Raw genomic sequence first — 72089 nt, forward strand, 5'->3', positions numbered from 1 at the left:
TAATTTCCCAACTCCAAGGCGGTCCTCTTCTGCACAATCCCACTGAAATCTGGAGAATCTTGGGAGTTCCCTCAGCCTGCCTTGTCCATGGAGGACACATGTCTGTGGAGACCTAATGGTCCAGTGCTTGTAGGCAGTGTTCTGACCCTGTGTCCTGGCCCAAGTGCCTGTTGGTCCCGATTGGACCCAATGTTGGGCATACGCTCTGTTTAACTGGACAGGGCAGCAGCTGCTCCACCTCAGCTTCCCACAAAACCTGTTCAGGGGAAACAGATCTCTACATTTGTCCGGCTTCCATCTCAGGCTGTCATGCTTGCAGTGCTGTATTTTGTTCATGAGTGTCCCCCCAGTCCCATTCTTCTTCTGACTCACTGACCAAGGACCACTCATCACAGTCTGCCTCCATGGGCTCAAACTCTCCCTGCAGTCTGGGTGACCCCCAATCGATCTTACCACCGCTGCCACTCCTTACTGGCTCACCTGAAGATGAGTAATCAGCTTCTTCCCAGTGGGGCTGACAGGGTGGACTTCAGCAGCTGGCCTCAGGGATCCAATTACACAAGTAGATTATGAGATTTTGGCAGGGAGTTCTGCATAATAATTTAGGTGTTCCTAAATTGCATTAAAGTGACATTTGATTTTTTGCAAATGTTTGAAAATGAAAACATTGGTAGACCAAAACGGAATAAACAAATTTAAAATAATATATGTTAATATTCTGGACTAAATGCAAGCATTGCACTCACCTTCTCCCTAATCCAGCCATCCTGTCCCCATTATCATTTCTTTTTATAAAGCGCATCTATGGTCAAAATTCAAAATCATATATTCAAATTTCCACATTATATTTCAATTATTTCTAGCCTACTCCTATTAATCTGCATGATCTTGAAGTTTGTAGACTTACATTGTGAAGATCCCCTCACATTCACTTCTTTGAATTCCGTGACATGTATTCACTATTCCTTGTGAGTAGGCACTGCCATGTCGCACATTTCACAGAGCCTGCCTTCTGAACTAGAGAGGTGCTGAGAGGAAGAGTTTCAGGAGGTGGAGTCAGTGCAGGAATCACTGCAGGCAACAAGGTACCATGGGATATGTAGTCCTTAGAAATGTTATGTAAACAGAAGAGGAGAAGCTTCAAAATATGCAGGGAATCCAGGAAGTTGTGGAAAGAGACAACCAGCGGACAGGCAGCACTCACAACATCAAATTAGATTAGGGAGGAAGTGGGGAAAGACAGGGTAAGATTGTCTCCCGGGCGGAAAATTCCCCCGAAAACTCAGGGAACGCCAGGAGACCATCTACCTATAAAAGGAAGAGAAAACAGAGACCATGAAAAAAGAGTCAAGACAAAAGGCGGAGGGGGTATGTGTGTAACCTGTGCCGAGCGAACCAGGACTAAGTCAATCAAAGACCAGGGTGTGCCTGTTTTTTTTTATATATTTTTTGGGGATATTTATTATAGCAAAAAGTAAAAAATATTACGTTTTTTCAAAATTTTCACTCTTTTTTTGTTTATAGTGCAAAAAATACAAATTGCAGAGGTGATCAAATACCACCAAAAGTAAGCTCTATTTGTGGGGAAAAAAAGGACGTCAAAAAGTGCTCTGGTCTTTGGCTAGCCAAATGGTCTGGGGCTCAAGTGCTTAAAGCCCATCTCTGGGCAAAAAAAAAGGTTTTCACATTCAGGGGGGCTGTGCTCGCACTGCACAGGTTAACTGCTTGTTTTTGTCTAGGGCGATCCTCCGATCTTCCCAGCCAGCACGAGACCTGTTCTTCACCCCTGCACTCCAGTGGTCTTGAATTGTGGACTGTTCCTGATGTGATCAAACCCAGAGTAGGGTCTATGGACCAGGAACAGTCCACCACTGGACCATGGGAGAGCCCTGTTTTCCAGTGGAATGAAGGATTGGGTGAGTATAAGCTTTCTGCTCACCCCTAGTCAAAACAACCAGTTGACTTGTGCAGTTCAGGCATAGCCCAACTGCATGGGAATTCAAATTTTTCCCCCGGAGTTGGGTATTAAAGCATTTTATCATACTAACTGTACATAAAGACAGAAGAGTGTGATACATTATTATTAACACAACATCAGGAACCGTTACCCAATTGTCAAAGTGTCCTTTGATACTGGCAGCTATGACAAGGGAAAAATAAAATGAAGTAATGATGGTAATAATATCCTGGGAGATTTTTACTCTTTAAAAAAAACTGCATCATATAATCAGATCCAGTCTTATATTCCCTTAAGTCTAATTACCTGACGTGTATAAAATACCTGTCAGCTACGCTTTGCTGTGGTGCTGCCATGCAAGTGATTGTGTATGTGATATCTGCTTGTAATGAAGTCTTGCCTGATAGCTGTTGGTATCTGAAAAAGCAAGAGACAAAAGTGCCTCAATTTGACTGTCACTGGTGTTCTCCACCCTTCCGAAGTCAATTTCTCCATTCGATCAAAGTAACTATCAGAGTCTTCACACAAGTGACTACCATAGACCACCACTTAAAACGTTAAATCTTTTCTAAGGCCAAACAACTCACATCACATATATGGAAATCTGTTATCCATAAAAAGTCTGGTTGTCTGTTTCTTTGTTTGTCTTCTCTCCAAGTTTCTTATTTTTACTCACAATGAATAACGTACGATAATCTTCAGCTTTAAGACCAACAAAGATCAAAGCATAGCAACTTGTCAATTCCTTCTTTTGTTATATAGTCAATTTGGTGTTTTTTATACAGAAGGTCGCTTGTATATAATGCCAATATAATGATTAAGGTTTTCTCTTGCATGTATTATTGGTGGAATTGGGAAGTCTTCTCTTGTATGTTACACTAAAAAACATAAAACAACTCTTCTTTTCAAAGACACAGACGGAATAAAGAAGGTGTTGCCTTGTGTGTAACACTAATAGAATGAAGAAGTCGTGTGTTGTGTGCAACATTGATATCTTATGACCTCCTTACATGTGCAATTTTACCTAAAGGCCTTCTCCAAAATGTAGAGTTTTTTAAAGGCACTGAAGGTCTACACAAATAAATAATGGTTCTGTAGAAGTATATAATATCTTGAGCTTCATAGTAGAAAATACATATAATGGTCCACATTACTATCAGGTAACAGAAGGTATAGCATACTTAATTTCGGAAAGGCACATTCTACATGGCCTACAGAGCAGAGATGTTTTTCAACTACAATGGCAGTACTATGTGCCTGCTATTCTATAAGTCTTGGGTGTTTTATGTAGTTTTTATGGATGTGTTGGATTGTCTGGAGCCTATGCATGGTTGCCACTTGCCATCAATTGTTCCTATCAATGGGTACCTGAGGCAGCCAGGAGATCTGGTGATTGGAGGAACTTTCCCTGTTCATTTGGACAGAAGCTACACTGAAAACACATTTACCAGCAAGCCAGAGGACCTCAAATGCAAGCTGTAAGTCTATGTAACTTATATAACTGAATAAATTATTGCTTAATGAAACATTAAAGAAATAAATATAATAGATATGAAGTCACAAGTACAGCCGCTTATGATTGGTCAAGTCCATTTACAGCATTCTGGTGGGATAGCTCAGATGGGCTTGGACTATGATCTGAACATGCCTGAGCTCATCCCTAGAAGCAACATAAGAAAATGCACCTCATTTACCTTCAGTGGTAAAGGGTTAGCTCACCATTAAAATAACATTTAAAGTAGCACCCACAGGGATCCATGTCATCCTACATATTAAGCAGAATGCAGACCTTCTTCCCAATACTGCACATGTGCAGATTTGTCGATGAGGGGACGGACTCATTTCATCCTCCATCCTGTGATGATGGAGCTCAACATAACGTTCTGTGATGTCATATAAGCTAGTCTGTCCTAGTTTATATGAAGGATGACTAAAATCGGTCTGGATGCTACTTTTTTTGGTCAGGATTTGAGGAGGGTACACTTGGCCTAAAGGTAGGTAATTTAAACAAAGTTCAACTTTACTGCTCTGCACCATGATTTGTAACCTACTGGGGACACTTGACTGTGTTGACATTTTTATTTTAAAGGTAGACTACCCTTTAAAAACAATTAGTTATTATAAAACATTTATTATGTAAGTGCATTAAGGACTGGAAAGATTTATTTTTCTAGACACATAAAATTCTATGCATCCTACGAAATAAATAATCTATTGGTACTAAATTTCACTGTCCTTCATGTTTTATATGATAGCCGCATGTTTAGAAATGGTACACTGAATTCACGGATGTGCATAGGTTGGAGGAAACTGGACACTTTATCCCTGTTTTTTTTAATGCTTTATTAAATATATAACGAGCATAATTATTTTTATTCATTTCACTAGCTTTGAACTTGACAATTACCAGAGAATGCAAGCCATGATGTACGCCATAGAGGAGATTAACAAGAATCCAGACCTTCTTCCCAATATCACCCTGGGCTACCAGATCTTGGACACTTGTACTATTCTTAGACGGGCAATAGTAGGAACTCTGTGGATGTTATCCGGAGGAAAAGAAAGCATTCCAAATTATCATTGTGAACAAAGAGCAACTCTTGCTGGTATCATTGGTGATGCTGCATCTACAAAGTCCATTCTAATGGCACACATTTTAGGTCTTTATAGATATCCACAGGTACAAACTAGTACTTTTCTTAAAGCTGAACCCTGGGCAGATATAAAAGATACACCTTGGTGACCTTAATGATACTATGTATTAATTATTACATCATTAAATGTATTCTCTTAATACAAGCAATGTACTATCTGAATTTGACCAGAGAGCACCGTCTTGTAGACCCTGAATAACAAAGCTGAAGTGAGAGGAAGAAGCAGAACAAACAGCCAATCATTTCTTGTGCTGACAAGAATCATGTTGATAGGATAAGAGGGCAGAGTGACTGAGAGATAAGCACACCATGGGCGAATTCTCTTTTCACTATCTAGTCACAGGCTGGGAGAAAGAAGGTCTAGGATAACCAGTGGCATGGTGCTGGCCATCAGGCTGCAGATATCTAGCAGCATAAAAAAGTACTGTTAGTTAAATGTCCAAATTAGAGCTAAACATTGCAGCTGGTTTTGTTATTAATGAGCTATTTCTTATTATCTTGTTTATTGCTGGCGGAAGTTCTGCTTTAGGCTGGGTTCACACTATTGTATAGCAGGAGATTGTGACCGTCTCTCTATGGAGCCAGTTCACACATCTCCACAGCGGCTCCGCTGCAAATTTCGCAGGATCCATGTGCGTCTTTTGGTCCATTTCAGGTCCCAATTCAGCCCAAAATTCATTCTGAAATCAGACCTGCAAGGGTAAATGGAGACACATCGGACTCCTGCTGTGAGTCGCTGGGTTCTCCAGTGTGAACCCAGCCTGAAATATCTAGGATTGTCCAGGCAAAGGTGGACCCATAATGAGACAGAATAGATAACTGGTAGCTAATTTTGAGACATAGGAAAACATTATGATTTAGAAACATTGTAAGAAACTTTCTGGAGATGCAATAGAATATGAGAGCATATCCCTCAAAAATTGACAGAAATATCCTCTTAGACCGTGTCTTCATTGAAAGATTTCCCCTTTGTTGCTCTTCATTTTATAGTCATACCTGAAGGCCATTTGGACCCCCCAGAAGCCAGGCCAAAAAAATTCCCAATTAGCAACACACACATCCCATTTTGTTGCTAGTATGGGAAAATCATTGGCTGCTCACTTCCAGAAATGAAAAACAATTGTTTTCAGGTGCTAGCAACAAGGCAGGATGTAGGGTTTGCTAACTATGGCCATTTTTCTGGGGTGGAGTTGTGGGGGCAAATGGCCTACAGGTACTCCAAGAAAATGAATGAACATAAAGATCCTACTAAGCTTTACCTCTTTTTTACTGCAGTGAGGCACAGTGATGTCACCCTTGCCTAGGTGAGTACACTGAGGGCCAAGTATAATATAGATTTTTCCTTACAGTGTTGATGTCTTATAACTTTTTCTTCATAATCAGGTGTTGATGTTCTTCCCAAGAAATGTGATCCTCTTAAATGTACATTGCATCCTATACATACATAGGTGGAACCAAACTACCATGAGCCAAAGTTTCTTTGTTTATTCAGTATGTCTAATATAGTTACATAGTTAGTCAGGTTGATAAAAAAACCTGTGTCCGTCTAGTTCACCCAAAAAAATACAATCCTATATACATAATCCTTCACCCACAGTTGATCCAGAGGAAGGCAAAAAAAAACAGCAAAGCATGCTACAGCAGGGGAAAAAATGAATTCCTGATCCCCCGAGAGGCAATCAGATTTTCCCCGGATCAACTTTAGATATAAATGTTAGTGCCCAGTTAGTTATATTATGTAAATTTAGGAAATAATCCAGGCCTTTTTTAAAGCAATCTACTGAGCTTACCAGAACCAGCTCTGGAGGGAGTCTATTACACATTTTCACAGCTCTTACTGTGAAGAAACCTTTCTGTATTTGAAGATTCAATTATTTTTCCTCTAGACTTAAAGAGCGCCCCCTTGTCCTCTAGGACCTTAAAGTGAATAACTCAACACCAATTTCACTATATGGACCACTTATGTATTTGTACATGTTAACCATACCCCCCCCCCCCCCCAATCTCCTCTTCTCAAGAGGGAATAGATTCAGTTCCTCTAATCTTTCCTCATAGCTGAGCTCCTCCATGCCTCTTATCAGTTTGGTTGCCCTTCTCTGCACTTTCTCCAGTTCCCCAATATCCTTTTTGAGAACTGGTGCCTGAAACTGAACTGCATATTCCAGATGAGGTCTTACTAATGACTTGTACAGGGGCAAAATGATATCTCTCTTTCTGGAGTCCATACCTCTCTTAATACAAGAAAGGATTTTGCTTGCTTTGGAAACCACAGCTCAGCATTGCATGCTATTATTGAGCTTATGATCTACCAAAACCCCCAGATCCTTCTTCAACATGGATTCCCCCAGTTGTACGTCCCCTAGTATGTATGATGCATGCATATTCTTAGCCCCTAAGTGCATAACTTTACATTTATCAACTTTTTTTATGGTTGAACTAGATGGAATTGTGCCTTTTTTCAACTTGGCTAACTATGTAACATTAAACCTCATTTGCCACTTAGTTGCCTAATTAGACAGTGCATTGAGGTTGGCTTGTAAATTGGAGGCATCCTGTAAGGACGTTATTCCACTGCATAGCTTGGTGTCATCTGCAAAGACTGAAATGGTATTTTTAATCTCAGACCCTATATCATTTATAAAGATATTAAAAAGTAAGGGTCCCAGCACTGAACCTTGTGGTAAACCACTGATAACCTTAGACCATTCAGAGTAACAGTCATTAACCACTACTCTCTGAATTATGTCTTTTAGCCAGTTTTCTATCCATTTACAAATTGATCTTTGCAAGCCTGTAGACTTTACCTTACACATGATAATATGATTCCTGTACATTTTTTACATCCACAGATAAGCTACTCCTCAACCAGCCCAACTCTCAGCAACAGAAAAATATTTCCTTCTTTCTTTCGTACTATACCAAATGATGTTTTTCAGTCCCGAGGTCTTGCTAACTTAATCCTGTATTTTGGTTGGTCATGGGTTGGCTTTCTAGCAAGTGATAATGACTATGGTCAACTAAGTCTCCTGGCGGTAAAGCAGGAATTAATCAATGCTGGTGCATGTGTAGCTTTTATAGAAACAATTATGACCAGCCAGGCCAACAGGAATGTTCCACACATTATTAAAGTTATCAAGGGTTCAACAGCCAAAGTTGTGGTAGTGTTGGCCTCCAAACCAGAATTTTTACCAGTTGTAGAAGAGTTAGCAAGACAGAATGTGACTGATAGAATTTGGATAGCCAGTGAAGCATGGTCAACCTCTAATCTTCTTTCTAAAGAAAAGTATCAGCATGTCTTGATGGGCACTCTTGGGTTTGCTGTCCATGCAGGTCAGTTGCCGGGATTTATGGAGTATCTGAACAGCTTACACCCATCAAAAGCTCCAAATGATTCATTCATAATAGAGTTTTGGGAGCAACTTTTTTCTTGCAGATGGATTAACCACCTGAATTTGGATGACAAGACAAATAACAAAACAGCACATGACTGCACTGGAGAAGAAAATCTGGGGAAGTCAATGCTGAAAGTTGATTTTGGAGCAACCTTCATGGTCTACACTTCAGTTTATGCATTTGCATGGGCCTTAGACAGTCTACTTCACTGCCAGCAAAGAAAAGGCCCATTTCATAATGGATGTGCAAACATTTTGTCATTTGACCCTTGGCAAGTATGTTACTTGAATTTTTCACAAAGGTGATTAATTATATATTTTGTTTGTTTTTCTTTAAATCCCTTTCATCTCAATGTTCTTTTCCAGCTTCTCCATTATATTAAAAGAACAAGGTTTCAGACTAAAGACAAGACAAACATATTTTTTGATGGCAATGGGGATCCTCCAGCCCTTTATGATATTGTGAACTGGCAGATAAGTTCTACTGGGTCCTTGGCGCAAGTTATAGTAGGAAGATATGACTCCAGCTCCACAGATGAGAACATCATGAGTCTAAACCATGCTGGCATTGTATGGGTTAATAACAAAACAATGGTACGATTGCACCAGATGAAAAAAAATAAGACACTCTTTCTATGTAGATGTATCTTCTCTAGGAAGCGTATCATTTATTGTTTTTCTGTCTATATAGTTTACAAAATACGAAGAACCATATACAGTATATCTGTCCCTGCCCTTAAGGAACTTCACATTTTCTGTCACCACAACAGTAATTCAAACACTCACAAACATTTTGGTCAAATACCAGCTAGAGCAGGAGTGTCCAACCAGTGGCCTGGGGACACATCTGGCCTGCGGAGCCCTTTGATGTGGTCTGTGACCTCCTGCTCTGAGATGGCTGGTTGGCAAGCACATATCGTGGATTACCAACCCACTATCCCAAGTATCAGTGTTGTGAATGAAGTGGTAGAGGAAGCAAGTGGTTGCAGAGCCGAGCCACATAAGCCTGGATAGAGCCGACTCCTGTCACAGACAGAGTGTAACCAAATGCACTCATGCCAGGGACAGCAACAGTCCGTGATACCTGAATGGAAGACTATTTTAGGTCAGTTTATTACTAAAATCCCAGTTTTAGGGCCACTATCAAAAATTTTGGGGCCCTTTACATAGTTTTGGTCCTGCCCCCCCCCCTCATCCCCGGACCTGACCATCAACATTCCCCAGGGCCCGCCCACTGGCAGTCCCACAAGTCTCATCCTACATCCTCCTCTTTCAGTCTCATCTCCCCAATCCCATGTCCTTCTCCTCCTCCTTCAGTCCAATCTCCCCCATCCTAGGTCCTCCTCCTCCAGTCTCATCTCCTTCATCCCATGTCATTATCCTCCTCCATCCCATGTCCTTATCCTCCTACAGCACAGACACAATGAACAGACACAATCAGCAGTGTATGAACAGAGCGTCATGTCCCTGATTCCCCAGAGCAGAAAACGGGAGAGACCTCCCAGTGGGGACTCCGGGTCTGGTGGCAACTGTCGCCAAGGGCATTTCTCTCTCACTACCTGTTGTGTGGGACCTCACAATGGAATGGAGATTTACCTCTTCCATAATTTAGTCAAAATGGAAAAAAAAGGGTGCTTACTTTATATATAACTTTATAACTATACATAACTAGAACATCTAACAGGGTTATCTCATTGCATGAGATTTCCCCTCACTTCCTGTCTTATTGTCACCAGAACAGGACATGGGGGAATATATAAATATATAAATAATATATAAATCTATATAAATCTATATATATATATATATATATATATATATATATATATATATATATATATATATATATTTATATAGATAGATAGATAGATAGATAGATAGATAGATAGATAGATAGATAGATAGATAGATAGATAGATACATAGATACATAGATAGATACATAGATAGAAACAATTGCTGGCTATATCCCCACAGGAAGATTCCCCCACTTCCTGTCCTGGTGACACCAAGGTAGAAAGTGAGGGGGAATCTGCAATAACAAAACCCTGTTAGATTTTCTAGTTATGTATAAAACTAAAGTATATATAAAGCAAACATTTTTTCCCCCAGTTTGGCTAAATTATGAAATGGTAAAACCCCATTATTTTTTTTCCCCATCTGTGTCCTACGGGTTGCAGGACATTTTTTTTATCTGCATTCTAGTTGCAATCTTCACAGGGGCCCCATCCAGGTTTTCTCAGCAGGGGATCTGTCCATGGATCCCTTACCGAGCTGACTGACTGGCAACTGACAGGTCTGTGTTCGCTCATGCTGTCCGTTTACACCCAATTGCCCTCTGATCCGGCCAGACGAAGGGGAATGGAGGCCCATCCATCTTTTCTTTTTGCCAGATCAGATCAGAGGTAGGTGGGTGTAAACGGACAAATTTCCATTCAAATCTGCCGTTCCATAGAGAACAATGTGCGGTCTGATCAGGTTTGCCTGAAAAACAGACAGGAGGACCCGTTTGGACCACTCATGTGAAAGGGGCCTGAAATACTGTAACTGTATACCCAACTGTAAACACCAAAATACTACTATTAACCATACTAAATGGAAAAAAATGAATTAATCCCCAATTCCAGCCATCCAGGCTACCATTGACGCAATCTGTATATGTGCAAACCTTTTTTGCTACAAGACCACAAACTATCCTCTCCCACTACTTAACCAATATCTACAGATCTACATATCACATATAAACCTAACCCTATGGGAAAATGAGGATATACAACACATCAAGGACATACTAGACAGTAACTCCATCCTTCCATTCCCTACTCTCCAAAACAAATTTAATCTCCCATACACTGAATACTATAGATATATCCAAATATACCATTTTGCTAAACAAAACATGCTACAAATGGAAATAAGTCTGCCCCAATCAGTAGTCCGGTACTATGAAGGAAACTCATCAATTGTAAAAGGCAACTCCCTCGTCTTCAAAATTATTAGCAGGTGCCACGACTTTAACAGAACAACAACTATCCACAAATGGGAGCATGGGTTTATGTTCCCCAATATCACGTGGCAAAAAGCCATTAAAGAAACCGATAAAGCATCGCTTTGTGCGGATCACTGACAATTGTACCAAAATACAATTACTAATACAAATACTCCCCAGGTGGTACCTGACACCCTTTAAACTTTCTAAAATATTCCCTAATACACCAGCTAACTGTTTGCGCCAATATGGCTTCACTGGCACATTAATACACATACTATGGTATTACCCATCTATCACATCATACTGGAGCCAAATCTTCATATTGATCTCTGAATTTACCACTTCACCTGTACAACCTGAAATTAACTTAGCGCTGCTACACCTACCCCTAGATACAATACCCAAAGCAGCCAGAACCCTTATTATCCATATCCTCTGTAGCAAGGTCTACAGAGGATATGGCCTCCTTCAGTCTGATGAGAACCTCCAGGGCCAGAGATAGCTGACATTCTTCTGTATGTGGTGGGTCGTGAGGCATATCGCATGCTAGATGGATAAAGTTCAAATAGCAGACTCCGCGACTTCAATAGGAGGACACCCATGCAATGAAATGCCTCCAGCAAGAAGTCACATCTGCATGTGCAGGAATGCTGTCTCCTATAGCAACAGTCTTTAACAATTCCTACCACAAAGCATAACAGTTCTTTCACCTTCACTACAACTTCTCCTTGTAGTTCTTCAGTACACTGAGATCCCGATCTCTCACTAGACCCTCTGATTCACGGCCACTGAATCCCTTGAGCTCCTCCAATCTTCACGGTGGTATCTTCCTCAAGCGTCACCCCCGCCTCTCTGTTGTGTCCCTCACTTGGCGCTCCCAATACTTCTCAAGCTTCACCCCACTGGCCTGCTTGGTCCCTGGCTCTGCAAGCATCACCTACGCTGGCTGGGTCCCTGACTTCATCAATGCCTGAAGTTTCTCGATTCTCCACCGTGAGAATACTGCTCTGGTACTTGCTTCAGTTGCTCACTGTGGTCCCTGGTAATAAGGTGGCTGGTCCTTTAGTGGCGACAGCTTCCCTTCTACCTCCGACTACTGAAAGGTTCTCAAGCCAGCAGAACCATCACTTTTGGTTGGACTGCAAGCTACAATAACAACCCTGCCTTGCTCTCTTGCTTCTGGATAGGCCCTCAGACAGCCTAGTATTCAGACACCCCGGATAGGCCCAATCTCCGGCCTAGTCATGTATCACACGACACACGTCCACCCAGACAGCCGTCCAGGTGGCACAGAACATAGATCACCTGACTCCACCCAAATATATAGGTTCTCCCAGCAGGCCAAGGGATTCAAGAAAATTCCTGCCCATTGGCTGAGATACCCCATATACCCATAACCTGACCTTGGGTTTCCCTTCTCATATCAAATACCACCACATACTCAGCCACCTAGTGGCAGAAGAGAAAAGTGTAACAAGGCCAAACTTAGGGAGAAATCAATGGATCGCTCACAATCAACCAGGATAACTACTCCTAGCAAGTACATTTGTGAGGAGCATCCATGCCTAAACTCCAGGGTGCTACACCTTTTATCTGTCAAATTAAACATAAGAAGAAATTGGAAATCCCTTACAGCTCCTAACCTGTTCGATGTAGTATTCGACCATGCATTAAAAAATTTTAAGTTTCACAAATTATCTTTGTCATGTAAACTATGGATTTCTCATAAATACTACACAGGTTATTAACAGTATACATGTAAAATTTTGATTATTTGGTCTAATATGCTTATCCATGACTCTCCTTAGCCCCCCCCCCCCCAATAATAATAAAGATTATGTAAGGTTTAGATGATGCAACACTCCAGATCACTTCGAACTCTCTTCATTAGCTACTATGCCTACCATATTTTGCAATATTTTATATTGGTACAATTATAGAGAATAGGACTGATGTGACAGACTTTAACGGTACCAGTGAAGGACATCAAAACAAAATTTACTAAATATCTTTATTACAAATGATTTAAAAAGTATTTTACAAGTAAAATCAATTCAATTATATGGCTTTAATCAATTTGATCGGTTATTAGTTATAGATCTCTGTTAATTCAATGCAAGAGGTTGACGCATTTCACATCTTTGCTTCCTCAGGATCTTACATTCTTGACTTTAAAACAGAAATCTTGTTAAAAAAAAAGGAGAAAAGATCACGAACATTATTTTAGCAGTTTGATTAGGTGGGAGTGCAACACATTAAGTTTCACATACCGACCAATTAGGTAGAAAAATGTGCATCGAGGGCCACTTATGTCTAGAAAGGAGCCCTCAGTAAATGATGTGCCAAGTGTCATGGGAGAGCAAACCAATAGCTAATCTCTTCAAACAATAGGTAGATAAATATATATAGTAAGATAGTACACTGGTACAAAGCTTTCAAATTATATATGTTGAGCCTTTGTTTCATTGTACCTATAACAACAATTGTTACTCACCATTGTTAATGTTCTCTTCTGAATCTAACGCAAAGCAATGGAAAAGGAATCCAATAGACAACATGGAAAAGGAAGGCACATCTCCCATCCAGATGCATGTCCTTCCTCATATTTCCTTTGACTATTGTAAGCCCCTCTAACCAATTTTGAGAGATTATAAGTAGGGCTTAATACTTGGATCTCTAAATGGAACAACATAAGCTCCTCCTTGCAATAGATTATTTCACTGTTGTGTGACTTAATAACATAACATTTTGTCTAATGAAAATGCAATGTTTTGCTTTATTTTGTTATTTTCCTTTATGAGAAACTCAATAAAAAAATTTAAGGTAAAAGTAGTAATTGCACTACTTTTAAACATTGAACCAAAGCGCAAGGTACTGCAGTAGCATGCAATTTTGGTGCCTGCAAGCACACTGCATTTGTTATCTGCATTTGGGGTTCAATTAGCCTTACATTGGCACCCACAGTAGATTACAAAGGCAGTGTGTTTTGAGTGTGGTGGGGGAAACGTTCACAGAATGTGACAGTCAGCCCATGCAGGATTGTGGACAGTGTGTTTGTGTCACCTCGGTCACCTTGTGTCACCTTTTTCCACATACACATGGTAAAGGGCACACCAAGGAATTGACACTGGAAAGCAGATACTATTTCTCCTATTACAATGGAAAGAAATCCAGTGGAGGTATTTTTGAGACACTGGAAAGCTTGTCACATTGGTTTATGCCAGTCTGGTGGGCCTTGCCAAGCTTGGCACAGACCACATGGGAGTGCTTTGTATAAATCGCGATGAGAAAGACAACCCTACTGGAGTGTTGTCAGTGGAAACACCTTGTGGAGTTGTAAAGCATGTAATGTGTACAGTTAAAGCGGACCTCCACCTTGAAGTGGAAGTTCTGCTCATCGGATCCCTCCCCCCCTCCGGTGCCACAATTGGCACCTTTCAGGGGGGAGGGGGGTTCAGATACCTGGATAATTCAGGTATCTGCACCCACTTCCGGGAAAAGCTAGCCCTAGCTAGCCGCAGATGACCCGCCCCCTCCCCCATTGTGTTCTGGGAAACACACAGTTCCCAGGACACAGCGGGGACCAGTGGAGACGTCAGCATGACTCGTGCATGAGCAGTAGGGAACCGGGCAGTGAAGCCGCAATGCTTCACTTCCCTGACAGAGGATGGCCGCCGACATTGCTGGACCCTGGGACAGGTAAGTGTCAATTTATTAAAAGTCAGCAGCTGCAATATTTGTAGCTGCTGGCTTTTAATATTTTTTTTAAAGGTGCAGCTCCTCTTTAAGAACATGTTACATGGTGTAATACCATTTCTTTTGGTAACTGTGGGAAGAAGGAAAAACAGGTAAGAAGTGCTGAAAATGTGTATAAAGTAAATGATATTACGAAGTGCCAAAAATAACAGATATACAGTTGGCCAGGTAAGATTTTGGGACCACAGAGTTGCGGAAGCTCAGGGCTCTTTCTTTCTTCCTTTCTTTCTTTCTTTCTTTCTTTCTTTCTCTCTCCCTCTCTCTTTCTCTTGCTCTCTCTTCTATGGAAGCCTGCTGCTGAGTGAAAAGGCTAGGTACTGGCAGAACACTAAAAAAAGTGCTGCTAGTTTGTTCTGGGGAACCTATGGGGGGGGGGGGGGGGGTGTTATCCTGTTAGTTAGGAAATGAGCTGAGTTTTGTTATTAGCTCGGATAAGCAGACTTTTTTCTATGCAATGGTCTAACTAAAAAAAAGTCCAGCAGCATTTAAACTGTGCTTGTTTGCTGTCATGTCGAATAAAAGTGCAGGACAATTTTACTTGGACTGTTCCAAGATATCCCTGTCATGTGCATTGTTCACCACTGTCAATACCAGTTAATCATGTCCCCCTTACAATATATATATATATATATATATATATATATATATATATATATATACAGTCAGGTCCATAAATATTTGGGGGACATCGACACAATTGTAATCTTTTTGGCTCTGTACACCACAATGGATTTGAAATTAAACAAACAAGATGTGCTTTAATTGCAGACTTTCAGCTTTGATTTGAGGGTATTTGCATCCAAATCAGGTGAACGGTGTAGAAATTACAACAGTTTGTATATGTGCCTCCCACTTTTTAAGGGACCAAAAGTAATGGGACAATTGGCTGCTCAGCTGTTCCATGGCCAGGTGTGTGTTATTCCCTCATTATCCCATTTACAAGGAGCAGAAAAATGGTCCAGAGTTAATTTCAAGTGTGCTAATTGCATTTGGAAATCTATTGCTGTCAACTCTCAATATGAGATCCAAAGAGCTGTCACTATCAGTGAAGCAAGCCATCATTAGGCTGAAAAAAACAAAACAAACCCATCAGAGAGATAGCAAAAACATTATATGTGGCCAAATCAACTGTTTGGAACATCCTTAAAAAGAAAGAATGCACCGGTGAGCTCAGCAACACCAAAAGACCCGGAAGACCACAGAAAACAACTGTGGTGGATGACCGAAGAATTATTTCCCCGTTGAAGAAAACTCCCTTCACAACAGTTGGCCAGATTAAGAACACTCTCCAGGAGGTAGATGTATGTGTGTCAAAGTCAACAATCAAGAGAAGACTTCACCAGAGTGAATACAGAGGGTTACAGAGGGTTCACCACAAGATGTAAACCATTAGTGAGCCTCAACAACAGGAAGGCCAGATTTGAGTTTGCCAAACAACATCTAAAAAAGTCTTTACAGTTCTGTAATAACATCCTATGGACAGATGAGACCAAGATCAACTTGTACCAGAGTGATGGGAAGAGAAGAGTATGGAGAAGGAAAGGAACAGCTCATGATCCAAAGCATACCACCATCAGTGAAGCATGGTGGTGGTAGTGTCATGGCTTGGGCATGTATGGCTGCCAATGCAACTGGTTCTCTTGTATTTATTGATGATGTGACTGCTGACAAAACCAGCAGGATGAATTCTGAAGTATTTCGGGCAATATTATCTGCTCATATTCAGCAAAATGCTTCAGAACTCATTGGACGGCGCTTCACAGTGCAGATGGACAATGACCCGAAGCATACTGAGAAAGCAACTAAAGAGTTTTTTAAGGGAAAGAAGTGGAATGTTATGCAATGGCCACATCAATTACCTGACCTAATTCCGATTGAGCATGCATTTCACTTGCTGAAGACAAAACTGAAGGAAAAATGCCCCAAGAACAAGCAGGGAATGAAGACAGTTGCAGTAGAGGCCTGGCAGAGCATCACCAGGGATGAAACCCAGCGTCTGGTGATGTCTATGCATTCCAGACTTCAGGCTGTAATTGACTGCAAAGGATTTGCAATCAAGTATTAAAAAGTGAAAGTTTTATGGATGATTGTTAATCTGTCCCATTACTTTTGGTCCCTTAAAACGTGGGAGGCACATATACAAACTATTCCTACACCGTTCAACTGATTTGGATGTAAATTAAAGCTGAAAGTCTGCGGTTAAAGCAGATCTTGTTCGTTTAATTTCAAATCCATTGTGGGGGGGTATAGAGCCATATATTTATGGGCCTGACTGTATGCACACTATATTACCTAAAGTATTGGGATGCTTGCCTTTACACGTACATGAACTTTAATGGCATCTCAGTCCTAGTCCTTAGGGTTCAATACTGATTTGGCCCACCCTTATCAGCTATAACAGCTTCAACTCTTCTGGGAAGGCTGTCCACAAGGTTTAGGAGTGTGTCTATGGAATTCTTCCAGAAGCGCATTTGTGAGGTCAGGCACTGATGTGGATGAGAAGGCCGGGCCTGCAGTCTCATCAAATTTATCCCAAAGGTGTTCTATCGGGTTGAGGTCAGGACTCATCCATGTCTTAATGGACCTTGCTTTCTGCACTGGTATGCAGTACTGTTGGAACAGGAAGGGGCCATCCCCAAACGTCCCCAAGTTGGGAGCATGAAATTGTTCAAAATGTCTTGGTATGCTGACTCCTTTCAGCTGCTTTCACACTGAGGTGCTTTACAGGAGCTATTTCACTAAAAATAGCGCCTGTAAAGAGCCTGGAGCGGTGCGCTGGCAGGACGGTAAAAAAAGTCCTGCAAGCAGCATCTTTGCAGGGTTTTAACCTTTTTTCGGCTGCTAGAGGGGGTTAAAAGCACCTAGCTAGTGGCCGAATAGTGCCACTGAAACAACGGTAAAGCTGATGATGCCCCTAACGCCCCAGTGTAAAAGCAGCCTTCAAGTTCCTTTCACTGGAACTAAGGCAGGTGTCCCAATACTTTTGGTAATATGATATATATATATATATATATATATACACACACACACACACCAGCCACTTTATTAGGTACACCGTTCCAGTACCAGGTTGGACCCCCTTTTGCCTTCAGAAATGTCTTAATTCTTTATGGCATAGATTCAACAAGGTAGTGTAAACCTTTGTAGCCAGATACTGGCTACATTGCCTATGTCACCGGGGGATTCTCTTCAACATCAGCCACAGTAAGTCTGTTCCCTCTAGTGCTCAGCTTGGACACTGTATTGTCTCTTCCTGAATGCAAAGCAAGTGAGATCCAAGAGAAGAACAAAGGATCTTGGGACATGTAGTCTGAAGAGCCAGTTTTACCCTGGGGTCAGACTTCTGGGAGTTATATATAGTCTGGGTTGGGGAGAAGGTGCCCTCTTGGGGCCATGGCCTTAAGCTGGGACCCAGACTCTGAGGGTTGCAAACAGCGCTGCGGCCTAGTCAGTGTGGAGAATATTTGCCGGATGTGTGAGCAGATCCCTTTTTGCCAGCTTCCTGTCGGCCAAGTGGCCATTGGGGGCCACCCTTCTTTTCATGGCAAGAAAATATCCCCCACAATATTACACCACCACCACCAGCCTGAATCATTGATACAAGGCAGGATGGATCAATGCTTTCATGTTGTTTGCGCCAAATTCTGACCCCACCATCTGAATGTTGCAGCTGAAATCCAGACTCATCAGATCAGGCAAAGTTTTTGCAATCTTCTATTGTACAATTTTGGTAAGCCTGGGCAAATTGTAGGTTTAGTTTCCTGTTCTTAGCTGACAGGAGTGGCACCCGGTGTGGTCTTCTGCTGTTGTAGCACATCTGCTCAAGGTTCGATGTGTTGTGTGTTCAGAGATGGTATTCTGCATACTTTGGTTGTAACAGTGGCTATTTGAGTTACTGTTGACTTTCTATCATCTCAAACCAGTCTGCCCATTCTCCTCTGACCTCTGAAATCAACAAGGCATTTTCCTCCACACAGTTGCGGCTCACTGGATATTTTGTCTTTTTTGGACCACTTTCTGTAAACCCTAAAGATGGTTGTGCGTGAAAATCCCAGTAGATCAGCAGTTTTTGAAATACTCAGACCAGCCCTTCTGCCACCAACAACCATGCCATGCCTAAATCCCCTTTTTTCTGCATTCTGATGCTCGGTTTCAACTTTGACAAGTCATTTTCACCACATCTAAATGCCTATATGGATTGAGTTGCTGCCATGTGATTGGCTGATTAGCCATTTGTGTTACCAAGTAATTGAACAGGTGTACATCATAAAGTGGTTGTTGAGTGTATATAAGCTTGTTTGACATCTTTTTCTAAACCCATGGGCAATAATATTGAGGTTGTCTACACCCTACCCCCCCCCCCCCCTTTAACAGTATCCACTTTTCTAAGAAGGCTGTCCATAAGGATCTGGAGCTTGTCTGTGGGAATTTGTGCCCACTTAGGTGAAAGAGTATTTGTGAGGTCAGATACTGATATTGAATGAGAAGACTTCTTCTCTCAAACAAAAACCCACTTACTAAACAGGGGAAAGAAAGGATTTTTTTTTTCTTTGCTTTTAAATGAGTCATTTTGTGGCAAAATACATTTTGTGGTAATCACTCTGCTCATCATTAACCTCTAGGAAACCCATGCAGGAAAAGAGAGAACATGAACATGATGTCCAAAGTAGGGACTAAGAACAGAACCCTATTGTGACAGGGCACATATGCAGCCCAATTAACCACCATTGTGCCCCAACACAACAGGGCTCTAGAAAAAAAAATTCCTTTGCTGGAACCTTGTTAGAAGTTGAACATCTACCAGTTATTTATTACTGTCTGTGTTTCATTAGAGATATAACCTCATTTATGTCATAGTATGAGCCAAAACAACACCCGTCGCTCCAAACATCATTGCTCTCTTCAGTTGCGGGGACACTGGGTGCCAGCCGTGGGGGCTCATTCTTATTCCATGTAAGCGGCATAAAGGAAACCGAAAAGTACCCTCCCATGGAAACCCCTGTGCCAAAAACTGACATGCTTTTAGACATTCTTTCTATGGCCCTGTCTACAGTCCTTATGGACCTGTTAGTTTGCGGCAGAGAATGTGCCATTGTGTAATTGATATTATTATAGTATGATTTCCTTAATTATTGTAATGTCACAGTAACCAGTGTGTCTATGTTCTGCCAGCAGTGAACACTGTTGGCCCAGTTAGCAGTATGTGATGGCACTAGCTGTGACCTTGACCTCTCAATACATTCAGATAGGGATAATTGGATGGGGTCTTAAAGTGGTTGTAAACCCTCCCCCACAACTTTGTCCCATGTAAAACAGCATAAAAAACCTGAATGAACACTGCTTGTAAATATCTCCTTACTTGCTTAGTATTGTTGTAATCCTTGTTGTTCTGTAGAATGAAGTCATTGAGCATGCCCAGATCACCCCTGATTTAAGGCACACTCTCTTTGTCTTATCTGTCTGTTATCAGGACTTCCTATGGCACAACACTGAACTCTGCTAATCACTCAGAGCTTCCTCCTACACACCATGTGACCATGTGACATAACATACAGTCTAAACGTGGCCATTACTGCAGTCTTATCAGCTGAAGCTGATAAGTCTGACAAAGGGAAACATTAGACATCGGCACAAGTAAATACTATGAAATAAACAATTAAGCTATGAATAGAGAAGCAGGGTTGCCATAGAAACGTTGGATTGAGAAGGAGGCTTGGTTAACAGTACAGGAAGTGCTCAATGTAAGGGCGGAAATACACTCCACTGTGGACTCAGAAAACAATACTTAAGATGGCGCTGCCTAACCCATGGAAACAAGTTTTTTAAAGTTTCTTTAAACAGTAAGTAATATGTGATTTGGGCTGGATTACAGTAGCTATAGTCTGATAATGACTTATTATAATGGACTAAATGAAAAGAATCATCAGAGTGGGAGAGTTTACTTCCTCTTTAAATGTCCTGGTACAGGAAAATGTTGCTGTAGACACCCAACACAAGCACATTTCCAGCACTATTCCTTCTACCTATACCTACCTACTACCTATACGGCATTAAAATGACCACCCAGTATTTCTTATGCCACGTATACACAAGTGCATCCAAGATTTTTCTGACGGAATTCTGCTCAAGCTTGGCTTGCACACACAGTCGCACAAAAGTTCGCTGAACTTTTGACCGCCAAGAACGCGGTGATGTACAACTCTACGACAAGAAAATGAAAGTTCAATGCTTCCGAGCATGCATAGAATTGTTTCCCAGCATGCGTAGGAATTTTGCACGTCGGAATTGCTACAGACAATCGGAATTTCCGATCGGAACTTTTTCCGACCGAAAAATTGAGAACATGCTCTCAATCTTTTGCTGGCTGGAATTCAGCCAGCAAAAGTCAGATGGAGCATAGAAACGGTAGCATTTTCCAACCAAAAGCTCTCATAGGTCTTTTGCTGGCCGAATTTCCGATCGTGTTTACGCGGCATTAGAGTCTCAGCCTTATTGCTTGTGTGAAAAGCAAGTGACCCTTCCTGTGAGGTCTTTGGGACAGGTAGTGAAAGGAAATTTTCTGAACAAAGGGAAAGATAGCATGCCTTTAAGCAGGCAGAGTCAGCTATTAGGTAGTTGTGTCCAAAGTTAGTGTATATTAGGGAATAATGTAAGTGGGTGTGAGGCCCCCTTTTAGACAAGGCCTTCCTGTAGTGGTGTGATGGATGTAGTCATTGCCCATATAAAAGATAGGAGGATCTCTAATCATTCGGGGGCATGGGAGCCAGACAGCTCACACTTATGCAGATGCAGTCAACTACAGTGAACAGACTGCACTTTGAATGCTGCCAACAAAGCTGGATCCAAACTAGATGGGTATACTTAATGCACTGGTCTTCATCTTGGAGCATTAGCCACCAGTCTCAACTCTACATTGTCCATTGGTCATCCTTTCTTACTAAAATTACCACTTAATCTGAGTGTTCAGAAGATGCATGAAAGTAAAAAGCCTTCAGTCTTTAGAACCACTTTTAACCACTTGCCGACCGCCTCCTGTACATATACGTCGGCACTTTGAAGCTGGATATCTTGGTAATGCCAGCAGCTGCTGCCACAACCAAAGTATCCATCTTTGAAGCCGGCGGTTCTGTTTACAATAATGGTGGTCTCTGCGGTGGATTTGCCAAAAGATCACCGTTACCGGTGGCCACCCCCTTCCCGCCTCTCTCCCACGCCCTCCGCCGCTTACCGGAGCTGCCGGCAGCGGCGGAGGCAATCAGGACCTATCCTTGGCTGGGTATGGAGAAGGGTAAGACTAAGATGGCCCCCACCTGTCTCCATACCATAGCAGGGCGGAAGTGACGTCAAAACGTAATTTCCGCCCATTCTTCTTAAAGGGCCATTTTTAATTTTTCTTTTTTTTTGCATTTAAGTCCAAATATGAAATCTGAGCATTTTTTGACCCCAGATCTCATATCTAAGAGGACCTGTCATGCTTTTTCTGTTACAATGGAATGTTTACATTCCTTGTAATAGGAATAAAAGTGACCCAATTTTTTTTTTTTTAAATAGTGTAAAACTAAATAAAATCAAATAAAACAAATAAGATTTTTTATTTTTTTTAAAGCGCCCTGTCCCAGCGAGCTTGTGCGCAGAAGCGAACGCATACATGATATGAAAACAGTGGTCAAACCACACATGTGAGGTATCGTCGCGATCGTTAGAGCGAGAACAATAATTCTAGCCCTAGACCTCCTCTGTAACTCAAAATATGCAACCTGTAGAATTTTTTAAACATCACCTATGGAGACTTTTAAGGGTAAAAGTTTGACGCCATTCCACGAGTGGGCGCAATGTTGAAGCGTGACATGTTGGGTATCAATTTACTCGGCGTAACATTAGCTTTCCAAAAAAAAGTGCGCTTGTAAGACTGCTGCGCAAATACGGTGTAACAAAAAGTATTGCAATGACCGCCATTTTATTCTCTAGGGTGTTAGAAAAAAATGTATAACGTTTGGGGGTTCTAAGCAATTTTCTAGCAAAAAATGTGTTTTTAACTTGTAAACACAGAGTCTGAGAAAGAGGCCTGGTCTTTAAGTGGTTAATTATGTTGTATGGCAGGGTTTACCCACATATTAACATTCCGATTCTGCTGCATTTTTTAGGATTTGTTTTTTGATTCCTTTATGCATATTCTATTATTTTCATTAAGGTTCCACCATCAAAGTGCAGTTCTAGCTGTTCTCCAGGATTTATGAAGGTGGCCATTCCTAGAAAGCCCATCTGCTGTTTCCAGTGCGTACCGTGTCCTCAGGGACAAATCTCCAATGAAACAGGTGCTTTATAAGATTATGTTTGATTATGTTAGGTTTCTACACACAAACTGTGTTTTTTACAATACTGACACTAGCTTTCTTTTCTAGATGCTGTCAATTGCTACCCTTGCTCCTGGGATATGTGGCCCAATCTCCAACAAGATGCATGTTTGCCAAGGCCCATTGAGTTTCTCTCCTACAGTGAAGCACTTGGCATGAACTTGGCTACCATTGCCATATTCTCCTCGGTTGTCCCACTTGGAATTCTGGGATTGTTCATCCGTTATAGGACCACACCAATAGTGCGAGCCAATAACTGGTCTTTAAGCTGTCTTCTACTCATATCTTTATGTCTCTGCTTCCTTTGCTCATTTGCGTTTATTGGATACCCACAACTAGATAAGTGCCTTCTCCGCCAGGTTACGTTTGGTTTGGCCTTTTCATTGTGTATCTCTTGTGTTCTAGCCAAAACTATTACAGTCGTCATTGCCTTCAAAGCCACCAAGCCAGGAAGTCAGTTAAGAAAGTTTACTGGTGTACAAGTATCCTACACACTCATTGTCCTTTGTCTACTAATCCAAGTATCCATCTGTGTGACTTGGCTTACTTCTTCACCTCCTTTTCCAGAGTATGACTCTAACACTCAGTCAGAGGTGATTATTTTGAGTTGCAATGAAGGTTCTCCTACAGCATTCTGGTTCATGTTAGGATACCTTGGTCTCCTAGCCACCATCAGTTTTATTGTAGCATTCTTGGCTAGAAGATTACCTGACAGCTTCAATGAGGCAAAGTATATTACATTTAGTATGTTGGCTTTCCTCAGTGTTTGGATTTCCTACATTCCAGCCTCTCTCAGCTCACGCGGAAAGTATACTGTGGCCACAGAGATCTTTGCTATCTTATCTTCTGCCTGGGCTCTTGTGGTTTGTATATTCCTGCCAAAATGTTTCATCATATTGTTTCGACCAGATATGAACTCTAAAGGACTACTGATGAAGAAAAACCATGGCTGAAAAAAATGTAGACATCTTATTTGGGACTACAGATATGTATTCATAGAACTGTTTGTGTTGTAAGTAGAAACGTATTTTGTAGATTTATAACTTTCTTTGTTCCTGAAGGAATTGTTGTTTGTTTCACCATATTCTCTCTCTTACTGATTTCTGAATGGGAAGGTCTGAATTCATTACAACACCCTGAGCAATCTCTGTGTTGTAATGGAAAATCCTGCAGTGTCTGCCTCCCTCTAGAATGGATGAGTCTTTTAGAGTGGCTCACCAAATAAAACTGGTATTGCAGGGGATCCCTGAAAATTTTGTTTGTATCAAATTAGGGTAGACCTCTGTGAAAAACAGGCAGCCAATTACACAAGCCGAGTATGAGATTTTGGCAGGAATATGGGATAGGGATATGCTTATTAACTATTTTTCAAAGCTGTTCCTACATTGCATGGAACCGACATTTGATTTTTTTTTTTTGTACATTTTAGAAAATAAAAACATTTGTAGACTAAAATGGAATAAACTAATTAACAGTTAAAGTGATTGTAAAGGCTTGTTTTTTTATTTTCTTAAAATAACAAACATATCATACTTACCTCCACTCTGCAGCTCCCCGACCCTTGACTTCTGGGGTCCCTCAGCGGCTCTCGCAGCTCCTCCCCACATCAGATAACCCCCTAAGAGAATCGCTCTCCCTGGGGGGGGTCACCTTGCAGGCATGCTCCCGGGTCCAGCATTTGCATCCATAGACACGAATGCGGGGCTCGGCCCCTCCCCCCGGTGCCCACATCAGTGGATTTAATTTATAGCAGCAGGAGCCAATGGCTAGGCTGCTCTCAATTTATCCAATCAAGAGAAGGGACCTCATGCAGAGAAAGACAGTGCGTCTCCACTGAGTGAGAGTGCATCTTCGCCAGGGCTCAGGTAAGTTAAACGGGGGAGCTAGAGTGCCAGTGACTGCCAGAAGTTTTTTTACCTTAATGCATAGGATACATTAAGGTGAAAAAACACAAGGGTTTTCAACCCCTTTAATATGCATTCTGGATCAAATGCAAAGCATTACACTCACCTCCTCCCTAATCCAGCCACCCTGTCCTCATTTTAACTTTTTGAAAGCGCATCTATGTGTAGCGCTACCCCCACGAGGGCTGCTCAATGAATCTGTACCCCATTGTTTGTCCCAACCTTGCAAGTCCTCCGACACCTCTGACACCCTGGGTTCAGAAATTTTGGTAGTGACCAAGACAATTAGAAACATGCTCACAATTCAAGTGAAACAGTTGAGGTTTGCTTATTGAGACATTAAAGCAGTTGTAAACCACGGATATTGCAAAAAAAAAAAAACAACCTGCAAGGCAATGGCATAATGTGCTAGTATGTATCACGTACTAGCGCTGGACGGCTTTGTTCCAAGAAATACTCACCTTGGAACAAAGCCTTTCAGCACTGTAATGTAACTGCTGAGAGGGCTGACAAGTTCCCCGCCTCTCTTCTGAAATCACACACTGATGCAGATCCAGCCGAGAGCAATCCTGACCCAGCACAAGCTTTATATGCCCTCTCCCAGTATTCTTTTCTCCTACTGCAGATGGCTTGTTCTTTTAATCCATTACAGTTTGGCCTGAGCGTGAAGTCCTAGGACTACGGCTCCCAAGATGCTTTGCTTTAATCCCTTGTGTTAATCACTCCACTCGCAGGATGTGATGACATAGAGTCTTCACTAGGCACTAAAGGGAAGCAGTCTTACTAGAGCAATGCTGCCGAGTGTCTCCTGATACTGCAGGCAATTAGCCAGCTCCTGGCTACATCTGATCAAAATTATATATTCAAATTTCCACATTATAGTTCAATTATTTTTAGCCTACTTCTATTAATCTAAATTATCTTGAAGTTTGTAAACTTACTTTGTGACGATCCCCTCACCAGGGCCGGTACAAGGGGTGGGCAGGAGGGGCGGCTGCTGGGTGCAATGATTTACTGCAGGGATGGGGGCATCCTGTGCTAAGTTCCTTCTTTTACAAGGCTTACAGGAGTAGTGACAGCAGCATCAATACTCTTGTAAGCGCAGCGCTGGGAGTAGTGAGGAGCGAACCCGGAGGAGGTGTGGGTTTCACACCCCGTAAGCAGCTCCCCTAAGCTCACACATCATGAATAGGAAGGGAAGGCACAGCTTGGCAACTTTGCCCTGGGCGCTGAAAGACCTTGTCCAGGACTGCCCCTCACATCCACTTCCTTGAATTCTGTGACAGGTATTCCCCATGCCCTGTGAGTCAGCACTGCTGTGTCACACATTTCACAGAGACTGCCTTCTGATCTACAGAGGTGCTGAGAGGAGGAGTTTCAAGAGGCAGAGTCAGTACAGAAATCACTGCTTGCGGGCAGCAATGTACCATGGGATATGTAGTCCTTAGAATGGTAATGTAGACAGCAGAGAAGGAGCATGCAGGGAGCATGCAGGGAATCCAGAAAGTTGTGGAAAGAGATGGACAGCAGACAGGAACCACTCACAACATGAAACCCTGTACTCCCTCCATCCACCTTTTCTTCCTCTATATCATCTGCTAAATAAAAGTACGAGTTTAAAAGTGACTTGTGCCCATTTTTATTCTACCCGGAGGAAAGAACCAACATCGAGTCAAGTGGCCAGGTGGAGGGGGTGATATCTTTGATGGGGTGTGGAATTAATTGCTTCCACCTAAAAGCCCAACTTTCTTTAAACATAAAAATGGTGGGGGTCCCCAAATCCATTCCAGACCGTTGTCCGAGCATACAGCCTGGCAGTCCAGGTAAGGGGGGCGAGCGAGCGCCCCCCCCCCTACTGAACCATACCAGGTCACATGCCCTCAACATGGGGGTGTGCTTTGGGGTGGGGGGGCATATTGATGTAGACAAGGGCCATTTGCCGACAACCCTGGGCAGTGGTTGTGAGGGAACGGCGTGACAGGGGTTTATCGGAATCTAAAATCACCCTTTAGCTCCCAGGGAGCCCCCAGACCCCCCCCCCCCCCCCCCCCCGTGTGAATGAGAATTAGTTTTTGACAATTCCTTTATTAAAAAATAAAAAAACAATATCTCCGATGTAGATCCATTGTCAATCACGATGCCTGCTGCAGCAGGCAGCGTGATTGAGGGTGGATCTACATCGGGGGACATTGTTATATTTTTAATAAAGAAACTGTCAAAAACTGTCATTGAGTTCTAGGATCAGGAGTAATTTAAGTTATTTAATGTAACTTAATTTCAATTAAGAAACAAATTGAATAGCACTGGCCCCAGGAACACTGGGGCCCACCACTCACTCACCAAAAAAATGTGTTATTTATCTGTAATGCTTCACCCAGAGGAATCAATGAATAAGGTGGGTCCTCTGTTGCTTGCCTCGACCTTCCAAAGTGCCTCAGCACCTCTGACACACCAGGTTGAGTGTAAAAAGAAAGTAAATACAGTGAAGCATGGCAAATCATTCCTATTCCCCAATAATAGCGCTATATCAAAAGCAGGCACCAAACCAATTAGCAAAAACAATCTTAACAAATGACTTCTGCTTGTGGCAGCACTAGGGTTGTTTGTTCAAATCCCAACACCAGCATTACCGCCTGGAGTTTGCATGTTCACCCTGTGCCTGTGTGGATTTTCTCCGGGTACTCCGGTTTCCTTCCCCACTCCAAAGACATACTAGTTGGCTCCTGTCTAAATTGGTAGTAAGTATGATTGTGAAGTTAGGGACCTCAGATTGCAAGCTCCTTAAAGGCAGGGACTGATGTTAATGTACAATAAATGTGTAAAGCACTGTGTAAATTGATGGCGCTATATAAGTACTTGTAATAAATAGGTATTATCAATCAGTAAAGTTGATTTGGCTATAATTGAGCTAAATTCCCTAACGACCCACAGGTGTAAGTGGGAATCATGATTCCCCCCCCCCCCCCCAGCTTTGTCACAATGCAGGTTATATCTGTTTGTTACACACTCCGCCACGAACATGTGTTTTGCTGATGAAAAATATTATCCAGTGAATTTAAGTAGGGTAATACAGCCCTTTCTAGGCTGATTTTTGCCTGCTGGTCGACGCGCTTTACCTCTGTTTACATCGCAATTATTGCTGTGGAATTGGACTGTTATTCGCTGCAAGGAGTTTTTTTATCATTAAGATATTCACATTCTGTCAGACATTTCCTCTTTATCATATAAGTCAGGAATTTCATGATGATGCCACATATGGCGAAACGTACGTAGGGTGGTCTTGACGTGCTTGACGCAAATCACGTGACATTTGGGCGTACGCTTTGCCGGCCGGCTTTTCTTAACGCTGATTTGACCTTTATGTTTGTGAGTATGTTTTTTATTATGGAATAAAAGATTTTGGTTTACGGTTTTACGCTATGGGAGTCTTTGCTTGCCTTTTATGAATGGTCCAACCACGTGAAAACGAGGTAATGTCCCTGTGTGATGACCCCTAAGATTTCTGATATCAAATGCCTTTCTGATTCTGGGATTTGATAAGCGCGCATTTTTACCATTTATCAGCACGGTGTTGATGAAGGAAATTCTCTCTCTTGCACCCACATAGGATTTCTTGAGAAAAAACACTTATGATTATTGGACTGTTTTGCCCACGATTACATCTTGATGAAGAACTGTTTTCTTATATATAATTTTTGAGCACTCTATTTATAATATTTCTGATTGTTCACAAAAATTCTATGCACTTTACCACTGTATGCTCATGACTACGTCTTTATAAGGAACTGTTGCTTATATATAATTTTTGAGCACTTTATATATATATATATATATATTTTTGTACACTTGATTATTGTATGAGTTATAGAGTATATTTTTATTATTCACTTAGTTGGGTTTTTGTATTATAATTTTTGACTAGTTATAGTGTTTACATATTATTCTGTTATAGGTTTTAGATATATATATATTTTTTTTAGATTTTTGTAATTGTGAGCGCGGTTGAAATTCCTGACTTATATGCTTTATAGGTGTGTATCACATCGTATCAATCGCAGCCTTTAGATATTTAGACTGATTGTTGAGAGATTTCTTTAGCGCAGTATTTTTTTCCCAAATTTTTGTACATTTCCTCTTTATCAGCTTTCCACTTGTGTTAAAATTTGTGTTAAAGTTGTAAAGACGAAGTTGATCCTGAAGAAGCCCATCCAGGGTGAAACACATCAATCCCCTCACCTTCCATGTTCTTCAAGTACTGTACTGACTGACTGTATAAAAAGTTTGGCAGCGTTTATTATATGTTTTTAATAACAAATTACTGTCTCTAGATTTTAACAATGTTGATTTTATTCATCATGTATTTTTGTATATGATTGTATAATTTTTCTTGCCTTTTGGCACACTAAAATTCCCCACCTCCCCATATCTCTTGCTTTGGGAGATTTGGGGAGACCCTATTTCTCTACATAGGACATCATTGGTCCATAAAATTTAAGGGATGCAAACTATGCTTTGGAAAGTCACCTCTACTGGGATGTGCAACATTACCTTGCAATTCTGTGACAGCTGCAGGGGAAGGTGTCTGAGCTCTGCACCATATGGTCTCTACACTGTTTGGAACGCATCCTGCTTTAAAGCCAAACTCAGCTGATGGCCTTCCGGCAAAAGTATACAAGCGTTATACCTCACAACTAATCCCAACCCTTCTACAAGTTTACAACAAGGCTTTTGAAACAGGGACTCTTCCGGCTTCTATGAATGAGGCCCTCATAGTGGTACTATTAAAACCATGTAAAGATGCCTTATCACCGGACTCGTATAGACCCATTTCCTTACTCACCTTCAATGTCAAACTGTTGACCAGAATTCTGGCAAATAGGTTGGCCAAGTGTATTCAACAGGTGATCCATTGAGATCAATCAGTATTCATACCGTCAAGATTCACATCCCAAAATCTACACAGGTTATTCCTAAACTTACAAATCCCCGCAGACATTCCAGGTAATCGAGCTAAAGCTTTTGATAGCATAGAATGACCCTATCTAAGGGAAGTACTATCTAAATTTAGAGTAGGCGTCTCTTTCTTGAAATGGGTTCAGCTACTGTATAGCTCCCCATCGGCGAGAACGCACATTAATGGGGAGGTGTCTGAGTCCTTCAGACTTCATAAGGGCACACAGCAAGGGTGCCCGCTGTCACCCCTGCTGTTTGCCCTTGCCTTGGAACCTGTGGCTATAAATATTAGAGTGGCCCAGAATATTAACGGTTTTAACTGAGGACCTAGACAGGACGTTATCTCTCTATACGCAGATGACACACTAATTTACTTAGGAGACACTGACAGCTCCTTGAGGAATGTAATAAGCCTGATTGCTGACTTTGGAGAATTATCAGGTTTCAGCATTACCTGGAATAAATCAGTACTTATGCCCCTTGATCCCCTACCGAAACCACTGCCAGACTGCGCTAGGGAGATAGCAGTAGTGGACGAGTTCCGCTATTTGGGTATACAAGTTTTCGGTGTTGGGAGGAAGCGGGCATACATTACATCTCACAACTATACAATGGGACTGTACTTAAATCCTTTGCAGATCTTGTGGAGGACTATCCCCTTCACAGGCAACAATTTTACAAATACCTCCAACTGAGGCATGCCATTCAGTGTGAGGGCAGAACTCCCCCGCTTTTGTCGATAGCACATCCCTTGATGAATGATGTCCTTTTGATGGAAGAGAGGAAGGGCATGATCTCAAGAATATATACAAAATTGCTAAACTCTACACACGATGCTATGTAATATGTAACTATTTAGTTTTGAAATCATCTCACATATATGAACAAATTGAAGTTAAGAAACATATTTTATGTTTAATTTTGACAAGGTTTATGCTAAACATAATTTGGAGGGGAAAAAATATGAATCATACATTTTTTAAGTGATATTCATATTTCAAAGTATTGTAAAACAATGTTACATTTATGAATTATGAAATTACGGGGATTGATTTATTTGGTTAAAGAAAAAAAAATAAGGGTGAAAATATTTTTTATGGTATATGAAGCAAAAGGTTTATGAAATTCACTTTTCCTTAAATAGAATCAAAGTTGGAAATATGTGGGGGCGTGTCCGGATGTGAAAGGCGACGGACGTCTAAGTGGAGAGCTCCTGCCATCCTGAGCTCAATCCTTCACCATCCTTCTTATCTAAGACCCTAAAACGGCCGGAGACCCTACCTCCTTGCTCTCCTCCATTGCCTGCTGCAATCCGTGGCTCCATTGGGCGGATTCTGACCCGCGATCGGCTGGGAGCCTGCATGCTAGTGACGGCCGCCATCTTTCAGGCCTGTGCTCTGCGAGAAGCTCCTTTCCAGGACCAGCGGTGTGGTAAGGGACCCCCCCTTGTCCTCCAGCCAGCTTCCCTACACCTCCGGTGGGGCCTGGTGGCCCGAGGGACCCCCGGTGCCGCTCGTCGAGGCCGCGGCCTGGTGCGGCCTAGTGCGGCCTAGTGGAGCCTCCAGCCTACCGGATTTTCCTACACCGCCGGCCGCTGGACGGCCGGCGCGGCCGGCGCCGGTTGCTGGGAAACGGTCGCTGCCACTCTGCCAACCCTCCTGCCGCCCTGCCATCCCTCCATCCTCCTGCTCCATCCTCTGTTTTGCTGGGCCTAGGCTTGGGCCCTGCACCCAGTCCGGCGGCCATCTTGGTACACCCGGCTGCGGCCTGAAATCCACCCCCAGCCTCCTGGACACCCTGGGCCTGTTCCCAGCTTCTTAGCCTCCCTCAGTGCCATTACCCCTCTGCAGCCCCTGCTTTGACCCTCCTGCACAGCGCTCTGTGGCTCCGGCTGGACACTTGGCGGCCATCTTGCTACACCCGGGGGATCTCCTGCCTCCTCTGCACTTGCTCCGGACTCCTTCTGAGGACACCCTGGCCTGCCCGCAGTGCTGGGCATCAGACTCTACTTCCTGACCTTTTGTGGCTTTCCTTCCTGACTCCGGTGCCCCGTGTAGTGTCCTTCTTGCTCCACCCAGCTGTACTGTGCACAATCCTGATCCCCCTGACTCCTCCCCTTGTGGCTCACTGCCACCAGAGCTGCCCCCCCCCGGCTAGACTGCCGCCCGCACCATCTACAACTGAGGCTGTGCCCCCCTTTTTTTTTGGATTCCCCAGGACATTGTCCGCACCGCCAGCCTTGCACGTAGCAGCCATATTACTACGCCATAATACCAACTGCTGGCCCTCCTGTCTCCGCAGTCCCCGTCTCTTGCTTTGCTCCGGCTACGGAGATTCGCGGCCGGAGAGCCCTCTGATGCCTTCGAAGAAGCCCCCAAAGACTGTGCAACAGCCCAGGACACCGGCTACAGCCCCATCCCCCCGCGGGGACCCCGCCTTGCTTCAGAAACTGCAGGCCTTGTTGGTTGACATGGAGGACGGTCCCCCAGCTGACATTCCCACGCCCTCCTCACCCCAGCCTCCCACAGGTGACACCAACATGATTTTAGCAGCGATTGAAAGCAGCAGGACATCTCTATTGGTACGAATCGATCACCTGGCAGAGGAGTGCAACCTTATCCGCAACGATCTGGATAAAATACGGGGGCGTCTCTCAGAATCTGAACACCGGATCTCCGAGGTGGAGGATCGAACGGGACAACATGCCGACCAACTCACCGACCTACGCAACACGGTTAAAGCTTTAGTGGCGAAGTCAGATGACGCCGAAAACCGGATGCGTCGTAACAATGTTCGGGTCCTGGGCCTTCCTGAAGGATCGGAGGGAGACCACCCGGCAGACTTTGCGGAAACCTTCTTCAAAGATCTACTTGGTCTGACCGATCTCCTCCCTACGTATGTGGCAGAACGTGCTCATCAGGTTCCGATGGGTCGACCTATCTCGGGCGCACCCCCACGTGCCTTCCTGGTGCGTTTCCTCAACTACCGTGATCGAGATCGCATACTCGCTGAGGCCAGGAAGCACCCGAATCTGCAATATGGTAATACACACATCATGCTGTTCCCCGATTTCTCCCCGGATCTACAGAGGAAACGACAGACCTTCACTGATGTTCGGCGCAGACTACGAGACCGCAACATTAAATATGGAATGCTCTATCCTAGTCGCCTGCGGGTCCAGCATGAGGGCACTGTTAAATTTTTCGACACGCCGGCCGAGGCGGATGCCTGGCTTACTGGGCTGCGCTGAGGTGGCGTGCATTAATCCATCGTGGGGGCCCGGGGGTCGTCTGGGGCTCACTGGGGGAAGGCAATGAACATGAACGGACACACTGAACTCTTATGTTATTTCAGGCCCAAGTATCGGCCCAACATCCATACATGTCTGCAACCTCCTATGATTGAGTGAGCTATCCACACGGAACTTTGCAAGATAAGTTGTTGCTCCCCCCCCCTTCTGGCTTGTCTCGGTGACGATTGTAGCTGAGCCTGGGATATACCTCTCCATCCCGGCTGAAATACACCGTGGAAGCTATATTTCCCCCTTGTTTTGGGGGGGGGTTTGTTTTTTGTTTTCTGTTCCCCTTCTTCTCCCCCTTTTTTTTTTTTTTTTTTTTTTTTTAAAAAGTCGCGCTCGAGGTACTCGGGTTAGCACGGAGTGTTGCTGCTGACCTGCAGCGGACTCCTCCCTGGGGGACTTTTACACGTTCTTACACGCGGCATTGCACTGTTGCCGTGCACGGTTTAGGGGGTTAAATTGTTATTTTTTGGGTATAGGCCCGATCTGGTTGCTCCCCAGTTTCCAGGGATGCCACCAGATACGGGCAGGGTTGACCCCTGGCGGTCACCAAGGGTACTTTTGTTTTTTGTCTATGTATTTACTTGTTTGTTTGTATGGTAATGTTTGGTCATGACTCTTTCTACAATGGGCTCTCTGGGTCTAGGCGGCTCTTGGTACATGATATTAGCACCCATGGGCGTCTCCTTGCAATATTAACGGACCCATCTGATGGCCACACGTGACATGTCCTCTTTTAATTTCCTATCCTGGAATGTCCGGGGGCTCAATTCTAAATTTAAAAGAGCAGTTCTGTTTAAATATCTTAAATTGCACTCCCCTCATATGATACTGCTCCAGGAGACACACCTCATGGGCAGCAAACTGTTGGCACTAAAGAAGCCGTGGATCCAGAGAGCCTTTCATGCCTCCTATTCTACCTATGCCAGGGGGGTCTCGGTGCTGATCAGCAAATCCTTTCCCTGTGCAGTGGAGCAGAATCACACCGACCCTCAGGGCAAATACGTGATAGTAGTTTTTACAGTTTGGGGTACGAGATATATTGTGGTTAATGTATACCTGCCTCCTCCCTTTTCAGCATCCACCTTATACACTATCCTGGAAAAGGTTACCCCATACTGCCCCGCTAGGCTGCTACTTATGGGCGATTTTAACGCTATCCTAGCTCCAGACTTAGACAGGCCGGTCCCCCCCAAACAATGCTCCTCAGACCTACCCAATTGGGCGCAGGCCATGGGAGTGACGGAGGTCTGGAGGTGGAAACACCCCTCGACTAGGGCCTACTCCTGCTTTTCCACCACCTATAAAACGTCCTCACGCATCGACTTAGCTTTTGCCAATCCTGCCATGCTATCGGACGTGCTAGACGCCACGTATTTGCCCAGCGGGCTGTCGGACCACTGCCCCCTCCTCCTTAATGTCAGCTCCCCTACTTCCCGAACCTCAGCCATTTGGCGCCTGGGAACCCACTGGCTCTCCCACGCCGATTTGACCAACACTATCCCGCCCCGCCTTGCCGAATACTGGCAGATTAATGCAGGGTCCTCCTCCCCAGGGGTTACTTGGGACGCATTCAAGGCCTTCAGTAGAGGTCATTATATTTTCTCCATAGCTGAGATCCGTAGAGAGCAAGCTGCCACCACGACTGAGCTACAGAGCAAGGTAGATACCCAGACTGAGGCCTACACAGCTGACCCCACCAACTCTAGTTTTGAAGCCCTTAATGCGGCGAAACGTGAATTACACCTCCACCTCACAGAGCTTACCAGACTGGACCTTTACCGCAACAAGCAAAGATTTTTCGAGCAGGGGGACCGGAACGGTCGCCTCCTGGCAATGTTAGCTCAACACGACCTGCCCCTGACGGTGATACCTAGTGTGGTGTCCCCTTCGGGTGAATCGGACTCCTCTCTCCCAGACATTTTGGACGCATTTCGGCAATACTATGGTTCCCTTTATACCTCTGTGCTTCCCTCGGATCTCATGCCACAGGACCTGGCGCCTTGGCTGGACCCCCTGGCACTCGGCTGGCTCTCGGACGCCGAGAGAGAAAATTTGGTGAAGCCCATTACCCCGGAGGAGGTACAGAGGGCAATTTGCTCCTTTCCTGCAGGAAAATCCCCGGGTCCAGATGGTCTCCCCATGGAGTTCTACAAAACCCATGGGGCCCTTCTTGCCCCCCGGCTGGCCCAGCTCTATACTCACTGTCTGGCGGAGGGCACCCTTCCCACCTCCATGAGTCATGCACACATAATACTAATCCATAAAGCCCCTAAGGACCCCACATCCTGCGCCTCATATAGGCCTATCGCCCTCCTAAATGCAGACTTCAAAATCCTTACCAAATTGCTCACTATGAGACTACAGCCCCTTCTGCCATCTGTGATAGAGACGGACCAGACCGGTTTTATGCCCAACAGAGCCACGGACATCAACTTAAGACGCCTGTTTACCAACATACATGCACAACACCTCAATGAGGGTTCCCGGGTGGTGGCCTCCCTGGACATAGAGAAGGCCTTCGACACTGTGGAGTGGCCTTTTCTGTGGGAGGTCCTCCGCAGGATGGGGTTCCCCTTGGTATTTATTACATGGTTACAGACGCTCTACCAGCACCCCACGTCAGCCATTAAGCTGGGGGGGGGTCTCTCCCGGTCCTTTCCTCTGTCCAGGGGCACGAGACAGGGCTGCCCTCTTTCTCCGGCCCTGTTCGCCATTGCAATGGAACCCCTGGCGGAGGCCTTACGTACCTCCCTGCACATTAGGGGCCTGCGTGTTGGCTGGCTGGAGGAGAGGGTCGCCCTGTATGCGGACGACCTCCTTCTCTTCCTTAACGATGCGGACTCCTCTCTCAGAGGGGCACTACAAATTCTGAACTCATTCTCCACGATCACGGGCCTTAAGGTTAATTGGTCAAAGTCACTTCTGTTCCCTATAGACCCAGCAGCCCGCGACACCGCCCCCCCCGATATACCTCTACAGTTGGTGGAGAGCTTCAAGTACCTTGGGGTGGTGGTCTCGAGGCAGGCTTCGGACTTCATACCTCTGAATCTATCCCCAGTGGTTCAGGAGATGTGGCTGCGACTGAAGGCATGGGAATCTCTACCCCTATCATTGCTAGGGCGGATAAACCTGATAAAAATGAAAATCCTGCCCAAACTTATCTACCTACTTCGTCAATCCCCGCAATGGATCCCTAAATCATTTTTCTCCCGACTGCATAGCCTTTTTACCTCCTTTATCTGGGGGGGCCAGTCCCCCAGGTATGGATGGTCAACGCTTACACGTCCGTCCTCCCAGGGAGGACTGGCGTGCCCTGACCTGTACAAATATTTTTTAGCCACCCAGCTGGTTACTGCGGCTTGGTGGCTCACTCCTGATAGGACGAACCCTGCCACCTTGGTTGAGGCGGCGGTGGTGAAGTCACTGGAAGCGCTGAAATTTTTGCTGTATCGTGGCCCAAAAGCCCCATACCCGTTGACCCCCTCCATGCGCACCACGTTGCGTGCATGGGGGGCAGGACTTAAACTTGAAAAATACCCTGCCAATGCCCTTTCTCCAGCTGCCCCCTTGTGGTTGAACCCCACCCTGGAGCAGTTTTACAAACTACCTGAACCCCATGCTTGGACTAAGTTTAACGTTAAAACAGCAGACCAAATAATTTTCGACCAATCGCTGGCCCCATTCCCCAAGTTGATTTCTGACTTCAACATCCCGCAGAGCTATTTTTTTAGATATATTCAACTCTCCCATGCCTTCAGATGCCAGTTCTCCGGTTCTCCCCCCCAGGTTGTCCAGTCCGCACTAGAGGACCTCCTCACGTCCAGATGTGAAAATAAGCCCACCTCGAAACTTTACTCCCATTTGATAACGACCTCCCTCCCTACCTTGGGAAAGCTCAGAGACAAATGGGTGCGCGACATTCCCACCTTTGATAATGATGATTGGGATGACATGTGGGACTTCCCTTTCAGATCCCTGGTCTCCCTGAGAGACCGGCTAATACAGTTTAAGATGGTCCACCGAGCATATTTCACCCCATATAGATTGCACAAAATGAACCCCGCCTCCCCCCCGGGGTGTTGGCGTTGTGGGACAATACCGGGGGACTTCACTCATATTTTTTGGACCTGCCCGGCCATTCTCGACTATTGGAAGGAGATACTGAGGGTCATTACACAGGTCACCTCCATATTGCTCCAGCCCTCCATAGAAATTTGCATACTGGGCCTGATAGATCATATTATTCCCACTGTGGCGCGACGCACCCTGGTTGGGCTTCTCCTTTTCTACGCCCGCAAGGCCATAGCCCTCAGCTGGCGTAAGCCAACTCCCCCTCCTCTCTCCCTGTGGAAGAAATTGGTCAACGACAGCCTGCCTCTTTACAAAGACTGCTATGCTAATAGGGGCTGCCCGCAAAAATATGACAAGGTCTGGTCCAGCTGGCTGGCTGACACCTCCACAGCCTCTGACCCGTAGCCTACTTAACAAGTTACCCGTTGCTAGTAACCGGGAAACTGCACCAGTGGAAATGTCATATGTCTGAGTAGAGTGTTGTAACCCCAAGTTGTCCTGCTGCTCATGGAGTCAGCTATCTGTGGCCAATGAGGTGCCTTAGACTCTCCGTCATATTCTGTATGTACCAAACTATCTTGTATTACAAATCTGTATACATCACGCCTGTAACTGTAGTCGTGACCAATGTATGTGTTCTTTTTTGTTTGTTAGTTTGCTTGCTGTTGTTTACTGCATAAACTTTAATAAAAAGATTTGCAAAAAAAATAAAAAAAAAGTTGGAAATATGTATTCAAGTCAATTATCTTAAGATTTAAGTGGATGAATGGATACAAATGTGATGCCTTTGAGGTATAAATGGATTTAGATTTAGAATTCGATTTAGATATGGATTTAAAATGAAAAGATTGTTTAATCATTCATTTTGAGAGGGAATTGTTAGAATATTAAAATTTATAAATGGTTTGGGTCTTTTGAGAATGATTGACTTGCTTATGTATATTATTATATATTCTAGATATGGATAAAGTGAAATAAATATATATACGTATACGATTTTTACGTATATTTATGTAAAAGTCTGTTTGAAGCTTCAAATACATTTCTTGGGAAAAGCAGTTCTATGTACATCTCACATATGGCTGTAATTTAGAGTGATTTGACCATTCACCTCCCCCATTGTAAGAGATAAGGTTACATCCTTGTCTAAAGACACAGAGTTTCAGTATGTTATAAGTTATTTCTTTGTATTACAATATTTCCTGATTATGACATTTTAAACGTATATAAGCTATCTACTGATATATGTAGTATTTGGTTTAGAAGATAGGAAACTTGTATTGTATAAGTTAAAAGGTTTTGCCATCCCAATGGAATGTTTTGATTAGAGACGGTTTTGTGTTTCAACATCCTGTTGGATGAGGTGGGAACTTGCTCATTCAGAATTTGCGGGCTTTTCTGTGGTACAACAGAGCTCAGAGGAACTTTAAACCATCCTACATTGGGAAAAGGGTGGGGGTTTAGTTGTAGGAGTAGTAAAACACAGACAGGTTTTCTTGAGAGCAGACTAGCACTCCGGCAGACACGAGGAGACATTGGAGGAGGCTGATGAACCTTCTCACCCACACACACAAAGATAAATTTATACAATCTTCATTTTAAGAATAAGAAACTTATTGATGCTAATTTATATTCTACATTTTGACACTGTTTTTGTAATATTTTGCTATTTTTATTATTAAATCAATTTTGGAGTTTTTACAGGAGAACTGAACGGATTTTCTTGGAACTTTCCTCATCAATATGAATTATTGAAATATAGTTATTAATAGAGTAATAACTCAATTTCTACATTCTCTAATACAGCCATCTGCAGGAGTTAGTGGGTGTTGTGTGCCTCCAGTGCAGTATACACCTGTATCTACTCTTTATTGCTGTTGTTCTCCAATACAGCCATCTGCAGTAGTTAGTGGGTGTTGTGTGCCTCCAGCACAGCACAGTATACACCTATATCTACCCTTTATTGCTGGTGTTCTCTAATACAGCCACCTGAAGGAGTTAGTGGGTGTTGCGTGCCTCCAGCACAGTATACACCTATATCTACCCTTTATTGCTGGTGTTTTCTAATACAGCCATCTGCAGGAGTTAGTGGGTGTTGTGTGCCTCCAGCACAGTATACACCTGTATCTACCCTTTATTGCTGGTGTTCTATATTAAAGGTATCTGCAGGAGTTAGTGGGTGTTGTGTGCCTCCAGCACAATATACACTACCCAATTGCTGTTTTTCCCATCTCCCTGCAGGCCATTACTATGTCTGGAAGGCCAATAGTAGTAGAGGCAGACAGTCACGAGCCAATAAAAGAGGCAAGCAGGCTCTGTGTCTAGAGACAACAGTTCTCGCCGTGGACGCGGTGCATCGCCATCAGCACGTGGCCATGTGACACGCTTGTCCTTATTTTCGGCAGCTGGACGTGTTGAGCCGCATCATGGCGAAGACTTGGTAGAGTGGATGACCAAGCTCTCTTCATCCTCCTCATCCTCTCTCAGCCAAGCTCAGGGTACTAGCAAAGCAGCTGCCAACGCATCCTCTTCCCTCGTCTCAATGTCATCATTAGGGATGAGCTTCATGTTCGAGTCGAACGTACGTTCGACTCGAACATTGGCTGTTCGTCCGTTTGGCGAAATCCGAACACTTGGCCCGTTCGCGTCAAAATTCGCATGGCGCTCACGGCCCACAATGCACTGGATTGGTGCAGTGCATTGCTGGCTCATGATTGGCCAAGCATGCACTGTGACCCCGCATGCTTGGCCAATCGCAGCGCCAGCAGCGAGGAGAGCCATGATTGGCCACAGGCAGGATGCCTGTGGCCAATCATAGCTGAGGCTGTGTAGTGCACGCCCCACACTATATAAGGCCGCCATTGAGGCGGCCTCGTGTAGTGTGTTAGCATCTGAAGCAGTGGGTGTTCTGTGTACCTTCAACACAGTACACACCGATCGTTTTTGGCTGATTTCCTATCTTGCTGTTGTGTAGTGGTTATTGTCTGTGCCCTGACCGCAGTATACACCACTATATTCACTATTCACTTCACTATATTTATATATCTTTAATAATAGAGCTTGCAGTCAGTAGTGTTAGGAGATAGTGCGTGCTGTCTGCATGCTCTGTACCCAGTACATACCGCTATAATCCACCTACATAGCTGTTCTCTATTTGAGCCCAATTGCCATCTGCAGGAGTTATTGGAAGTTGTGTGTGCCTCCAGCACAGCACAGTATACATCTGTATATACCCCTTTATCTCTGCTGTTTTCTGGTTATTGTCTGCGTGCCCTGACCGCAGTATACACCGCGATATTCACCTAACCTATATAGCTAGTGATCTATCGTTAATAATAGAGCTTGCAGTCAGTAGTGTTAGGAGTGCGTGCTGTCTGCGTGCTCTGTACCCAGTACATACCGCTATAATCCACCTACATAGCTGTTCTCTATTTGAGCCCAATTGCCATCTGCAGGAGTTATTGGAAGTTGTGTGTGCCTCCAGCACAATATAAACTACCCAACTGCTGTTTTAACCAACTCCCTTCAGGCCATTACCATGTCTGGAAGGCCAGCAAGGAGAAGCAGACAGGCGCGAGCCGATAAAAGAGGGCAAGCAGGCTCTGTGTCTAGAGACAATAGTGCTGGTCGTGGACGCGGTGCATTGTCATCAGCACGTGGCCATAGGACATGCTTGTCCTTCTTTTCGGCAGCTGGACATGTTGAACTGCAACATGCCAATGACTTGGTAGAGTGGATGACCAAGCCCTCTTCATCCTCCTCATCCTCTCTCACCCAGTCTCAGGGTAGTCGCAAAGCAGCTGCCAACGCATCGTCTTCCCTCCTCTCAATGTCATCATCAGTGACTCCTTCCCTAGACCCACCACGTCCTCCTGAGGAGTCTCCTGAACTCTTTGAGCACAGTGTTGGGTACATGCTCCAGGAGGATGCCCAGTGTTTGGTGGGCTCTGATGATGACACTCAGCTAGAGGAAGGCAGTAGCGTGAGCGCAGAGAGAGGGGATGCTCAAGAAGGACAGCAATCTGGCAGTCATGTTCCACAAGCTGCAGCATACTGCCAGGTTTGCTACAGCGATGAAGAGGGAGGGGATGATGAGGGCACTAACTCCACGTGTGTGCCTGGAAGGAGGGAGGAGGAGGAGGAGGAGGAGGCACATGTCCAACGAGGCAGGATGCCCTCCGGGGGCCAGCTTAGGGGCAGCACACCGACTGAATCACACCGCAGAGCTCCGCCTGTGCAGAGCGCTGCCTCTGCGCGTTATTCTAAAAGTTCTTTGGTGTGGGCCTTTTTTGAGACGAGTGCATCAGATCGCACCGCTGCTATTTGCAACATATGTCTCAAGCGTATCTCATGTGGCCAAAACATCAGCCGCTTGGGCACCACATGCTTGACCAGACATATGTTGACCTGCCATGCAGCTCGTTGGCAAGCGTACCTCAAAGACCCACACCAAAGAACAAAGCGGACCTCTCCTTGCTCCTCATCAGCTGGCATCTCCAACCCCACTAGACCTTCAGTCCTCTCTGAAACCTGCTCTGAGAGGAATGAAGGTGTAGAATTAGGTGTGTCACAGCCAAGTGCTTCCGGGAACTCTGCTAGCGGTACACCCACGTCCGATTATAGCAGGCAAATGTCCCTGCCCCAGCTGCTGGACCGGCGGAAGAAGTTTACTCCCAGCCATCCACATGCCCAGCGGTTGAATGCTAGCTTGGCTAAATTGCTAGCACTTCAACTGCTGCCTTTTCAGTTGGTAGACTCGGCCCCCTTCCGTGAGTTTGTACAATGTGCGGTTCCTCAGTGGCAGGTCCCCAAACGCCACTTTTTCTCACGGAAGGCGATTGCGGCTCTCTACCGGCATGTGGAAGGCAATGTCCTTGCCTCGCTGGACAGGGCGGTCAGCGGTAAGGTGCATATTACCGCTGACTCATGGTCCAGCAGGCATGGACAGGGACGTTACCTGTCTTTCACGGCCCATTGGGTCACTCTTCTGGCTGCTGGGAAGGATGCAGGACAAGGTGCAGTAGTGTTGGAGGTTGTTCCGCCACCACGCCTCCAAAATGCTACTATTGGTTGTGACACACCTCTCTCCTCCACCCCCTCCTCTTCTTCTTCCTCCATGGCCTCTTCCAGTGCTCTGTCCTCAGAACCAGCGGTGCTCCGTAGGCGTTGCAGGGGCTACGCAAGTACGCAGGCAAAACGATGCCATGCCGTGCTTGCGCTGGTTTGTTTGGGGGACAGGAGCCACACTGGGGCGGATGTTTTGTCAGCTCTGCAGGGGCAGGCCGAGAGGTGGTTGACGCCACGCCAGCTTAAGCCAGGAATGGTGGTTTGCGACAATGGCACCAACCTCCTCTCCGCCCTCCGACAGGGACAACTGACCCATGTGCCCTGTGTAGCTCACGTCCTTAACCTGGTGGTGCAGCGGTTCTTGGGCAGGTACCCCGGCTTACAGGATGTCCTGAAGCAGGCCAGGAAAGTCTGTGTGCATTTCCGCCGATCATTTAATGCCTGTGCTCGGCTGGCTGAGCTCCAAAAGGAGTTGAACCTGCCCAAGAACCGCCTTATATGTGACATGCCCACCAGATGGAACTCAACATTGGCCATGCTGCAGCGGCTGCACATGCAGCAGAGGGCCATCAATGAGTACCTGTGCGACTACGGCACCAGGACAGGGTCAGGGGAGCTTGGTTTTTTCTCACCACGCCAGAGGGGCATGATCAGGGATGCATGCACTGTCCTGTCACCGTTTGAGGAGGCCACAAGGATGGTGAGCAGTGACAGTGCATGCATCAGTGACACTGTACCTCTTGTCCACCTCTTGGAGCATACGCTGCATGGAATAATGGACAGGGCACTTGAGGCAGAACAGAGGCAGGAAGAGGAGGACTTCCTTGCCTCTCAAGGCCCCCTTTATCCAGACAGTGTTCCTGCTGTGCCACCCATCACACAGGAAGAGGATGAGGAGGAGGAAGAGGAGGAGGAGGATGATTGTGTCAGCATGGAGGTGGAGGCTGGCACTCAGCATCAGCAGCAGCAGTCTTATAGGGATGATTTACAAGAAACACGTGGACTAGTACGTGGCTGGGAGGAGGTAGCTGCGGATCATGTTGTCCTTAGTGACCCAGAGGACTCCAGACCGAATGCCTCAGCTAACCTACGCTGCATGGCCTCCCTGATCCTGCAAAGCCTGCGGAAGGATCCTCGTATTCTTCGGATCAAGGAGAGGGACCATTACTGGCTGGCCACTTTCCTTGATCCACGGTACAAGGGTAAGGTTGCCGACCTTATCTTGCCATCGCAGAGGGAGCAGAGGATGAGACATCTCCGGGAGGCCTTGCAGAAAGCTCTGTGCAACGCGTTCCCAGAGACTGGGAGGTTACAAACTCCTGGTCCTGGACAACGTGTTGCTGAGGCATCGGTCAGAAGGAGCGGTGGAGAAGGTGGCCGTCTGACTGATGCTTTCAGACAATTTTTTAGTCCGCAGCCCCAAGGTATGATTGGTTCCAGCACCCATCGCCAGCGTCTGATTTACATGGTGCAGGAATACCTAGGGGCAAGGTCAGACTTGGACACCTTTCCCACCGAAAATCCTCTGGCTTACTGGGTCTTGAGGATGGATCACTGGCCAGAGCTTGCACAGTATGCAATTGAGCTACTGGCCTGTCCTGCATCCAGCGTTCTTTCGGAACGCACCTTCAGTGCTGCTGGTGGCTTTGTTACCGATCACAGGGTGCGCCTGTCCACCGAATCAGTTGATCGACTGACCTTCATCAAGATGAATCAGTCTTGGATCACCCACAGCTACCAAGCACCTGAAGCTGATGTAACCGAATAATTATTTTTGAAATACCACATCCCTTCAAGACTGCCTATGCTGATGCTGAGTGACTGTCCTGTTATGTTGATTGTCTATCCTCTTCCTCCTCCGCTGATATGTTGGAAGAACATTTTTGGTTCTGGGTGATGCCAGCAGCCCAATTTTTCTGCCCCTGTTTAACAGGGGCGTTTAATTACAATTTTTGATGCAATGCTTTGCAGCAGGGCTAATTCCTGCAATAAAACTAGAGTATATGGCAGAGGTTGCAGTGTGGTGGCACCAGCACCAGTGCCTAAGGCCCAATTTTTCTGCCCCTGTTTAACAGGGGCGTTTAATTACAATTTTTGATGCAATGCTTTGCAGCAGGGCTAATTCCTGCAATAAAACTAGAGTATATGGCAGAGGTTGCAGTGTGGTGGCACCAGCACCAGTGCCTAAGGCCCAATTTTTCTGCCCCTGTTTAACAGGGGCGTTTAATTACAATTTTTGATGCAATGCTTTGCAGCAGGGCTAATTCCTGCAATAAAACTAGAGTATATGGCAGAGGTTGCAGTGTGGTGGCACCAGCACCAGTGCCTAAGGCCCAATTTTTCTGCCCCTGTTTAACAGGGGCGTTTAATTACAATTTTTGATGCAATGCTTTGCAGCAGGGCTAATTCCTGCAATAAAACTAGAGTATATGGCAGAGGTTGCAGTGTGGTGGCACCAGCAGCAGTGCCTAAGGCCAAATTTTTCTGCCCCTGTTTAACAGGGACATGTAATTACAATTCTTGATATAATATTTCACAGGAGGGCCCCTTCCTGTGCCCACCCAGAGTAACGGTGAGGACTTATAGTGTTGTGGCACCAGCACCACAACCACCAAAGGTCAATTTTTCTACCACTGTTCAACAATGGCATGTAATTACAATTCTTGATATAATCGTTCACAGCAGGGCGCTCCAGCGCCCACCAAGAGTCACTTTGAGGGCTTACAATGTTGTGGCAAAACCAACACATTGTTCCGCCATTTCTGCAGAGCATATAGGGCAGGCCCCTACTTTCAAACATCCAACTTACAAACATCTCCTACTTGCAAACGCAAGGAGACAGCAGCAAGTGAGATGAAAAAAGATGGACGACAAAACAAATTATACAGGGGTGATAACCCTTCCCTATGTTTTCCAAAAAGCTTAAAAATAGTTTTTTTGACTGGAGCTACACTTTAAAAATGTACCAGTTGAAAATTACAAACAGATTCAACTTAACACAACAAACCTGCACAGTCCCTGTCTTGTTTGCACCGCCTGTATACTGCTGTTCTGAGTATATAGGGCCTGGGGGCCACACGCATTTCCTTTTTTTAATATGGGTACAGGGTTCCCCTTAATATGCGTACAAGACCCAAATAGGCTGGTAATGGGCAGGGAGGGCTACCCATGCCATTTTTCTGAATGATTTTCAACCATATTGCAGGAACCAGATATAACATTAAAACCGTAAGCAGTTTTAAATGGTGTTATTTCCGTTAAATGTCATTTTGTGCAGGGACTGTTCTAAACACGGGAAACATGTGGCACTTCACAGGCATACTACAGACACCCCACAGGCACCATATTTAAAGGAATATTTCACTTTTTTTTTTCACTTTAATCGTCATTAAAATCAGTGCTCCCGCAAAAACGGCCATTTTTAAAACTTTTTTTTGCATTGACCCATGTCCCCTGGGGCAGGAGCCAGGTCTCTAAACCCTTTTTAGGACAGTATCTTGCATATTAGCCGTTAAAATTAGCACTTTCCATTTCGAACGTTCGAGTCCCATAGACTTCAATGGGGTTCTAACGTTCGTAACGAACGTGGGGTCCGTTCGAAAGTTCTGGTGCGAACCGAACCGGGGGGTGTTCGGCTCATCCCTAGTCATCATCAGTTACTCCTTCCTTAGACCCACCATGTCCTCCTGAGGAGTCCCCCGAACTGTTTGAGCACAGTGTTGGGTACATGCTCCAGGAGGATGCCCAGTGTTTTGAAGGCTCTGATTATGATACCCAGCTAGAGGAAGGCAGTAACGTGAGCGCAGAGAGAGGGGATGCTCAAGAAGGACAGCAATCTGGTAGGCATGTTCCACCATCTGCAGCAAACTGCCAGGTTTACTCCAGTGATGAAGAGGGAGGGGATGATAAGGTCACTGACTGCACGTGAGTGCCTAATAGGAGAGAGGAGGAGGAGGCACATCTTCAATGAGGCAGGATGCCCTCCTGGGGCCAGCTTAGCGGGCAGCACACCGACTGAATCACACCGCAGAGCTCCGCCTGCCTCTGCGCATTATTCCAAAAGTTCTTCGGTGTGGGCCTTTTTTGAGAAGAGTGCATCAGATTGCACCACTGTTATTTGCAACATATGTTTCAAGCGTTTTTTGGGTGGCCAAAACATCAGCCGCTTGGGCACCACATGCTTGACCAGACATATGTTGCCCTTCCATGCAGCTCGTTGGCAAGCGTACCTTAAAGACCCACACCAAAGAACAAAGCGCACCTCTCCTTGCTCCTCATCAGCTGGGATCTCCAACCCCACTAGACCTTCAGTCCTCTCTGAAACCTGCACTGAGAGGAATGAAGGTGTAGAATTAGGTGTGTCACAGCCAAGTACTTGCGGGCACTCTGCTAGCAGTACACCCACGTCCAATTGTAGCAGGCAAATTTCCCTGCCCCAGCTGCTGGACCATCAAAAGAAGTTCACTCCCAGCCATCCACATGCCCAGCGATGGAATGCTAGCTTGGCTAAATTGCTAGCACTTCAACTGCTGCCTTTTCAGTTAGTAGACTTGGCCCCCTCCCCTGAGTTTGTGCAATGTGCAGTTCCTCAGAGGCAGGTTCCCAAAGACACTTTTTCTCACGGAAGGCGATTTTGGCTCTCTACCGGCATGTGGAAGGCATTGTCCATGCCTCGCTGGACAGGGCGGTCAGCGGTAAGGTGCATATTACTGCTGACTCATGGTCCAGCAGGGGAGCTCGGTTTTTTCTCACCACGCCAGTGGGGCATGATCAGGGATGCATGCACTGTCCTGTCACCATTTGAGGAGGCCACATGGATGGTGAGCAATGACAGTGCATGCATCAGTGACACTGTACCTCTTGTCCACCTGTTGGAGCATACACTGCATAGAATAATGGACAGGGCACTTGAGGCAGAACAGAGGCAGGAAGAGAAGGACTTCCTTGCCTCTCAAGGCCCCCTTTATCCAGACAGTGTTCCTGCTGTCCCACCCATCACACAGGAAGAGGAGGAGGAGGAGAATGATTGTGTCAGCATGGAGGTGGGGCCTGGCACTCAGCATCAACAGCAGCAGGCTTTTAGGGATGATTTACAATCCCAAGAAACCCGTGGACTTCTACGGGGCTGGGAGGAGGTGGCTGAGGATCATGTTGTCCTTAGTGACCCAGAGGACTCTGGACCGAATGCCTCAGCTAACCTATGTTGATCCCTGATCCTGCAAAGCCTACGGAAGGATCCTCGTATTCTTCGGATCAAGGAGAGGGACCATTGCTGGCTGGCCACTCTCCTTGATCCACGGTACAAGGGTAAGGTTGTGGACCTTATCTTGCCATCGCAGAGGGAGCAGAGGATGAGACATCTCCGGGAGGCCTTGCAGAAAGGTCTGTGCAACGCGTTCCCAGAGACTGGGAGGTTACAAACTCCTGGTCTTGGACAACATGTTGCTGAGGCTTTGGTCAGTCACAGAAGGAGCGATGGAGAAGGTGGCCGTCTGACCGATGCGTTCAGACAATTTTTTAGTCCGCAGCCCCAAGGTATGATTGGTTCCAGCAACCATTGCCAGCCTCTGATTTACATGGTGCAGGAATACCTAGGGGCAAGGTCAGACTTGGACACCTTTCCCACTGAAAATCCTCTGGCTTACTGGGTCTTGAGGATGGATCACTGGCCAGAGCTTTCACAGTATGCAATTGAGCTACTGGCCTGTCCTGCATCCAGCTTTCTTTTGGAACGCACCATCAGTGCTGCTAGTGGCTTTATAACCGATCACAGGGTGCGACCTGTCCACCTACTCGGTTGATCGACTGACCTTCATAAAGATGAATCAGTCTTGGATCACCACCAGCTACCAAGCACCTGAAGCTGATGTAACCGAATAATTTTTTTTGAAATGTCACATCCTTTCAAGACTGCCTATGCTGATGCTGAGTGACTGCCCTGTTATGTTGACTGACTATCCTCTTCCTCCTCAATGATCCCGCTGATATCTTGGAAGAATATTTTTGGTTCTGGGTGATGCCACCAGCCCAATTTTTCAGCCCCTGTTTAACAGGGGCGTGTAATTACAATTTTTGATGCAATGCTTTGCAGCAGGGCTCATTCCTGCACTCCACCTAGAGTATATGGTAGAGGTTGCAGTGTCGTGGCACCAGCACCAGTGCCTAAGGCCCAATATTTCAGCCCCTGTTTAACAGGGGCATGTAATACAATTTTTGATGCAATGCTTTGCAGCAGAGCTCATTCCTGCACTCCAACTAGAGTATATGGTAGAGGTTGCAGTGTCGTGGCACCAGCGCCTAAGGCCCAATTTTTCAGCCCCTGTTTAACAGGGGCATGAAATTACAATTCCTGATATAATATTTCACAGCAGGGCCCATTCCTGCGCCCACCGAGAGTAAGGCCGCGTACACACGCGGGGACTGTTCGCTCAACTTTGTCCGTCAAACAGTTTCAGCAAACAGTCCGCTCAAAATTAGCATGGACGGACTTGCCCACACACGACGAACGAACAGTTTGCTGAAACCGTGCGCGATGACGTGAACGGCACGTACGACGGGACGGAAAATACAACGTCCTATACACTGCATTACAACTTTCGGCGTGTAAATCCTTTCTGAGCATGCGCGGAACTTAGTTTGACGAACAAGCCTACACACGAGGGGACTGTTCGCTGAAACCAAGTTTCAGCGGACAGTTTTTCGGAAATTCCGAAAAACCTTGTTCAGCAAACTGTTCGCTGAAACTGTCCGCTGAAAGCCCACACACGGGCGGACTGTCCGCCGAAACACTGTTCAGCGGACAAAGTTGGGCGAACAGTCCCCGCGTGTGTACGTGGCCTAACTGTGAGGACTTATAGTGTTGTGACACCAGCACCACCACTACAACCACCAAGGCCCAATTTTTCTACCACTGTTCAACAATATCATGTAATTACAATTCTTGATATAATCATTCACAGCAGGGCGCTCCAGCGCCCACCAACAGTCACTTTTAGGGCTTACAGTGTTGTAGCAACACCAACGCCTTAGGCCCCCATTTCGGCAGAGCATATAGGGCAGGCCCCTACTTTCAAACATGCAACTTTCAAACGTCTCCTACTTGCAAATTGAAGGAGACAACAGGAAGTGAGATGGAAAAAGATGGATGGCCAAAAAATTATACAGGGTTGATAACCCTTCCCTATGTTTTCCAAAAAGCTTAAAAATAGATTTTTTTGACTGGAGCTACACTTTAAAAATGTACCAGTTCAAAATTACAAACAGATTCTACTTAACACAACAAACCTACACAGTCCCTGTCTTGTTTGCACCGCCTGTATACTGCTGTTCTGAGTATATAGGGCCTGATGGCCCCACGCCTTTCCTTTTTTTTTATTTGGGTACAGGGTTCCCCTTAATATCCGTACAAGACACAAATGGGCTGGTAATGGGCAGGGGGGCTACCCATGCCATTTTTCTCAATGATTTTCATCCGTTTTGTGGGAACCAGATATTACATTAAAACCGCAAGCAGTTTTAAATTACTTTTTTTCCGTTAAATGTCATTTTGTGCAGGGACTGTTCTAAACACGAGAAACACGTGCCACTTCACATGCATACTATAGACACCCCCCAGGCACGATATTTAAAGGAATATTTAACTTTTTTTTTTTCACTTTAATTGTCATTCAAATCAGTGCTCCCGAAAAAACGTCCGTTTTTAAAAACATTTTAGGCATTGACCCATGTTCCCTGGGGAATGAGCCTGGCCCCCAAACCCTTTTTAGGACACTATCTTGCATATTAGCCATTAAAATTAGCACTTTTTATTTTGAATGGTCGAGTCCCATAGACTTCAATGGGGTTCTAAAGTCCGCACAAATTTTTGGTCCGTTCGAAAGTTCTGGTGCGAACCGGGGTGTGTTCGGCTCATCCCTACACAATGACCTTCCCCCTAAATTAACTACTGCAGTGTGGCTGCCCAGGCATTCCTTCATGAAGTGATAGTCCATCTTGGCATTCTCCATAGAACAACCAAAGGAAAGCTCTATCAGTCTAAAAAAATTATATAGAATTCATTTGGGTAGAGTGTTGCGTGACTGAGTATTTGCCATTTAAAGTGTAACAGTGCAGAAAATTGAAAAATTGCCTGGACTAGAAGAAGGTAAAACAGTCCTCTCTTGAAGTGGTTTTTCTGAACCACATTTTTTTGGAAACACCCCACCTAACATTTTTGCTGGACAGTTTGACCCGTTAGAGGAATTGGAAAATAACTGATATTATGGTGGATCAAAAGGTAATACCAATATCTTACAGGAGGAACTTATAAGAATATATCCACCACTTTAATGCTACTGAAAGACTGCATCATACATGCTATTTTATTTATGTTGCCTACAGTTGCACTTTAAACCCCATCTCTGGGCAAAAAAAGTTTTCTCATGCAGTGAGGCTTTGCCGGAACTGCACAGTTTAACTGCTCGTTTTAGGGGAGAGGAGAAAGAAGATATCTTTACCTAATCCTCCGATCCTCCAAGAGCAAGAACGCTTCATTACCCCCTCCACACTCCAGTGGTCTTGAATTGTGGGCCAAGTCCAGAGCAGGCTCCATAGGCTAGGAACAGTCCACTGCTGGACCATGGGGGAGCCCAGTTTTCTGGTGCAACGAAGGATTGGGTGAGTATAAGCTTTCTGCTCACCTCTAGACAAAACAAGCAGCTGCCCCGTGCAGTGTGGACACAGTCCAACTGCATGGGAGATTTCTTTTTTGCCCTGAATTGATCTTTAAAGCATTTTATCATACCAGCTCTACATTACAGAAGAGTGAGATTACTATCAACACAACATCAGGAACTATTACTATTATTACATAATAATTTAGGTTTGCATAAGTTACCCAAATGTCAACGTGTCCTTTGATACTGGCAACTACGACAAGGGAAAAGAAAACTGATAGTAATATTGATAGTAATATTATCCTGGGAGACTTTTACTCTTTAAAACAATTTTCATCATATAATTAGATTCAGTCTTATATTCCCTTCAGTCTAATTACCTGAAGTGTATAAAATACCTGTCAGCTACGCTTTGCTGTGGTACTGACATGCAAGTGATTGTGTATGTGATATCTACTTGTAATGAAGTCTTGCCTGATAGCTGTTGGCATCTGAAAAAGCAAGAGACAAAAGTGCCTCATTTTCGGTGTCACTGGTGCTCTCCACCCTCCCAAAGCCAATTTCTCCATAAATCAAAATTACTATCAGCGTCTTCACACAGGCGATTTCCATAGACCACCATTTAAACTTTAAAGCTTCTCTAAGGACAGACAACTCACATCACATACATGAAAGTCTGTTATCCTTGAAAAGTCTGGTTGTCCATTTCTTTGTTTGTCTTCACCCCAGCTTTCTTATTTTTGCTCACAATGAATAACGTAAGATGATCTTCACCTTTGAGACCGACAAAGATCAAAACGTTGCAACACTCAATTCCTTCTTTTGTTATATAGTCAATTATTCTTTATACAGAAGGTCACTTGTATATAATGCCAATATAATGATTAAGATTTTCTCTTGCATGTAATATTGGTGGAACTGGGAAGGCATCTCTTGCATGTTACACTGGAAAAACAAAAAACAACTCCTCTTTTCCAAGACACACACAGAATAAAGAAGGTGTTGCCTTGAGAGTAACACTAATAGAATGAAGAAGGCCTTGTGTTGTGTGCAACACTGATATCTTAAGGCCTATGTACAATTTTAACTAAAGATGGTCTTCTCCAAAATGTAGAGGTCTTTGATTTGCACTAAAGGACTACACTTATAAATAATGGGTCCCTAGAAGGATATAGTATCTGGAGCTTCATGGTAGAAAAGAAATATGATGGTCTTCTTTTGTGTACATTACTAGTAGGTAACAAAGGTATAACATTCTAATTTTGAAAAGTCACCTACATGGCCTACAGAGTAGAAATGTTTTTCAGCTACAATCTCATGACCGGGTTGTGCAGTACTATGCGCCGGCTGTTTAGTAAGTCTTGGGTGTTTTATATAGTTCTTGTGGATGTGTTGGACTGTCTGGAGTCCATGTATGGTTGCCACCTGCCAGTTGTTCCTATCAATGGGTACCTGAGGCAGCCAGGAGATCTGGTGATTGGAGGAACTTTCCCAGTTCATGTGGACAGAAGCTACACTGTAAACACATTTACCAGCAAGCCAGAGGACTTGAAATGCAAGCTGTAAGTCTATGTAACTTTTATAACTAAGAAAATGTCTGCTGTGTGAAACATAGAAAAAATACAATAAATATGACACCACTAGTGGAACATGTTTCTCCTTTTAGTTAAATATATCCACTTATGATTGGCCAAGTACATTTACAGCATCCTGAAGGGATAGCTCAGGTGGGCTTGGACTATGATCTGAACATGACTGAGCTCATCCCTAGAAGCAACATAAGAAAATGCACCTCATTTGTACCATATCATGCCTAGCTTTAGTGTTAAAGGGTTAGCTCACCATTAAAATAAAATTTAAAGTAGCACCCAGAGCGATCCATACCATCCTACATATAAGCAAGAATCCAAACCTTCTTCCCAATACTGTCTATGTGCAGATTTGTAGATGAGGGGAAGTGCTAATTTCATCCTCCTTGATGATGGAGCTCAACATAACGTCCTGTGAGGATGACGTGCTGAACATAACATCCATCCTAGCTCATATGAAGAACAGCTTAAAATGCTCTGAATACTATTTTTTTGGTCAGGATTTGCGGAGGGTACACTTGGCCTATAGGTATGTAATTTAAACAAAGTTCAACTTTACTGCTCTACACCATGATTTGTAACCTACTGGTGACACTTGACTGTGTTGTAAATGTTATTTTAAAAGGTGAACTACCCTTTGAAAACAACTAGTCAATGTAAAACATTTATTATGCAAGTGCATTAAGGACTGGAAAGACTGGAAAAAATAATCTGTTTGCAAAAATTCTCACTATCCCATGCATTGTATATGATAGTCGCATTTTCTGAAATGGTACACTGAAATCATGGATGTGCATAGGTTGGAAGAAGCTGGACATTGACTAACTAACCTTTTTTTTTTGTATGCTTTATGAAATATATAAATAGCATAATTATTTGTATTCATTTCACTAGCCTTGACCTTGACAATTACCAGAAAATGCTAGCCATGATGTACGCCATAGAGGAGATTAACAAGGATCCAGACCTTCTTCCCAATATCACTCTGGGCTACCAGATCTTCGACACTTGTACTGTACTCAGACGGGCAGTAGAAGGAACTTTGTGGATGTTATCCGGAGGAAAAGAAAGCATTCCAAATTTTCAGTGTGAACGATCAGGCATTTTTGCTGGTATTGTTGGTGATGCTGCATCTACACGCTCCGCTCTAATGGCACACATTTTAGGTCTTTATAGATATCCACAGGTACAAAATAATTCTTTTCTTAAAGCTGAACTCTGGGCAGATATAAAAGCTACACATGTATTCATTAATACATTATTAAATATATTCTTTTAATGCAAGCAGTGCACTAATATCTGAATAGGACCGGCGGATAGTACCCTCACTTTCAAGTCCCGGTGACAATTGTTACTAGGACAATGAGAAAAAAGTAGATCTCTCATGCAGTAAGACAGACAGTAGGAAAAAGATCAAACTAATTCTAACCTCTCATCACTCTAAGACAAAAAAAAAAGTTTTACCGTTAAATACATTTTAATACATGTTTTTATTTAACCACCTCAATACAGTGCACTTACACCCCCTTCCTGACCAGACCAATTTTCAGCTTTCAGCGCTCTCACAGTTTGAATGACAATTACTCAGTCATGCAACACTGTACCCATATGAAACTTGCGTCCTTTTTTCCACACAAATAGAGCTTTCTTTTAGTGGTATTTAATCACTAGTGGGTTTTTTATTTTTTGTGCTATAAATAGAAAAATACGTACATTTTGTGAAAAAAATGCCTTTTTCTTTGTTTCTGTCAAAAAATGTTGCTAATTAGTAATTTTCTTCATAAATTTTGGCCAAAATTTATACTGCTACATATCTTTGGTAAAAATAACCCACATTAGTGTATATTATTTCGTATTTGTGAAATTTATAGAGTCTACAAACTATGGTGCCAATCATTGAAAATTGATCACATCTGATCAGGCCTTCAGTACATCAGGTGTATCTCATTTCTTGAGACACTAACAAGTCAGGAAAGTACAAATACCCCCCAAATGACCCCTTTTTAGAAAGTAGACATTCCAAGGTATTAAGTAAGTAGCATGGTGAGTTTTTTTAAGTTGTCATTTTTTTCCCACAATTCTTTACAATATTAAGATTTTTTTTTTATTATTATTAATTTTTTTTAGAAAATTGTCATATTATCAGGTTATTTCTCACACACAGCATATGCATACAACAAATTACACCCCAAAATACATTCTGCTACTCTTCCTGAGTATGGCGATACCACATGTGTGAGACTTTTACAAAGCCTGGCCACATACAGAGGACCAAAATTGAAGTAGTACCTTCAGGCATTCTACACGTAAAAATGACACATCTCATTTCACAGCCACCTATTACAATTTTGAAGGCCCTGGAGTACTAGGACAATGTAATTGCCCATAAAATGATCCCATTTTGGAAAGCAAACACCCCAACGTATAATCTGTGAGGCATGATGAGTCTTTTGAACGGTTCATTTTTTTCCAGAGGTTTTTGGAAAATGTGGAAAAAAATTAAAAGCATTTTTTTTACACAAAGTTGTAAATTTATAAGATATTTCTAACACATAGCATGTATATAGCAAAAATTACACCCCAAAACACATTCTGCTACTCCTCCTGAGTATGGCGATACTACATGTTTAGGACTTTTACACAGCCTGGTCACTTAGAGAGGCCGAACATTGAAGTAGTACCTTCAGGCGTTCTAGGAGCATAAATGACACATCTCATTTCAATCCTACCCATCGCATTTTTGAAGGTCCTGGAGCACCAGGACAATGGAATTACCCCCAAAATGACCCAATTTTGGAAAGCAAACACCCCAACGTATATTCTATGAGGCATGGGCTGCAAATATCTACTCGGGTACTCTGGTGGGCTGCAGACAGGTACTCTGGTACTCTGATGGGCTGGTGACAGGTACTTGAGTACTCTGATGGGCTGGTGACAGGTACTGGAGTACTCTGATGGCCTGGTGACAAGTACTTGAGTACTCTGATGGCCTGGTGACCGGTACTCGGGTACTCTGATGGCCTGGTGACAGGTACTCAGGGACTCTGATGGCCTTGTGACAGGCTCTCTAAAGGCCTGGTGACTGGTATTTGGGTACTCTGAAGGGCGGTGATAGGTACTCAGGTGCTCATATGGACTGTGACAGGTACTCAGGTACTCAGATGAACTGTGACAGGTACTCAGGTACTCAGATGAACTGTGACAGGTATTCAGGTACTCATATAGACTTTGAAAGGGGCTCAGTCCAACTGTGACAGGTACTCGAGTACTCAGATGGACTGGGACAGGTACTCGGGTACTCAGATGGACTGGGACAGGTACTCGGTTACTCTGATGGGCTGTGATAGGTACTCGGGTACTCTGATGGGCTGTGACAGGTACTTGGGTACTTTGATGGGCTGTGACAGGTACTCGGGTACTCAGATGGACTGCGGCAGGTACTTGGGTACTGTGATGGGCTGTGACAGGTACTCTGGTACTTTGATGGGCTGCGACAGGTACGAGGGTACTCTGATGGGCTGTGATAGGTACTCGGGTACTCTGATGGGCTGTGACAGGTACGAGGGTACTCCGATGGACTGGGACAAGTACTCGGGTACTCTGATGGGCTGCGACAGGTACTCGGGTACTCTGATGGGCTGTGATAGGTACTCGGATACTCTGATGGGCTGTGACAGGTACTCGGGTACTCCGATGGACTGGGACAAGTACTCGGGGTACTCAGATGGACTAGGACAGGTACTCGGGTACTCAGATGGGCTGTGACAGGTACTCGGGTACTCTGATGAGCTGTGACAGGTACTTGGGTACTCTGATGGGCTGTGACAGGTACTCAGGTACTTTTATGGGCTGTGACAGGTACTCGGGTACTCTGATGGGCTGTGACAGGTACTCGGGTACTCTGATGGGCTGTGATAGGTACTCGGGTACTCCGATGGACTGGGACAAGTACTCGGGGTACTCAGATGGACTAGGACAGGTACTCGGGTACTCAGATGGGCTGTGACAGGTACTCGGGTACTCTGATGAGCTGTGACAGGTACTTGGGTACTCTGATGGGCTGTGACAGGTACTCAGGTACTTTTATGGGCTGTGACAGGTACTCGGGTACTCTGATGGGCTGTGACAGGTACTCGGGTACTCTAATGGGCTGTGACAGGTACTCGGATACTCTGATGGGCTGTGACAGGTACTCGGGTACTTTGATGGGCTGTGACAGGTACTCTGGTACTCTGATGGGCTGTGACAGGTACTCGGGTGCTCTGATGGACTGTGACAGGTACTCGGGTACTGTGATGGGCTGTGACAGTTACTCGGGTACTCTGATGAGCTGTGACAGATACTCGGGTACTCTGATGGGCTGTGACAGGTACTCGGGTACTTTGATGGGCTGTGACAGGTACTCGGGTACTCTGATGGGCTGTGACAGGTACTCGGGTACTCTGATGGGCTGTGACAGGTACTCGGGTACTCTGATGGACTGTGACAGGTACTCAGGTACTGTGATGGGCTGTGACAGGTACTCGGTTACTCTGATGGGCTGTGACAGGTACTCGGGTACTCTGATGGGCTGTGACAGGTACTCGAGTACTCTGATGGGCTGTGACAGGTACTCGGGTACTCTGATGGACTGTGACAGTTACTTGGGTACTCTGATGGGCTGTGACAGGTACTCGGGTACTCTGATGGGCTGTGACAGGTACTCGTGTACTCTGATGGACTGTGACAGATACTCGGATACTCTGATGGAAAGTGACAGGTACTCAGATGGACTGTGAGTGACACTATGAGTGTACAGTGAGTGGTACTATGATGGGTGGTCACAGGTCCTCTTTATTGGGGAGAAATCAGTGTGATTGGTGTACACTGTAAGCGGTAACGAGATGTTACCGCAATCTCCTCCTCACGCGCAATCGGTGTGTGAGGAGGAGAACCCGGGAACATCTTGTTACCGCAGTTTGTTTACATTTAGTGATTGGCTGTGAAACTATCACAGCCGATCACGTGGGTAAACAGCTGGCCAATGGCTGTTTACCAGCGTCGGTGACGAGCAGTGTTCCTGGGAACACGCCGCCACGACGTGCACACGTACGATTGCACGCATTCCCTGTTTAAATGGGAGGACATCATATGACGGCCTCCCGCCACAAGAGCCGCGCCGCCTGGCCGTCATTTGACAGCCGGCGGTCGGAAAGTAGTTAAAGACTAATTGCCCTTTTCCAGAAAATTACATATGCAGTCAAGAGGCAATAGCAGATATTAAAAACTTGTGCAGCTTTGTAAAATGTTCACTCTTTTTATAGTCATACCTGTAGACCATTTGGACCCTCCAGAAGTCAAACCCTAAAAAAATGGCAATAAACAATCCACACATCCCATCTTGTTACTAGTATAGGAAAACCATTGGACGCTCACTTCCAGAATAAGAAGAGTGAAAAACAATTGTTTTCATGTCCTAACAACAAGACAGGATGTAGGGGTTGATAACAGTTTTTCGGCCAATTCTTCTGGGAGAGGTAAAACGTAACCTTTATTATAAATCATAAAGTGTATGTCAATGACCATAACAAGTATCCCTATAGGGTGAGGTCAATGCCAACATATGTGAACCAAAGTTATATCTCCATGTGATAATATTTACACCTACAAAGTTAATTGATGAAACTTCTTTTGATATACACATATAGACACTATGAGGGTTATTATATCCTCTTACATTCAATATAAAGTCTCCAGGGTATTTAGAGGATAAGTAAACTCAAGGTCTACTCACCAACACCATCTGGTATGAAGAGATGGGGGTATGTACGCCTCTCCTGTCATCTATTAGCCACATGTAAAAATGAAATGAGCAAGAAAAGGAGAAAGTCTACTAGTAAATATTGTCTTCATGAAAATATGTATGGCTCTTCCATTAGTGGTGGTTTGTGTCCACATGGATGAGTGTACTACATATCTGAGAGATAGATATTTTCATAGGGCAGACAACAGATAGTCCATATATTTAGTAAGACAGTATTTATTAGTATACTTTCTCTTTTTCTTCTTCATCTCATTCTTATATGTGGCTTGTCTAGGCGAGCCCACTGGGGTCAGCTATAAGATGAGTAAGATGAGTGTCTTTAACTTTTCCCCTACAGTGTTGATGTTTAATACTTGTTACTGGGCCTTAAAAAAACATGATCCTCTTTAACATACATTACATCCTATACATACATACATTAGGAAGAAACAAATTACCACAGACAAAAGTTTCCTTGTTTATCCAATATGTCTAATAGGGTTCCTGTCATTTTTTTTAATCCATAGATAAGCTACTTCTCAACCAGCCCAACTCTCAGCAACAGAAAAATATTTCCTTCTTTCTTTCGCACTATACCTAGTGATGTATTCCAGTCTCAAGGTCTTGCTAACTTAATCTTGCATTTTGGTTGGTCATGGGTTGGCTTTCTAGCAAGTGATAATGACTATGGTCAACTAAGTCTCCAGACAGTAAAGCAGAAATTTATCAATGCCGGTGCATGTGTAGCTTTCATAGAAACAATTATGACCGGCCAGGCCAATGGGAATGCTCCACACATTGTCAAAGTTATCAAGGAGTCAACAGCCAAAGTTGTGGCAGTGTGGGCCTCCAAACCAGACTTTTTACCAGTTGTAGAGGAATTAGCAAGACAGAATGTGACTGATAAAATCTGGATAGCCAGTGAAGCATGGTCAACCTCTAATATTCTTTCTAAAGAAAAGTATCAGCATGTCTTGATGGGCACTCTTGGGTTTGCTGTGCATGGAGGACAGTTTGCAGGATTTAAGGATCATATTTACAGCTTACACCCTTCAAAAGCTCCAAATAATTCTTTTATAATAGAGTTTTGGGAGGACATTTTTTCTTGCAAATGGACTAACCATCTGAATTTGGATGACGGAACAAGTAACAAAACAGCACATGACTGCACTGGAGAAGAAAATCTAAGGAAGTCAATGCTAAAAGTTGAGTTTGAAATAACCTTCAATGTCTACACTGCAGTTTATGCGTTTGCATGGGCTTTACACAGTCTACTTCACTGCCAGCCAGGAAAAGGCCCATTTCATAATGAATGCGCAAATATTTTGTCTTTTGACCCTTGGCAAGTACGTTATTTGTATTTTTCAAAAAGTCAATTGATCATATGTATTGTTTGTTTTGCTTTAAATCCCCCTCTTCTTAATGTTCTTTTCCAGCTTCTCCATTATATTAAAAGAACAAGGTTTCAGACTAAAGACAAGACAAACATATTTTTTGATGGCAATGGGGATCCTCCTGCCCTTTATGATATTGTGAACTGGCAGATAAGTTCTGCTGGGTCTTTGGAGCAAGTTATAGTAGGAAGATATGACTCCAGCTCCACAGATGGGAACACCATGCGGCTAGACCATGCTGGCATTGTATGGGTTAATAACAAAACAATGGTACGATTGCACAAGATGAAAAAAAAAATACTCATGCTATCTAGATGCATCTTCTTTAGGAAATGTATCATTTATTGTTTATCTGTCTATATAGTTTACAAAATACAACCCGTGTATATCTATCCCTGCCCTTGAAGGACTTGTAATATACCACCACAGTCATACAAACACTCAGAGTTTGGTCAAATACCAGTCTGGTGGGTCTTGCCAAGCTTGGCACAGACCACATGGGAATACATGACAATGCGAAAGACTACCCTACTGGTGTGCTGTCAGTGGAAACACCTTGTGGAGTTGTAAAGCATGTAATGTGTATGGTTAAGAACTTGTTTCATGGGGGGTTATTTACGTAAGGCAAATCCACTTTGCACTACAACTGCACTGCAAGTGCATTTTGGAAGTGCAATCGCTCTAAATCTAAGGGGTAGATCTGAAATGAAGGGAAGCTCTGCTGATTTTATTATCCAATCATGTGCAAGTTAAAATGCTGTTTTTTTTATTTTCCTTGCATGTCCCCCTCGGATCTACAGTGACTTTACTTTCAAGTGTACTTTCAGTACACTTGTAGTGCAAAGTGGATTTGCCTTTAGTGAATAACCCTCATGATGTAATACCATAATGTGATTTTCCTTTTTTTTTTGGTAACTGACTGTGAGAAGAAGGAAAAACAGGTAAGAAGTGCTCAAAATGTGTATGAAGTAAATGATATTACAAAGTTCCAAAAATAACAGATATACGGTTGGCCGGGTAAGATTTTGGGACTACAAAGTTGCTTATGCTCAGGGCTTTCTTTCTTTCCTTCTCTTTCTCTCTCTCTCTTTCTCTCTTTCTCTTGCTCTTTCGCTTTCCTGATGCCGCTGAGTGAAAAGGCTGAGTATTGGTAGAACACTAAAAAGATATGAGTGCTGCAAGTTTGTTTTAGGGAATCTATTGGGGAGTATCCTGTTAGTCATGAACTGAGTTTTGTTAGTGGCTTAGACAAGCAGATTTTTTTTCTATGTTATGGACTTGCTATACAAATCCCAGCAGCATTTATACTGTACTTGTTTGCTGCCATGTTATTATTATTATTATTATTATTATATGGGATTTATATAGCGCCAACAGTTTTCTCAGCACTTTACAACATGAGGGCAGGCAGTACAGTTACAATACAATTTAATACAGGAGGAATCAGAGGGCCCTGCTCATCATGTTGAATAAAAGGGCAGGACAAACTTGTTTAGGCAAATGAACATCCCCATACAGCAAAGAGTCAGCCCCATATATTTAGCAAAGAAAAGGCCCAATCCAGCAAAGAGACATCACCATATAACAAAAATAAATCCCCCTATAGCAAAGAGACAGCCCAATCCATCAAAGAAACATCCCCATAGAGCAAAGAGATGGCCCAGTCCAGCAAAGAGACTGTCACATATAGCAAAGAGACAGCCCAATCCAGCTAAGAGACATCTGCAAATATTTTAGCAAAGAGACTGGGAGCTAATTGATCTGGGGGATATTGTACTGGGAGCTAACTAGTCTGGAGACAGACTGACCAAGGGTGGGGGGTGATTGCACTGTCGATCCACCAGTACACCCCCCAAGATCAGTTAACTTTCAGTACATACCCTCAGATCAAATAGCTCCCAGTACACTATGCTCCAGGTCAATCTGCACAAGATCCCCCTGAGGCCAGTATTTGTCAGTCTGCATGACTTTTCCCTCTACTTAGAGACCTTAGTGGCATTGCAGTTTTTTTTACCTCCTGGGCTTTTGCTGATATCATCACCCTGAGGACAAACCCACCCACAGACAGCTGCCCGCTACACAATGCCCGCAGCTCCCAGACAGCAACAGACCCGTGTGTGACAGAGTGACACAGGATACAGTGAAAGGAGCCAGTCAGGGCAGTAAGAACCGCAGCTGCAATGCCTAAGACATGGAGATTGAAACTGTGGAATGGGGGGGGCACATGGGGGAGCAAGAATTAACCCAGGGAGCACAATTGCACCCCCTTGCCCCCCTGTAATGACACCATAGTATGATCCAAAAAACACCCACTGCGCCAAATGCCATTGTTCCCTTCAGCTGTGGGTACACTGGGGCCAGCCATGGGTGCTCAATCTTATTCCATGTGGGCGCACACCAATTACATCTTCCGGAAATCTATGTGCAAAAATCTGACGTGCTTTTAGACATCCTTTCCATGTCTCTGTCTATAGTCCTTATGGACCTGTTAGTTTGGAGCAGAGAATTTGCCATAGTGTAATTGATATTATAGTATTATTGCCTTAATTATTGTAATGTCACAATAACCAGTGAGTCGATGTTCTGCCAGCAATGAACACTGTTAGCACAGTTAGTGGCAAGGGAAGGCACTAGCTGTGACCTTGACCTCTCAATACATTCATAAAGGGATACATGCATGGGGTCTTGAATGTCCTGGTATAGGAAAATATCACTGTAGACACATAACACAAGCAACATTCCAGCAGCATTCCTTCAGAGTACTACCCATATGGCAATCAAATGACCGCCCAGTACTTCTTAGAGCCTCAGCCTCCTGTGAGGCCTTTAGGACAGGCATTGAAAGGAAATTTTCTGAACGAAGAGAAAGATAGCATGCCTGTAAGCAGGTGCAGTTAGCTAGTCTGCCACTAGGTGATTGTGTCCAAAGATAGTGTGTATAATGGAATTATGTAAGTGGGTGTTAGGCCCCTCTTTGGACAAGACCTTACTGTAGTGATGTCATGGATGTAGTCATTGCCCATATAAAAGCCAAGATAGGAGGAGCTCTAAGTGTTCGGGCATGGGAGTCAGACACTTCACACTTATGAAGATACAGTCAATTACTACAGTGGCCCAGTGTAGGGTATAAGGCCTTGGGTGATGTACATAATCAAGAGGTTCAGCTGTAGAAGTCCTGTCTCTAGAACAAAAGAGCTGGATGCACAAAGACTTTTGGGTAAGTCAGAGCCATCTGAGTGAGTACTGATGACCCTGGGAAGTGAGAGAGTAACTGCAGAGAGTTGGGTCCCAACACTGTGGTGCTCCCAAGGAGAAGAGAGGAGTATTAATGGAAGATGACTTAATAATGAGGTGCAATGTGCTACAGACCGTCCACTATATGTAATTAGCAAAGTGTGCCAAGCGTCACTGGATATTACGTCTATGTGATGTGACATGTCAATTCTATCTTTGAATAGCAACAGTAAAGTGCGGAAACTATAACTTTGTGTGAACATTCCTTTCTTGTGAATATAAAGGCTAATGGCCAGGTATGCCAAGGGAAGTGGGTACAATATGGCTGAGAAACTTAGCTATAACAGTCGGTTGTTGTCCTATCCAAGAGGTAGAGGGGCAGGAGCTTGAGAAATGTAGCGCCAACAGTCAGCCAATCAGAAGCCCTCTTATATGTCTGTGTTTTGTCCATACAGAGGGTGCAAGTAATGCCAGCCCCATAGAGGAGCATGTGAATCATTCCATGTGACAGCTATGTCTGTGTAAGACATCTCAACTGATAGCTTACATATGTGCTTCTGGGGAGGCCTATTTTAAGTGAACTTGTTGCTATGCCCTGCATCTGCAAAATATAGGTTAACCTAAACAATAAATCAAATATTGGAACACTAGCCACCAGTAAGGATGAGTTCAGGCGTTTTCACAACTCCAAGTTTCCAACTCCAAGACAACTCCAAGACATTTCCCAATCCGTGGCTGCACAGATCAGGAAATGTCTCACTACCTGTGATTTGCGCTGGGCAGTGTCAGCTTCCTGGTGGGCACGGGCACTTGGAGTTGCAAACACACCTGAGCTAATCTTTAGCCACCAGTCTCAACTCAGCATTGCTCATCCTTTCTTCCTAAAATGACCACCTAATCTGAGTGTTCCTAAAATGCATGAAAGTTAAAAACATTCAGTCTTTAGAATCACTTTAATTATGTTTCATGGAAAGGTGTACCCACATGTTAGCATTTAGATTCTGCTACATTTTTGGGGATCTGTTTTCTGATTCCTTTATGCATTTTCTATTTATTTTCATTAAGGTTCCAACATCAAAGTGCAGTTCTAGCTGTTCTCCAGGATTTATGAAGGTGGCCATTCCTGGAAAGCCCATCTGCTGTTTCCAGTGCGTACCGTGTCCTCAGGGACAAATCTCCAATGAAACAGGTGCTTTATAAGATTATGTTTAATTATTTTAGGTTTCTACACACAAACTGTGCTTTTTGCAATACTGATACTAGCTTTCTTCTCTAGATGCTGTTAATTGCCTCCCTTGCCCCTGGGATATGTGGCCCAATCTCCAGCAAAGTGCATGTTTGCCAAGGCCCATTGAGTTCCTCTCCTACAGTGAAGCACTTGGCATTATCTTGGCTAGCATTGCCATATTCTCCTCTGTTGTCCCACTTGGAATTTTGGGATTGTTCATCCATTATAGGACCACACCAATTGTGCGAGCCAACAACTGGTCTTTAAGCTGTCTTCTACTCATATCTTTGTGCCTTTGCTTCCTTTGCTCATTGGCATTTATTGGATACCCGCAAATAGATAAGTGTCTTCTCCGCCAGGTTACATTTGGTTTAGCCTTTTCATTGTGTATCTCTTGTGTTTTAGCCAAAACTATTACAGTCATCATTGCCTTCAAAGCCACCAAGCCAGGAAGCCAGTTAAGAAAGTTCACTGGTGTACGAGTATCCTACTCACTGATTGTCTTTTGTTTACTAATCCAAGTATCCATCTGTGTGACTTGGCTTTCTTCTTCACCTCCTTTTCCAGAGTATGACTCTAACACTCAGTCAGAGGTAATTATTTTGAGCTGCAATGAAGGTTCTCCTACAGCATTCTGGTTCATGTTAGGATACCTTGGTCTACTAGCCACCATCAGTTTTATTGTTGCGTTCTTGGCCAGAAGATTACCTGACAGCTTCAATGAGGCAAAGTTTATTACCTTTAGTATGTTGGCTTTCCTCAGTGTTTGGATTTCCTACATTCCCGCCTCTGGCAGCTCACGAGGAAAGTATACTGTGGCCACAGAGATCTTTGCCATCTTATCTTCTAGCTGGGCTCTTGTGGTTTGTATTTTCGTGCCAAAATGTTTCATCATATTGTTTCGACCAGATATGAACTCTAAAGGACTATTGATGAGGAAAAACTGTGGCTGAAAACCCAAAATGTAGACATCTATCTTGTGCAGAACTACAGTTATGTAATCATAGAACTGTTTATGTTGTAAGCGTTTTAGGAAAGTATTTTGTAGATTCATAACTTTCTCTGTTCTGAAGGTATTGCTGTTTGTTTCACCATATTCTCTCTCTTACTGATTTGTGAATGGGAAGGTCTGCCTTCATTACAACAACCTGAGCAATATCTGTGTTGTAATGGAAAATCCTGCAGTGTCTGCCTCCCTCTAGAATGGATGAGTCTTGTAGAGTGGCTCACTAAATAAAAATCTTATTGCAGGGGATGCCTGGAAATGTTGTTTGTATCGAATTAGGGTGTACTTCTTTGAAAAGCAGGGAGCCAAATACACAAGCAGAGTATGATGTTTTGGCAGATATATAGGATATTAATATGCATATTAACTATTTGCAGAATGGTTCCTACATTGCATGGAAGTGATATTTATATTTTTTTACACATTTTATCAAATGGAATAAACTAATTAACAGTTAATATTCATTCTGGATCAAATGCAAAGCCAGGGCCGTCTTTAATATTGATTGGACTCTGAGCAAAATTTTCTTGAAGCCCCCCCCCCCCATGGATCGTTCTGCACCTGCTCTGAGACATACAAAAACACCAGTTTACTGAATCAGATCAGGCAGCAATTGCGATTGGTTGTCAAAGGTTACAATGTATCGTTATCACTCACTGACTGGCTTCTAGCGGTTACAGCACACATTATGGCTCACTGATTATTTGCTAGAGGTTACAGCACATGACTTCTGTTTGTTGATTGGTTGCTAGAGATTACTGTACATCAATACTGCTCACTGATTGGTTGATAGAGGTTACTGGACATCCTTACCACTCAATAATTGGTTGCTAGAGGTTACTGCACATTATTACTGCACACCGATTGGTTGCTAGAGGTTACTACATATCCTTACCGATCAATAATTGGCTGCAAGAGGTTAGTGCACATCATTACTGCTCACTGATTGGTTGCTAAAGGTTACAGCACATCATATCCCCACTGCCTGCACACCATTAACTGGGGAGATGAGGGGGTCCATCAATAGACAGAAAACTCCTAGGTATCCTAGGACTCCTGGGATCAATGGCAATGCTGGGGGAGAATGCAAGGTGTGATCCGTGGCAATGCTGGGGGGTTGATGGGATCAGTGGCAGTAGTGGAGGGATGGGATTAGTTAAGAGGCAGTACACTGTGGAAAATTTTGAATCATGTGGGGGATTCTTCACTGACCACCCATGTAACAGGAAATTTACAATGACCACCAATGCTAGGGGGTATTTACACTGACCACCTATGTGAGGGGGGATTTGCACTGACCATGAATGTGAGGGGGGATTTGCACTGAGGGGGGATTTTACGTCACCCACCAATATAAAGAGGGATTTCTACACTGACACCAATGTAATAGGAGCATTTACACCAACCACCAGTGTAAGGGGGAATGACCTCCATGTAAGGGGGAATTTACACTGATAACCATTGTCGAGAAGATTTGTATTGACCATCAATGTAAAGGGGGATTTACACTGACCACCAGTATAAGGGCAATTCTGCACTTACTAAAAATGTAATTGAAAATGTATGCTTATCACCAATTTAATGAAGAATTTACACTAACAACCAATGTAATTGGGGTTTTTACATAAACAACCAATAAAGGGGGATTTTTACACTGGCCACTGATGTAAGGGGGATTTACACTCACCATCAATTTAAAGGGGCCTTCTACATGGACCACCAATGTAAGGAAGGATTTTAAACTGACCACAAATGCAAGTTTTTTTTTTAACGATTACCAATATAAAGAGGAGTTTCTACACTGACCACCAATGTAATGGGGATTTACACTAACCACTAATGTAATAGGAGCATTCATAGTAACCACCAATGTAAGAAGGGATTTAAACTGACCACCAATGTAAGGGGGAACCTTCACACTGGCCACTAGTGTGAATGAAAGGCTTGTACACTAAGACCCAATGTAATGAGAAGATTTACACTGACCACCAATGTAATTGAGACATTTAGCCTGCGTTCACATTTGTGTGTGTCGGGAATACATGCAAAATCACTTTCCTGACACTACAGAAACATGCTGCTCTTTACCAGATACATAGCTGTGCCATTAATTGTTAATGACACTCTCACGCATCTGCTGAGATGTGCGTATTCACATGCACCAAAATTCACGCTGCTGTGGCACCATGTTATTTTGAAAAAGGTTTCCACCTCCAATTTTCTTACCTTTGCACAACAAGCTGATGTTAGGCTTAATGACCACAGTTGCAGGCAGGACTTTCAAGCATGCTCCTTTACCTACCCAGGGGGCAGCATTCAGCAGAAGTGATGGCGGATATGACCTCAGGGGGGCATGATATACACATGAATGCATCCTCTATTTACACATTGATTCCGTGGCTATTTACATATTTACCACTTCAACATCGGAAGATTTGGCTGCTCAATGACAGGCCATTTTTTGCAATACGGTGCTGCGTCGCTTTAACTGACATTGCGCGGTCTTGCGATGCTGTACCCAAATTTGCGTCCTTTTTTCCCACAAACACAGCTTTCTTTTGGTGGTATTTGATCATCTCTGCGTTTTTTATTTTTTGCACTATAAACAGAAGAAGAGCGTAAATTTTGAAAAAAACACAATATCTTTTACTTTTTGCTATAATTTTTTCCCCCCCAAAAAAATTTTTTCCTCGGTTTAGGCAAATATGTATTCTTCTACATATTTTTGGTAAACAAAAATCCCAATAAGCGTATATTGATTGGTTTCCACAAAAGGTATAGCTTCTACAAAATAGGGGATAGATTTATGGCATTTTTACTATCATTATTTTTTTTGTACTAGTAATGGCAGCTATCCGTGATTTTTATCACGACTGCGATATCGGGGTTCATACTTAGTATGAACACACGATCTGTCTCCTCTCCCCTGAAAGAACCGGGATCTGTGTGTTTACACACACAGATCCCGGTTCCCGCTCTGCCACAAGCGTTTGCGGGTGCCCGGCGGTTATTGCACCTGCTGGGCACTTGTATCGGCTCCCGGCGTACCCTGCGTCACACGCGCCCCTAGTGGCCACAAGGCAAAGCGACGTAAGGTAATGCAGATTTGCCCAGCAAACTGCAGCGTCTGGTCCAGCAGTGGTTAATGCCGCCACTATTTACATATCAATGCAGGTTATTTACATGTAAACACAAAGTCTGTAGGTAGGTCATCTGTACTCAGCAATAGGGCAGAGCTGGGCAGCATTAGTAACATAACTTCACACTGAGATATCGGGACACAGTATGGGACTAAAACTTCAAGGGACAAGGGAATTTAAACTGGGCTAGTTGGCAGCTGCTTACGGCCCCACAACAATGATGGGCCCAGGGCAGCTCCTCCTTTTGCTCTACCTTAAAGATGGGTATCTTTAAGGTAGCATCATACTCACCTCCTCTCTAATCCAGTCACCCTGTCCTCATTGTAATTTTTTTTAAAGCGCATCTATGTGTATCGCTACTCTATCGCTACCCCACTGGTTGCCCCAACCTTGCAAGTCCTCTGACACCTCTGACACCCTGGGTTCAGACATTTTGGTAGTTACCAAGACAATTAGAAACACACACACACAATTTATGTGAAACAATGGAACTTTGTTTACTGAGGCATTAAAAACCTTAAAGCGGTTGTATAGCCAAATTTTTAACTTTGACCTACAGGTAAGCCTATAATAAGGCTTACCTGTAGGTAAAAAGAATATCCCCTCGCAATTAACTGCTGACTTCAGTGGTGCATGCGCACTGGGGATTCTCGGCTGAAAGTCCGTCAAACGTCAGACCTTGCCGGGAAGAAAATTACATCATGGCTCCGGCCACTCACAGTGCCGGAGCTGTGATACCTGGAAGACACGCCGAGGGAACATGTCAGCTCCCTCGGCGTGGACCGAGTGAGATGCCAGCACCTCATTCTAAGGTAAGTATTTTATAATGAGCTAGTATGCGGTGCATACTAGCTCATTATGCCTTTTCCCTTACAGGTATAAATAAAAAAATAAAAAAGTCAGCGGGTTTACTCCCGCTTTAAGATTTACAAACACACACAAGATTAAGACTATGTTTAGGTTGAAACATATGGGAACAAGCAGAAGAAGAACAGAGGAATGACCCTTCGGATCCAAAGTAGGACGAGTGTCGTGTCGCACCAGTGTAAACCCGGCCTTACTGCTGCTGTAATCACCATGTCGGATGTCATAAGTTGGATGGTTAGGACAAGGATGAATGATACTCAATGGGCTGAAGTAGGATCAAAGTCAGACCAAAGTAATGCAAGGAGCATTTTCGAAGTTGGACCGACTTGTGTCGGACCAGTTAATTCGGCTCTCATAGGGGAAAGATTGACTTGCACACGTCATGTGGCATGAGCTCCCAAAGTTAGAGTGTTTGTCGTACCAGTATGAACCCCGCCTTAGTATTAATTCCCTGCTTGGGGGGGGGGGGGGGGAGGGATAAGGTGTAGTGCCTTTGAAGGAAATAAAACCTTGAGCCTTCAGCTAGTTCTTGAGATATCCTAATAAGAAAAGTGAAGTAAATTAGGCTGATGTGTCCTGGCAAACAGATAATGCAAAGTGTGCCTAAAATATCCAGAAATAAGATGAAACTGTTGCCGCTTGGCAGGGACTGAGTGTAACACAGAGTTCTACAAGTGTAGGCAAAGAGAAAGACAATGTTGTCCACATGCAGTGTCCCTTGTCTTGAGAAGGTGGGAAAGTGCCCCCTCACCGATCCCTGTGACTTGTAGTGTTTAAGAAAGATGTGAAGGCTCTACCAGCAAACTCCCACAGGATCCTGGCTCAAGAGCCTGTCTTCAGACAAGAAAACCTCAGAAACCCTGTGCTCCCTCCATCCTCCTTCCCTTCCTCTATACCATCTGCTAAATAAAAATTTAAGTGCATCTTTAAAAGTGACTGGTGGCAATTTTTAATATATTGCCGCGTACACACGGGCGGGCTGTATGGCCTACTTAGTCCGCCGAAACACATTTCAGTGGACAGTCCGCTCGTGTGTGGGCTTCAGCGGACTTTTTCAGCGTGCAGTCCGACGTACTAAGTATTTCGGATTTTTCGAAATACTGTCCGTCGTACTCGCATTTCGGCGGACAATCCGGCCGTGTGTATGCCAGTCCGCCGTACTTTTGAAATGAGCGGACTTTTCCCGCCCGGAGAAAAGTCCGCTCATTTCGAGCGGGTATCCAGGTAGGCGGGGCCCGCGAAGGAGACGTCGCTGGCCCTGCCGCCTGGTATGGACTTAAAGGGGAACCCCAACGCCGAAAAAAATCGGCGTGGGGGCCCCCCCCAAGTCCACAACAGACCCTTGTCCGAGCCCGCTACCCGGCCGGCCAGGAAAGGGGGGCGAGCGAGCGCCCCCCCTCCTGAGCCATACCAGGCCGCGTGCCCTCAACATGGGGGGTGCCTTGGGGAAGGGGGGGCCGCGCGGCCCCCCCCACCCCAAAGCACCTTGTCCCCATGTTGATGAGGACAAGGGCCTCTTCCCGACAACCCTGGCCGTTGGTTGTCGGGGTCTGCGGGCGGGGGGCTTATCGGAATCAGGGAGCCCCCTTTAATAAGGGGGCCCCCGGATACCGGCCCCCCACCCTATGTGAATGAGTATGAGGTACAATGTACCCCTACCCATTCACCTGTAAAATAAAAGTACAAAAAAAACCACAACACACGAGATAAAATACTTTATTGCACAGCTCCGGGGGTCTTCCGTCTTCGGGGGTCTTCTCGCCGGACTCCTCCTCTATCTTCTTGTAGCTCTTTTGCTAGCGGAGGAGTCGGGCTTTCTTCCTCGCCGCCGGCCTCTTCTCCCGACTTCGGGGGTCTTGTCCCCCTCTTCGGTTCTTCTGCCGGGCCACCGCGCCTTCTTATAGCTATTTTACAGGCGGTGGCCCGGTCTTCTGTCGCCGCCGCCGCCTTCCGTTCTTCTTCTTCTTTTCCAGGAGATGTTGCCTCGACGATCTCTCCGGCCGGAATGCCAGGGACGCACTGCGCGGCCACTTATATAGGGACAAGGGGCGGTGTCACATGGCTTTATGTCACATGGGTTGGTGTCACATGGTGACCCCGCCCCCTTACGATGTCATAGTCCCCATGTGACATCAACCCATGTGACCAACCCATGTGACATAAAGCCATGTGACACCGCCCCTTGTCCTTATATAATTGGCTGCGCAGTGCGTCCCTGGCATTCCGGCCGGAGAGATCGTCGAGGCAACATCTCCTGGAGAAGAAGAAGAAGAAGAAGAACGGAAGGCGGCGGCGGCGACAGAAGACCGGGCCACCGCCTGTAAAAGAGCTATAAGAAGGCGCGGTGGCCCGGCAGAAGAACCGAAGAGGGGGACAAGACCCCCGAAGTCGGGAGAAGAGGCCGGCGGCGAGGAAGAAAGCCGGACTCCTCCGCTAGCAAAAGAGCTACAAGAAGATAGCGGAGGAGTCCGGTGAGAAGACCCCCGAAGACGGAAGACCCCCGGAGCTGTGCTGCAATAAAGTATTTTATCTCGTGTGTTGTGTTTTTTTTTTGTACTTTTATTTTACAGGTGAATGGGTAGGGGTACATTGTACCCCATACTCATTCACATAGCGTGGGGGGCCGGTATCCGGGGGCCCCCTTATTAAAGGGGGCTCCCTGATTCCGATAAGCCCCCCGCCCGCAGACCCCGACAACCAACGGCCAGGGTTCTCGGGAAGAGGCCCTTGTCCTCATCAACATGGGGACAAGGTGCTTTGGGGTGGGGGGGTGCGCGGCCCCCCCTTCCCCAAGG

At 44.4% G+C, this 72089-nt stretch overlaps 2 protein-coding genes across 2 annotated transcripts; both read left to right on the forward strand.

Annotated features, from left to right (window-relative positions):
- Positions 1–2321: 2321 nt before the first annotated feature.
- LOC143961384 (extracellular calcium-sensing receptor-like) lies at positions 2322–24491 on the forward strand. The gene is made up of 6 exons (XM_077470650.1): positions 2322–3435; positions 4346–4637; positions 7461–8279; positions 8370–8597; positions 22942–23065; positions 23153–24491. The coding sequence occupies exons 1-6, from the start codon at positions 3164–3166 to the stop codon at positions 24055–24057; spliced, it is 2640 nt and encodes an 879-aa protein (XP_077326776.1). The 5' UTR covers positions 2322–3163; the 3' UTR covers positions 24058–24491.
- Positions 24492–52332: 27841 nt separating this feature from the next.
- Positions 52333–65682, forward strand: LOC143962348 (extracellular calcium-sensing receptor-like). Its single transcript, XM_077471644.1, has 6 exons — positions 52333–52616; positions 53538–53829; positions 58953–59771; positions 59862–60089; positions 64119–64242; positions 64330–65682. Exons 1-6 carry the CDS (start codon positions 52333–52335, stop codon positions 65232–65234), a joined length of 2652 nt encoding a protein of 883 aa, XP_077327770.1. The 3' UTR covers positions 65235–65682.
- Positions 65683–72089: the final 6407 nt, after the last annotated feature.

Source organism: Lithobates pipiens, unplaced genomic scaffold (genome assembly GCF_037356315.1).
Source record: "Lithobates pipiens isolate NorthernLeopardFrog02 unplaced genomic scaffold, aLitPip1_a1.2 Scaffold_8, whole genome shotgun sequence".
NCBI lineage: Eukaryota > Metazoa > Chordata > Amphibia > Anura > Ranidae > Lithobates > Lithobates pipiens.

Coding starts and splice junctions, on each gene's coding strand:
- LOC143962348 (XM_077471644.1), top strand. CDS start 52,333: ATGGCCTACAGAGTAGAAATGTTTTTCAGCTACAATCTCATGACCGGG. Junction 53,830..58,952: donor GTCTTTATAGATATCCACAG/GTACAAAATAAT, acceptor TTTAATCCATAG/ATAAGCTACTTCTCAACCAG. Junction 59,772..59,861: donor TGTCTTTTGACCCTTGGCAA/GTACGTTATTTG, acceptor GTTCTTTTCCAG/CTTCTCCATTATATTAAAAG.
- LOC143961384 (XM_077470650.1), top strand. CDS start 3,164: ATGGCCTACAGAGCAGAGATGTTTTTCAACTACAATGGCAGTACTATG. Junction 4,638..7,460: donor GTCTTTATAGATATCCACAG/GTACAAACTAGT, acceptor TTACATCCACAG/ATAAGCTACTCCTCAACCAG. Junction 8,598..22,941: donor GGGTTAATAACAAAACAATG/GTACGATTGCAC, acceptor ATTTTCATTAAG/GTTCCACCATCAAAGTGCAG.